Source organism: Labrus bergylta, chromosome 5, assembly GCF_963930695.1.
Source record: "Labrus bergylta chromosome 5, fLabBer1.1, whole genome shotgun sequence".
Classification (NCBI taxonomy): domain Eukaryota; kingdom Metazoa; phylum Chordata; class Actinopteri; order Labriformes; family Labridae; genus Labrus; species Labrus bergylta.
This window is the reverse complement of record NC_089199.1, coordinates 13,543,989-13,605,099: the sequence shown is the minus strand read 5'-3', so window position 1 is coordinate 13,605,099 and position 61,111 is coordinate 13,543,989. Positions and strand designations below refer to the sequence as shown.

At 38.2% G+C, this 61,111-nt stretch overlaps 4 protein-coding genes across 17 annotated transcripts in view; 2 read left to right on the top strand and 2 right to left on the bottom strand.

Moving 5' to 3' along the window:
• The first annotated feature begins 561 nt into the window (after nucleotides 1-561).
• Nucleotides 562-13,977, top strand: arfgap1 (ADP-ribosylation factor GTPase activating protein 1). 8 transcript variants are annotated; one of them, XM_065954876.1, is made up of 14 exons: nucleotides 562-784; nucleotides 4,924-4,994; nucleotides 5,441-5,550; nucleotides 5,965-6,136; nucleotides 6,302-6,402; nucleotides 6,499-6,585; nucleotides 6,700-6,814; nucleotides 6,910-6,966; nucleotides 7,081-7,113; nucleotides 7,319-7,348; nucleotides 7,945-8,001; nucleotides 9,443-9,502; nucleotides 9,988-10,043; nucleotides 10,164-13,977. In XM_065954876.1, exons 2-14 carry the CDS (start codon nucleotides 4,935-4,937, stop codon nucleotides 10,501-10,503), a joined length of 1,278 nt encoding a protein of 425 aa, XP_065810948.1. In that variant the 5' UTR covers nucleotides 562-784; nucleotides 4,924-4,934; the 3' UTR covers nucleotides 10,504-13,977. The 8 variants fall into 8 exon arrangements, with proteins under 8 accessions (XP_065810948.1, XP_065810951.1, XP_020498031.2 ...); XM_065954877.1 differs by lacking the exon at nucleotides 562-784 and adding an exon at nucleotides 1,817-2,638; XM_065954879.1 differs by lacking the exon at nucleotides 9,443-9,502 and having other exon boundaries at nucleotides 9,994-10,043.
• A 798-nt stretch (nucleotides 13,978-14,775) lies between these two features.
• Nucleotides 14,776-39,938, top strand: elmo2 (engulfment and cell motility 2). 7 transcript variants are annotated; one of them, XM_020642389.3, is made up of 23 exons: nucleotides 14,785-14,923; nucleotides 21,081-21,150; nucleotides 21,447-21,544; nucleotides 21,794-21,834; nucleotides 22,781-22,853; nucleotides 22,949-22,999; nucleotides 24,336-24,505; nucleotides 24,746-24,845; nucleotides 25,300-25,451; nucleotides 26,118-26,196; nucleotides 28,503-28,538; nucleotides 28,895-28,945; nucleotides 30,264-30,386; nucleotides 30,650-30,769; nucleotides 30,872-30,976; nucleotides 31,058-31,166; nucleotides 31,362-31,498; nucleotides 33,016-33,179; nucleotides 33,364-33,476; nucleotides 33,585-33,692; nucleotides 33,861-33,943; nucleotides 34,061-34,138; nucleotides 35,421-39,938. In XM_020642389.3, the coding sequence occupies exons 3-23, from the start codon at nucleotides 21,467-21,469 to the stop codon at nucleotides 35,619-35,621; spliced, it is 2,172 nt and encodes a 723-aa protein (XP_020498045.1). In that variant the 5' UTR covers nucleotides 14,785-14,923; nucleotides 21,081-21,150; nucleotides 21,447-21,466; the 3' UTR covers nucleotides 35,622-39,938. The 7 variants fall into 7 exon arrangements, with proteins under 7 accessions (XP_020498044.1, XP_020498043.1, XP_020498046.1 ...); XM_065954874.1 differs by lacking the exon at nucleotides 14,785-14,923 and adding an exon at nucleotides 14,938-15,140; XM_020642388.3 differs by lacking the exon at nucleotides 21,081-21,150 and having other exon boundaries at nucleotides 14,776-14,923; nucleotides 25,300-25,445.
• Nucleotides 39,939-43,430: 3,492 nt separating this feature from the next.
• LOC109990328 (leucine-rich repeat neuronal protein 2) lies at nucleotides 43,431-51,484 on the bottom strand. The gene is made up of 2 exons (XM_020642421.3): nucleotides 51,239-51,484; nucleotides 43,431-46,824 (listed from the first exon to the last, which is right to left on the bottom strand). The coding sequence occupies exon 2, from the start codon at nucleotides 46,461-46,463 to the stop codon at nucleotides 44,097-44,099; it is 2,367 nt and encodes a 788-aa protein (XP_020498077.2). The 5' UTR covers nucleotides 46,464-46,824; nucleotides 51,239-51,484; the 3' UTR covers nucleotides 43,431-44,096.
• A 7,187-nt stretch (nucleotides 51,485-58,671) lies between these two features.
• Nucleotides 58,672-61,111, bottom strand: part of LOC109990277 (sodium- and chloride-dependent neutral and basic amino acid transporter B(0+)-like) — a 12,123-nt gene continuing 9,683 nt past the window's right edge. Inside the window, exon 15 of the mRNA XM_020642334.2 lies at nucleotides 58,672-61,111. This exon is cut by the window's right edge and continues 1,346 nt beyond it. The gene's annotated coding sequence lies outside the window, so the exon portion shown is untranslated.

The window sequence follows — 61,111 nt, the reverse complement described above, 5'->3', positions numbered from 1 at the left end:
TTGTTTAGAGCAATAATGGGCAAAAGCAACACTTGGTCTTACAAGGTAGAGGTTCAACATTCTTGATGTAGGCTATGTAAACAATATTTAGCCTAAACAATAAATTAACAAACTTTAAAAAAAAAAAAAAACACTTTAAAATATTCGAACTAAACAAGCTTTACAAATCAAGCAAATTTACAGATTTTGATGTCTGATTTTTCTTTGGTGTTATCTTTTCTATTTATTTTGATATGTTTTTGTTAAGTTTTGTTCCTTTGTTTATTAAGTCATGCTTAGTCGGTAATATATTTTGTACCTTACCTGTCCTGTTACAAATACATGTGGAAAAAGTAGGCTTTACCATGAAGAATACCACACCTTCAGAGCTGCTGCTCAGCTCCTCTGCTCAATTAAGAGAGTGTGTTCAATAAAAAAAAGAAACCTATGAGATGTATTTATTTATTAACAAAAGAGTTTATAACTGTGTTCGTGGTATGGATGACTTTAACATAATAAGACCATGAATGAGACAGAAAGTCCACTCCGCGCCGCTCTCTCCGCGCAGCACTTCTCCAACAAGCTCCCATGATGCTTTGCACTGCCAACGTATGCAAACATGAACATGGCTACCGGTGTGTGACATCAACAGTCCGTCGTTTTAATACACATTTGTCGGCGTTACAAAGTCTGTGAACGTAAATGTTCAAGCCTCTGCCGCAGCCAAAGAAACCTTCGTAGAGTTTACCGGCGGAGCCAGCAGACCCTCTGAAACCAGCGTTTCATTCCCTTCAATCACAGACAGGTAACGAGTCAGCCGGCTAGCTCCACAGCTAGCATTAGCATAGTCATTAAACGATAGATGCTAAATAATGTCCTTTAAAAAAATAATAGTTTTGTGAGTTGTCGTATGAAATAAGGTTTGAACAATTTTCTGAAGACTCACACCGCAATGTCACCTTAATGTGTTTTACATTTAGTGTTAAATGAAGTTGTAATCCCGTGTTTGACATCTGTAGCTGGGCTTGACACGACTGCAGTTTTGTGTGGTAACCTGAATTACTTAACATGAGTAATTGAGTTTCCTCTGGAGACACAGGTCATCATGACAGGACAGACATTTTAGACATGTTGAACTAATTATTACAAACGTATAGGCCTTGGTTTTTAATCAATTTTGATACACTGAAGAATATGTTATAAATGTAACCAGGAAGCAGCCTTGCTCTGGATGAAAACAACAGAGAACATTCCTGGTGTAAAGACTGAATCTTGGCAGTGAACAGAGACTTCTCTTTGCTGACATCTCTCTGTGTAACCTAAATGTCTCTGGATTTGTAAAGAAGGCCTCCCTGTGAAAACATCACACCTGTCTGAGACTGCACCTTGATACAGAGGTTGTACTGTATATTGTACTGATCCAGTGATGTTTGGATAATGATGTTAATAAAAGTAACACTTGATATTGATATGATAGAAATTTTAATGAGCAAGCGTTGGATTATTTAAATACGATATAATTTGATGTGGGTCAAACAAAGTTAGTTATTTGAACATGCAACCATGGCCCTTTGCAAAATGGTGATGTGATTTTTCTTTTCACTCTTTTCACAATTTTTTTTCAGATATTTTAAGTTCATCCTATACAATTTAAAAGTATACTACCTTTTTTATTGTTTCAATCACCTAAAAATCTAAATGAAGACCAGTACTTCTGGAGTAGCTTAAATTAAAGCAAACAGTCAATCACTGCCATTGTAATTTAAGTGAAAGTGAATCTTAGACCAAGGTAGCCATACATCCAATATTTCACTTCTTTTAACAAAGGTAGAGTCATAGCAGAAAATCATCTGTAGAGTATCGTTTGTCCCTTTTGTGCTCCTATCAATATTTACATTGACAGTCCGCCTTTTTTAATGCATGGCATTCCACAGGCGATGGCTTTCTCGGCCAAACAGCAGAATAGGGCTGGGCTTTTAATGAAGTTTCAATTTCAATTATAATTTTAGCTTCCCACATTCAGGAAAATAAGATAATCTACATTTAACAATGACTGTGCTGCAATGTTGCACTGATGATCATAGGTATCATATGGACATCATTACTACCAGAAAAACATAGTGGGTTTATTTATATTTCTTTATTATTATGTATTACTGACTGCTTGTTTATTAAAGTTTTCAGAATGTTAAAGTGTTAAGAGTTTGATCAATGCATGTGATGCAGATGTTGTGAAATCAATGAGTGATCATGTTTAATAATCGTGATCTCAATGTCCATCAAAATAGTTGTGATATGGATTTTTGCCATAATTGAGCAGCCCTACAGCAGACTAGTCACGTGATGAAAGCTGGCCTCTTTTTTCTGTTTTTGAGATTTAAGAAGCATGTGCTTTCATTTCAAGTCAATATACAAGCATTAGAAGGATGTCTCGCTGACTGTGTCAATCCTGCCCCTCAGTGTGTGTGTGTGTGTGTGTGTGTGTGTGTGTGTGTGTGTGTGTGTATGCCCAGAGGCTGAGCTAAGAGGAAAATAAATTCGAGCAAAATAGTTGAAGGAAAGAGGAAGAATTGCATTGCACAGAGAGGGCTCACTGTCATTATGGGCTGCTTCAGAAAACACCGGAAAACACTGGTGGCAGCAACATGACGCCTGCACAGTAAGCATTAAAAAGTTTTACCAAAACTCTACGCAGATGTGTATGGGCTTAATAATATAAGAAATAATAAACAAATCAGTGAATTATCTTTTTCCATCACATTACATCTGTCTGGGTAAAATGATAAGGGGATGATTATTCTCAAAGAATTATCTTCTGCTCCTAAATAATACAGGAGATCAACTGATGCCTCTTCAACCTGCAGAGGATCATTCATAGAAGACAGCTGTCACACTGTTTGTCACTAATAACAGAGACATGCTGTTCCTTAACATCAGTGATATCCCAGAGTCAGTGTAGTGGCAATGTTCTTAAATGTGTTACTGTTAAATGTCACTTAGATAGTAGGAGTCAATCGGTTGCTTATTCAAATTAAATGTCACAGACTCAACTCATAATCACAGATCTATTGACTTCTGTTTTCTGTTTATTTCAGTTGAGAGAGTCTAAAGTTTCCGTGACGGTATCCAAACTTAATATCTACACAAAGAACTTTAAACACGATCAAAAAAACTCTGTCCAACTTCACAACAGACAGAAGAGATAACATTTTATCACTTGTGCATCCCGCCCTCTATAACTGCTAAACTCCATAACCAAAATATTTGCCAAATATATGTACAAATAAATCAGTTAATTGGCAGAATTGGCAATACAAGTTTCTCCTTTTAAATGAAATAGTTCCAAATTATTAGTTCTAATTATCTCTATTATATGTTTTACTGGCGTTTATGGAAATCACTCAATTTAACCCATCAGTGTTTTTGTGTGTGATAGAAAAGCCCCAATGTACCACAAGACCAACATACAAGTAATGATGCATTGGATCACAAATCTCACGGATCTGATCATAGATTTTTGTCACGGATCGGATTGTTTTTTATGGATAGACAAAAAAAACAACAAATGATATTACTTTTCTCCTCCTCCGCTGACCATTTACAGCACTAAAAATCAAAATGCATCTCCTCAATTGTCTTCACCATAGGCTACACATTGCTACAGTTCTATAATCCTAATAAGAATAATACAAGCACTTCCATAAACCTGAACTCCCTTGTTATTTAGAAAGTGCTTTTAAAAATCAGAGTACAATTTATTGTAATCTGAAAATCAGCTTCATTACAATAGCAGTATTTGTTACCCCCCCCCCCCCATCAGGGACAGTAACTTTACAAAAAAAAAAGATTAGTACATCTTCTGTGAATAAAGAGTTTGCATGGATTTGCAGAAACACATTCTGTGTGTCATATAAGCTTTGAAAATGTTGAACAAGTAACACATGAAGACACATAACACATGTTATGTCTGAAGATACAGCTGCAGCACATGCTGTGTCTTCAGACATAACAAAGAAGGTGCGGGGGCTAGGGGTTGTATCTTCAGTTTTTGGACTGAGCACAGTGTTCTGTACAGAGTTTGTTTGTCTAAAGTTTGCAACTACGGACTACAGCTGGCTGTTGTGTTACTGATGATACATTTCTGTCTGTTGTCATCCGTAGCCACCAGTTGATACCTGCATGATAAATACAGACTCAGTGAGATGAAAAGGAGAAAAGGCGAAGCAGCGTTTGAACCAAGGAAACTACAATGAAACTTTACAACATGTTTCTGTGTGAAGTCCCACATAGCCTTTTCTCAACCTCTCATCACATGGGCTTTAAAGACAAGTCCTTGAAATTATAATTATACAGCCATTTTTTGTGACCTATAAAACAGGGTTAATACATGCTGTATAACAATGATTTTTTTGAAAGTTTTGTTAGCAGTAACTGGCAGTGACATCCAGTGTCATTCAGGGGGTTTTATAAAGCAGTTTTTTGTGACTGGGTGCAGCCTGCCGCTTTCATGCAATTGCAAGACAAGACACAGTTCATCACTTACGAGCCTGCTGTCTGAGTAGAACGTCCAAGTTTCTTCTAACAAATCATCCAAAGAGTTTTTTCTCAACACTGCAGCTTTTGAAGAAAATGGAGCAAATTCATGAATTGAAACTGAATCCTGTTAATATGAAAAAGAACACATCTCACATGTATTTTAGGTTGGACTCTTGAAGAGATAGTCCACTTAGAGATGGTGCTTTCAGCGTTGGAAAAGTGTTTGCATATTGATCTTATTTTCTTCAACTTTAGGCCCCCCCATCAATATGTAACTTGGCAACATAAATGTAATGAAAGAGTGTTAACCCACCCCCCAGAACATTTCTGAAGAGGTCTTTGTTAATATGTTCTTGCTTTGATAACTTAATGTTGTACTAAAGATGATCCTCTACAATCATTTTTCAGTTTGGGTCAACATGGCGAGTCCAAGGACCAGACGAGTTCTAAAGGAAGTGAGAACCCAAGAGGAGAACAATGTAAGTCTATAGCAGCTATCCCATGAGGCTACGTTTTTTTGTTTTCATAGATATAGTGTCACCTCACTGGTACCTCAAAATTCAAATGATAAGTAGCGGGTGATTGGAGGACTTTGTATTTAGCAGCTTTCCACTTTCACGAGAATTCTCTGCTTTTATCCGTGTTCCCCTTACGGTGAGAGTCATTTTAGCTTTGAAATTCCCTGCCAGTGGATATCTTGTTGGCCTGACTCTTTGGCAGTAACTTTAGGACAGATATAATGGCTGCCAACCTAAAAATAAGCCGATTATATAAATGAATATACAATTATTTTTAACAAATTAAATGATATACTTGAAGTAAAAAACACAAGTCTATATATTGTCTTTACATTCAAAAGTCTCAAAATGCATCTCTGCTAAATTAATTTTACAGATTGATAAATGCACTTTTGTGTTTTTTTCAGCTATGTTTTGAGTGTGGAGCTTTTAATCCCCAATGGGTCAGTGTCACCTATGGGATCTGGATTTGTCTGGAGTGCTCTGGCAAGCACAGGGGCCTGGGAGTCCATCTCAGGTAGGTAAAAAAAAGACCAGAAGAAGCCACACACATACACGAAAAATCATGAACTGAAGAGAGAAGCCAAATAAAGCAGGACTGTTATTGGCTGCCTTCTCTTGGAGGCGGACTAAGGCAGGCTCATGGTCCCAGCAGTGAAGGCCACAGTCACAGATTGGATGAGTTTGGTCGTTACATGTGGTGTTCCTTCTGGTCATTTTCACTCTGCACTTCAATTTATTTAAGTATTCTTAGTGGATGACATTGATGGCTGCATACTGTATGTGTTATTTGTGTGTTTATACTGTTTTTGTAAGAACATGATAAGATGAATGAGTTCACAGTGCTTTCATATGAACACATCTTCTGATGTTAAGTCAACTTCAGTGCATGCAAACATGTATTGATGCTGTGCTCTGCATCTGCCTCTAGTTTTGTGCGCTCTGTCTCCATGGACAAGTGGAAAGATATAGAGCTTGAGAAGATGAAAGCGGGAGGAAATGGAAAATTCCGACAGTTTCTTGAGCTCCAAGATGATTACGATCCCAGCTTGAACCTACAGGATAAATACAACGGCAAAGCGGCTGCTCTCTTTAGAGACCAGGTGTGATGTGCAGATTCTCTATTTTTAATGTTGAAACTATAAAACCTAAGTTTAGTTTCTAATCATAACATAATATTTCAAAAAGGACTTGCACAGCATTGTCTGATACTTCTGTGAGATTTCTAACTTATTTAGCAACTTTTATCTTTTTTATGTACCTGACAGGTGGCAACTTTAGCAGAGGGTAAGGAGTGGTCCATTGAAACATCCCCTGCCAGAAACTGGACATCTCCTCAACCTAAGACCAGCCTTTCATCCTCTCACCGGTAAAAGTGAAGGATATTTAACTTACTCCAGCTGGATGTATTGTCAGATATCAGGACAGACATTTAAGCAGTGAATTCAATGTTTATGTTTTAAAGCTCTGGAGGACCCGGACAAAACTCAGCAAAATCCGGAGACAAAGCTTTCGAAGACTGGCTGAGTGATGATGTTAACTCCTATCAGAGGTAAGAGCCCAGCACCTTTTCAAAGAACATGTAGGCCCTTCTTCTGCTGTATCTTTTTTTTTTTTTTTCTTTTTAAATAGCTGTTTATTAAAATATTTTTTAAATCATCTTCAGTGGAGGGGGCTACAGTGGGAATCAAGAGAATCGGTATGTTGGATTTGGCAACACAGTGACTCCAGAGAAGAAAGAAGATGACTTTGTGAACAATGCCATGTCTTCAATTTATTCAGTAGGTCACTTTATGTTACTTTGATTCCTGAATTGTAATTTAATTTCTACCTGTCCTCCCCTGTGACAGTGTTTTTTTTTCTTCTTCTGTGGCAGGGTTGGAGCAGTTTTACTGTTGGCGCTAGCAAGTTTGCTTCTATTGCAAAAGATAATGTAAGTGTATGCTAGCAAAAGATGCTGTGTTATGTCTGTTCTGTGCTTGAGCCAGTACTACTGAATAAAATAATGACTCTTATGTTTTAATCTCCTCTTGTTTCCATCCTTCAGACAAGTAAACTGGCTAACCAAGCAACCTTAAAGGTAAGATAGCGGTTGGTAACCTGTTACCAGCACTGCTTATAAAGCGGTATGATGTGTGTATAAAGAGTTTTGAGTAGTACCTCTTAATTAAGAAAGTGATCATGCAGAGTGTGTACTTTTGGATAGCTCTAAAAATGAAATGTAAACTTGAATCTGTAATAACTGTGTTACTACTTCAATATCTCTTTGCCTTCTGTGGATGTAGTTAAGGGGCTATAAAGCACCCCCAGAACCGGTAAAGCAGATAATAGGTGCATGGCGCTTTTTCTGCATCATGTTTTTATTTCTTTATTATTTAACACATAACCTATTATGTTATTTTTATTCAGCTTGTCAGTTTTTTTTTCTGCAAAGTTAAAAGGGCTAAATTTGTGAATACACATGCTTCTGCTTGGATGCATTAACACAAAGCAACATGTGTTTTTTTTTTGGTATGTGCACTTTGAGTTCCTGCTTAACTTATGAATGTCAGTTTGTTTGTTACTGTATTGTGGTTTGGGAATGATTGGTTCTCCATTCATCGGTGGCAGCTTTTGTATTGCCTGTTAACAGAGCTCTAGAGGTGTTATGGTTTGTAAAAAAAATAAACAGCATGCTATTTGGCATCATCCTAAATCTATAATGAAATATTTCAACTGTCCTTAAGCATAACCTGATGATGCCAGTTTGTTGAACCATTAAACCCTCTAGTGCTCTTTCAGTGTCATGGTGAATGGGAATGATCAGCCACCTCATGCTACTCTGCAGAACAAGCAGCTCAGTGTCTTGCTCTACTGTGAATGTTAAACTGTGTTTCATTCAAGTGAATTCTCCCCTCTGACTCCCAACTAGGCCACAGAGTTAGGACAGACATTAAATGAGAATGTTATCAAACCCACTCAAGAAAAGGTAACATTGATGTTTGAAGTTGTCTATTTGGTGGTGGAATAGAGCGCTTTAGAGACAAAATAACAGCTTCAGATGTGAATGTGCTATTTTCTACACTGCTTGTCTGTGCCACTTTATCTGCTTTATGCCAGCTTACATTAAATGACAAACGCTGTGTTTGAAGCATGCGGAACAGAAATCAAAGCTTTGTTAAACTCTCAGTGAGTAACTCAGCTGTGGGATTTGCAGATGCTAACAGCTCTGGACTGTTTATTTGGGATCAGGTGTGTTAACTTCAGTCAAGTCACTGGATAAGGCTTGGGACACATATCTCAGTATCTTAACATTTAAGGTATCCTACCTCAGCTGAAAACATTCAGGTTTCACCGACTACATGATTAATTTATGAAACATGTTACCAGCAGTTAAACTAGAATTGGAGGCCGTCTTCACATGTTAAGCCCCATTTATACCAAAAGGTCTAAAAAGTCACAGGGACACACTAAATGGTTCGTGTGGCCCATAGTTGACATCAATTCCACCACTGCCTGAAGTCCTGGGATGATTATCCAAATCAGGCTGAATTGATTAATGGAGTGTAGATCATTGATTAGATTTGCATCAAATTTCTAATCCCAATTTGAATCCTACATTAAAATCACCTTCAGAACTCAGCCATAAATGGCTACATGCATTAGGAAATCTTTATTAGATGTTGTATTTTCCCATTCATCAATATTCAATTCTTATTTTTAGTCAACTTGTCTGATCTAAGCAAAAAGATAACACACCATCGTATTGGTTTCTAACCAGTTTGATTTATTGCAAAGTTCTGTAAACATTATATGTACTGACCTAGAAAGCTTCAATGAGCAGTCAGTTGCTCACTGCCTTTGCAGATTTAATCTCTGAGTATTCATTCATAAATCTTTCGACATAAGTCCTCTTATACTTATTGTCAGTTAAACAGCTCCTTGATGTGACTTTGAAGTTCCCCTGTGTAACTGTAAAAAAACACGATGTGCAATAATAAAAATACAGGAAGATAAAACAAGAGTTAAAATAAGATGTAGTCACCCTGCTCTGTAGTGGTTAACTCTGTATGCTGGACTGATCGGACGTGCAAAGCCCAGTGACTGAAACTCTGCTTCTGAACAAAAGTTTTAGTCTTTTAATGTAGAGTTGGCATTTGGTGATTTCAGGTGTTAATAGTATGTGCTTCTGTAACAATCTCTTACTCTCTTGCAAAATGTTTAACTGCTTTACTTTGAACTGTTTTCCTCTTGATGAATAATCTTTAGCTGGACTCAGTTACTAAATTCTTTCTCATGTTGATAATCAACAACCTTGACAAAATGCAAAATTGCTTTCCTCGTAATCAAAACCAAATTGTCACATATTTAATGTTTTTTGTAAGGACATTGTTTTTTACAAGTTTGTAATAATGATTTGGCTCATCCAGGTGAAAGATGGCAAATTGCTAGATGAAATGGCCATCAGCATGTCTGGGCTGGCAAACAAGGTAGGATGGGCAGACATCTGCCACACTGTACACATGCAAAACCAGCCTCTGGAGGCAGGAAGGGCCAAAAAATGTCCACATCATTCCTGGGTCTCTTAGTCTACAGGCTGCATTGTAACCTCAAAGGAGGCTGGTTTTGCTGTGGTAATGAATGTTTGAACAATACTAACTTAATGTGATCTCTATTTTTCTTGCTGCCATTTTTAATCTGGTGGTGAGTACTCAGTAGTCAGCCTGTCTGATGTCTAGTGTCAGCAGATAGTCATTTGAGTGCATTTTTCTTATAACAACCTCTATTGCTAAAATTAATATTACAGCCTGACGTTTTGTGGATTGATTAAAGTTATTTTGATTATTAATTCGTATTTTTCTGTCAGATTTAGTTTTCTTATAAAGGTATGATTCTTTATTTTCACAAGGGCATGATTCTTTAGCACTGTAAGTGACAACTCATCATTTTGTCATCTAAAAATGTTCTCTCTTAGGTTCAGGGAGCCGGAGCAAAATTGACAAATCTCTTCTCTGGAAAAGCGGAAGATGGGTAATAAAAACAACTTAATGCCGTTTAAATCTCCCACTTGTAAAATCTTTTGTCTGATCTGATTTAATTATTTAACACATGAGCTGTTCAAGGATTTCTTATGGATATTTCTGTGCTCAGATCTGCTGGAGATAGCTATCAGAACATGGATGCTTCTGAGGGATATCAGGGCAGTTCTAGCCAGCCTGTTGCAAAGGACTTCTGGGAAACCTTTGGCAGCAACACCTCCTTAAAGGCAAAGAAATCACCCAGCAGTGACAGCTGGACCATCGCAGATAACTCTGCAAAGAAGAGTTCTGACAGTTGGGACAATTGGGGCTCTGAAGCAGCGTCCAACAACAAAAACAGCACAGGGGAGAGCTGGGAGGCCTGGGACAACAACTGGGATAACGCAGATGCTAAGACGAAGAAGAGTCCCGCAAAACCTGCCGAGGAAACCTGGGATAATGCAGACTGGTAGTGACCTCACAAACCATACATCTCCTCACCTGTTTCCTGCTCTGGCATTTCCCCTCCACCTCTCTCTCTCTCTCTCTCTCTCTCTCTCTCTCGCTCTCTTCATCTCACTGGCACTTTCAAGGGAAAGTGCTGCATCAGTTTGTCTCCATCCAAAATGTATTTATAAAAAAAGAAAGAAAAAACTAAGGAATCCCAGGCAAAGGTAGAGCTAATTATAAAATGAATACTCTTAAAATGTCCAACATGGCATCTATTTTATTGTAAGTCACCCTCTTCACAAAGAATCATGATAAATCTGAGTAGATCAGGTCATTAAGTAGTACTTCCTTGTCACCATAAATATACTACTGATGTTGGAGAATAAGCCTGTGTTCGTCTTGTATCATGGGTTCAATGACACTGGTTTTAAATTCCCATCATAATATGATGCATGTAAGAGAAGAGAGGACATTGTAAATATAAACCCTTGTAGATACATTGTGATTGACTGAATACTAACATTATCTTCTGGGTTCAATTAAATCAGTGGACCCTTTGGCTACCTTTAATTACAATATGTTTGGAAACACAATTAAATAAATAACCTATAGTTCAACTTTGCTATTTTCATTTTTGGAATACAAATGTGCATATAGTCAAGGAGTTGATGATAAATATTAAAAGTTAGAGAATTTATTTTCCAAATTTATCACAAATCCCCCCCCCCCCCAGTCTATTATGCACATGCTGACTTCAAAGTTTAACTCCAAATGGATGCGTTTAGGTAAAATCAAGAAGCTGCTAAAACCCTCATTCACACTAAAAAAGCTAAAAGGTACAGGCATTCTTTTAAGGAGATCTTAGAAATCATGTTTTTTCTGTTATGCAACTCCTTAGAAACTTCTAGCCATTCATGACATTGCTTTTTTTTACTTCATGGCTGAATATAAACTAAAGTTATCTTAATGAGCTGTATAAATGGAAAATGATCAAGCTATATGTCCCAGACTTTGAACAGTTCCCACGCATTCAATTCAAATAAGTCAGTGTCAGGATACCGGCCAAGTTTGTTATTGATTGACTGGGGGATAGGAGGGATTTAACACATGTTTTTCTATCATTATTTCCATGACCCTTTAAAGCTGGGTGATTATACATGAATTGAAACATGGTGCAGGTAAACTGTCAAATTCGAGTTCACACGGTCACGATCATTTATGCTTTCAAACAAGCTCACATTGTTCCATACATTTTGACAAACCTGCATCCTCTCATTGTGACAGTAAACAGTTAGCACTGGGTCATTATGAAAGACACATCAGCAATTGTTTCCTCCATAGTTTTATAATTGTATTTTCATGATGGAACATTTGAAATATTTTCATGAATTCTTTGTTATTGCACCTTTGTCATCGCATATTGTGAGGCGTTGGTGTCACACATCTTCACACTCATATGAGCATCTTTGTAGTGAAGAATACATGAGGTTTATAATATGCTGGACACTTAAATGGTCAGTGCTGTCAAACACTTTTTTAATTGATCTGATCTACATAGTGCATCCCCCAGTTTCATGAAACAGCAGCTGGACTATTAAACATGAAATCACTGTTGATGTTAAGGACTGGGACAATGTTGCAGCAGCGACTTTCCCTTTGTGGCCTTCATTTCTGTGTAACATGAGGTGTTTTGACTTTATCATTTTTATTAATCCCCCATTAGAGGAAATGAACGTGTTACAACAGCTCAAAAAAGACAGCAACAATAATATTTATGATAATGATAAAAACGAACAACCACCAGAAGTCTTTCTAACAATTCAAACCCCTTCAACTTAAACTAAACACACTTGAAACAATTCCAACTCCAGACATAGGTTTATATTAGTGTACATTTGTTTAGCTACAGACTAATATCAAACACATACAACGGTTAGGCGTGCAACGGATCACAGATCATTTTTTGGATTATCAAGAAGATATTTTTAATATCACTTTTCTACTTCTCACTAAAACACGACTGTAACTGTGCATTTTAAGGCAAAATGAATCCGACTTTTTTGTGTTGAAATTCACCACAACAATATTTAAGAGGACACAGGACTGTCTTCACATTTGTATAACGGATCTACATGCACTACATTAAGTTTTCTTTTCACTGTGACTCTACACAGGGAGTAATAGGCAGTTCAATTATTTGCATTACATGCATTCAGAACAGATCACAGATCAACTGGGATCCGTTGCACCTCTAATGCTTGGTGTGCATCTGAGACTTTGAGGCTTGGTATCTGTTATCATTGGCCAGTAGCCCACTATAGCTGCTCATAGAGCAGTGGAAGAGTGCAATACAACTGCTGGGTTTATGTTTGTTATTACTGTGTTATGACACTTTTGTTGTGATTCTATAAGGATTTCTCATCGGGCCTCATGATTGGTTTATATACCATCAAAGATTATATCACATGTGAAGGATACAATTTATTCCATATCCACTTCCTACCTCTAAGAAGTGTTCAGTTTACTGCAGTGGTTTTTTTTTTAAACTCTGAGCATCCTTTTTGACCTAGACTTAATATCAGGAGGTTTGATTTGACTTTGCTAAAAGAAGTGTTTAAGCAAAGCCACAAAGAAGAGTTTTCATTGTTATTATGTTTTCATTTCAAACAAGATTTAAAATAAAGAGATAACTTCTGGAACGTTTGTGTTGCTGTTCCCTGCAGTCATGTGCTCATGTGTGGTGGTATGTTACAAACTTTAAACAGCTGTGATTGCTGTCTGCTGATACTGATGTCAATGTGCCTGTGTGTCTCTGATGCAGTGGGGTGTACATGTCATTCACTGTCACAGATCAGTTCAAATGTTTTATTGTTGCCCATACCTTCTCTGTATCCCTGAAGCTTTATGACATTTTTTTGTACGACTGGAATACTTTGGGGGGGAAATATTTGAACAGCCCGGCTTTGTCTGTTTCCTGTAAAATGTTAACCCACCACTTATTGGTGAAAGACCTGTTGGGATTACTGATACACTCGATTCATGGAATAACTGCACAATGTAATATTGATGGACTTGTATCCCATTGGTTCTAATGTAAGGTGAATACATTTTTTAGAAATCCAATGTTATTTACCTGTAATTCTGAACTTAAACTTTCCAGAGCAGCAGTTGAGCTCAGTGTCTGTGCCTGTCAAACATTTCAGATTGGGGTATGTTGTGTTTGTTGCTCAGACTATTGTGTCAGAAATACTATTTTTGATTTCATGCATGAGCTGTGACGTGGTGCTTAAAAACATTCAGCTGGTGTTTAATTTGTTAAAGCTGTTTCCTCCAGTGAATTTGAGTGCAGTTGTCTGCTTTCCCCTTCAATTTCACCAGCAGCCATCACATGAGGTGAGCCAGTGTTACCTATTCAGCTGAGGTTGTGGATGTTTTCCTGTACAAATGGTTTCTGTGTTGAATAAAAATGTATTGTGTTGTGGATGCAATGGAATTTACTTACTGCCATATGTGTTGCTATTTGTTTATCCTAATCAGGGGAATAAAGGGGTGGGGTTATTTTCAAATACCTATACAGAACAAATAATATATAAAGAGGACAAATAAAAAAAATAAAAAAACCTTTCTCCAAGGTCTTAGACAGAAGGATTATTCAAGGTTTGCCTGCTTCCATAAATATGTTTGGCTTTGAGATTCTGCAGCAGCTTGTTCAAAAGGGAAAGTTAACAAAGTATTGTTGTTTTTTTTTTTTTTCAGCAGTCGAAAAATATAAAGAGCAAGAGATGCTTTGGGTTGAGTTACTTTACTTGATTCTCCTCTAAATGTAAAAATGATAACAATGCAGTTCTTTTACAGATAGATGCATAGTACACTTGAACTGTTGTCAACTAACATTGACCCTTGAGTCAGTGGATGATCTGAGCTAAGCTACATGTCGGGAGATTTGTAGAGCATCATTTTATTTGGAGGCTCTCAGATTTGGTTTGTTTTTCACTGATATTCACATCTTTGGGGCTTCGCCTGATTTTGTCTTGAGTGATGCGAAGCAAATTGAAAGAAAAATAATATAAACTAATTAAATAATACAATTCCCTTCATGAATAACTAATGAATCCTGCATGTAGTTAGTTTTTTAATTAAAAACAAATCATTAGTTATAATGCCTGTCAAAACTCTTTCTCAGGAATTAGGTACATAAGGAACAGTACTGTCGCAACATCCCCACAGTACCAGCCTATTTTGGGGGGGGGGGGGGGGGGGGGGGAGTCAGTTTGAGTGAACACTAATGATGGAGATGAAGGGCCTGCCTCATTAGCAGCCGGTGAAATTTACACTATGTCCCGCCCACAAGGCGTGGAATCGTGTCTCTCTTTCCCAGAAACTATTCGACTGCAAAGGAAGAGAGGGGGATACCGAGAGCATCATCGATGGCCCAGTTACAGGGTGAGTAACACTGAGCATCGACACTAGCAGCTAGTTAAGGAGCTTTCAGATCAATTATATACAACCCTACCCTGAAAGTAGAATCAGCGAGAACACTGAACAGCTGCCGAGAGACAGGCTGCATCATGACTGCAATGGAGGAGCAGACAGAGACTTGGCTGGATCACTGAATAACACTGGCCACCTTCAGATTGATGGCGTGTATTGGGGTGTCATAGTGAGTCTGCTCTTAAGTCACTTTAAGACAGATGTCATTGTCAGCTGCTGTTTAATATAGCCTACCGATTTTATCACGAGCGATAATTGATTTTGCTACAATGTTTCAAAATAAAGCTCTTCGCTTTCTGCTTGTTCCCTTTGATGATGATCGCCGAAGCCCAGCCTGGGCGATCACCTATTCAGGCCTTATACCTTCTTTTTTTATTATTATTTTTTTAAATGAGGTTCAAATAAGCGTGTTGTGACCATAAACTGAGTGTAAATATCCAGACAGACTCTCCAGGCTTACGGTGGACTGTAAGATGATGGCTGACGGTCAGTCTTCTCACACGATGGCAGGCTGATGTTGTCGCATTTCTTTACGCTGAGTCTGTAAATTTGTCGCAAAAGGCTAAAACTACACAATGTATCATCTTCAGAGGTTAAAGACGAAACATGTTGAAGATATTTTTCCTCACACACACACACACACACGCACGACACGGACCAGTCAATTCTTAACAAGCGTAACAAGAGGGGGCGCCACTCCGCATATTTAACAAGCTAACTAGCTATGAGAAAAGTTAAGACGCTTCCCATCTTTCATGTGTTAATGTTTCGTTTGAAGCAGCCTTGACAGCAGAGACCCAAACCACATTATTAAAGAAATAAAATGGCGTCAGAAACATCCGGGTCGTGGTGGAAAGTAGACGGTCGGGGACAGAAGAAATTGGGAGTGTTTGGAAAGAAAGCTCGAGCACCACAGCGTGGGATCTCTTCAGGCTCGAGCTCCTTTAGCAGTTGTTGCTACGCTACCACCACCACCGCGCGTGCAGTCTCATAACTGTTGCTAAGTGGACAAACCTCCCAGTAACCTACAGCAGCCCAATTCCCACTCACACACCAGTTAGATGAAAAAGAAAGGGGCACACCAGCTGTATGGAAAACCACCTGCAGAATGTGTCTCTTATTTTATTATTTCTGGAATAGAAAAATAGAAGAACCCTTTTTATACAATATGAGTACAAGACAGGAAGGGCTTTGTAACAGCACATGCATTGATAGGTTATTGCAAACGTATCATAGGCCATGCATTATGCATGCATTGCACAAGATGTAGTGCTGTTCTAAATAACAGCACAGCTGATTTGGTTATAGGCATTAGGTTGAAAAACAGCCGTGCTGATATTCAGTACATCATCCCAGCCTCAAGTTTACATTCAATCAAATGGCACAACTCTATCTTCAAAGAAAAATCTTAGACATGTATAAAGGATTTTGAGGAGATATTTTATTCAAGACAGAGACTGAATTCCCTGATGGATAATGGTGGCAATAAGACGAGTCAAGTAATTAAGATTTAAGCAACTCACTGAAGGAAACAATGAAAATATTGTTTATAAGCAGAGTCAGACAGTCTTGTATCTAAAGAAGGTCTTGCAGCATGCTAACTTTTAACCTCAAGGACAGTTATTAGTCCCGTATTCTGAGAGCAGTGAGCCAGGGAATAGGCCTACAGATCAAAAGATCAGACAGTGAAAGGGCACTCATTTAGTTATCAGGAGTTCCTTAAAATCTAATCTGATGTGAATGGTGAGCCAGAGAGGGAAGCTAAGGTAATAAGTCCATGTGGTTCAATTGTTTAATTTTAGTTCGGACTCTGGCTGCAGCAAAATTAAGCACATCAAAACATTACAATATTAGATGACAAAAGATCTAAATTGGGGTCCATGAATCAGCCATGGACATAAGAGAGCTAATTTTAGCTAAAAAAAAACAGTCTACTTTGATTTATGTGCTGATCGAAAGAGAGGGTTGGATCAAAAGTTACACCAAGGTTATTGGCTGTCAAACTTTTTACAAAAACACCGTTGTCAAGAGTTACTATTAGTTGATCAAACTGGTGTCTTTATTAAGCAGCGCCAATGATCAGCATCCATTAATCAGAGGTCAGGAGCAGGATATTAACTCATCATTTAGAGCTGACTCCTTCACTCTGTCATGTCCTAAGAGAACACCTGGACAGAAAAGAGTATTGTTACATTGTTTTGCCATGCTGTGTACAGCGGTAGAGAGGAGACATGTGGCATACTACTTGCTGCATAAGTCTTGCATATGTTGTGCAAAGTTTTGCATAGATATTAGGGTTGGAAGTGATTAACTAAATAAGCTACCATTAACAAAATTACTGCAGTGAACATGTTGCAGGAGATACTTACTGGTCTGTAACTTAAACATGTTACCATGTATCTAGCTTCATTTGACTTATTTTTTTCATAGTGATGCATTAACAGCCATCTCTGCTTTTGATTTTGAACAACGATTTATGTGGCTTTCAAGATGTATCTTCTTCATTAATATGTGTCGTTGTACCTGGCTCCCGGGCAGTGTTATTGTTATGGCTCTGTGGCTGCTTGAGATTGACAAAAGAAAAATACGTTTGTGCCCATTTCATTTTCCCCCAGTACAGAAGTTCTCTGAGAAGAACAGTTTCTTAGTTCTGCTCTCCGAGGGTGAATTCACAGAAAGGATAAATGGGAAGTTAACAAATAAATGGAAGGATTTCAAAACTTTGCAGGAGCACAACTTTAATACTTTCAAAATAGCTCACCACAAAGTGTACAGAAAAAAAATGTGTTGATTAAAACAGAACTGCTCAACCCCTTTATTGTATACTTTTTTTAATTTCATTTTACCACAATCTGCTCTTGCAAGTTTAACCTTTTTTTTAAGCTTCTGTGATATTTCAAAATGAACTCATGCAGGATACATTATTAAAGTACAATTAAAGTACAATCATAGTTTGCAGTTCAAAAGATGCTCTATAATCTATAAGACTTGTAGATGATAAATTATGAACATCAACATGCTGAACAATACTCATCTCTATAAAGAACAGACAATGTGTTATGTGATCCATAACAACTTCTATATTACACTGCCTAACATTTTAAGATTTATTTTGGGCTTTTCGTGCCTTTAATGCAGAGATAGGACAGTGGATAGAGTCGGAAACCAGGGAGAGAGAGCGGGGAATGACATGCGGAGGGGGGCCACGGGTGGAAGTGAACCTGGGCTTACCGCTTGAGACGAGAATCTCAACACATGGGACGCGCGCCCTAACCGTTGCGCCACCAGCGGGCCCCACTGCCTAACATTTTAGTGAACTCCGAAACCAAATGAGTCAGTGATGAGGTTCAGATTAGTCTCAGAATTTGTGGAAAACATTCAGGTTATTTTTTATTTTTTGGAATAAGTACAAACTTTTTAGCAACACAGACTCAGAGTTCACACATTATGCCATGTGATCGACAGTCGGCGTGAGGATGTGGAGGCGGTGCAGGCTCTTTATCAGATGGCTTCTTGCTTGAATCTGAATCTAATTGGCAGTTTTCACTCGCTATCATTTTCAGAATCCACCTTAATTTGTTTAAACTGTAGTTAATCACATATATCCTTCATGCTATGCTAGTCAGCTCTATAATTTGTGACTAATTAGTGAAAACATTTCCATGCAACAACCCTGTGATTCAAAGTTGTTGAGATGAAAGGAGACAGGCGTGTTTATTATTAAGAGCACCACAGATTAAATTTTCATTCCAATTCTGAGACTGTTCATGATGAGGTTTGATAGCAAAATGTTTTTTTATAAAAGGAGAGATCATCAAAAAGCTGCTGCTGATATAAACTCAGAGCCAACATATTTATAGAAGCAGACAAACATTCAGTCTTTGAGCTGCAGTGCTGCTTGTACTCCATCACTTTTTAATCTCCAGGGAAGATGACTTTTGGTTCATGCTGGTTTCATGATGGCTTTTTTGTTCAACCCACCAACAGCTTGTTAATGATTAAGATCTCTTTTATATGAGCAGCTGTGAGCCGCACAAAATGTTTTTGATACTGAAAGAACCCTGGATGCAAAGAGCCATATGGAGAACAGCAGTGTCTTTTTCTCAGTTTCTATTTTCTCCTGATCACCAGCAGGGCCAAACAGTGTTTCATGCTCACTACATGTCAGAGCTGAGGAGATCATTTTCTGTTGCTAAAGATCGTTGTATGCTGTCTCCTGTCTTTCTCTTGCTCTTGCATTTTGGAGCATTTGTTTCTAATAATTGGAATAAGTTTAAGTGTAAGTGCACGGTTGAAGATCTTATAAATGTGTCTTATTACATAAGCAAGAAGTGTGTCTTTGTAGATAATAGAGCCCCACCGATTAATCAGCCAGCCGATAATATCAGCCGATATTAGCATATCCAGTGACTATCAGTATCGGCTAATTTTATCACAGATATGCGCTGATATTACGAGATTTATTCACCAGTCAAATGGCTTTCCATTTGTTTTATCGTATTGAACTAGCAGTTCTCTTTCTGGTTTTGAAGAGCAGAGTGTGCTATATGAATAAAAGCAAGCATCACCACCCTGTGTTGAGTGTCGAGCAGTGATGAACGTACATGCACAGTTGCTCTCCAGTGAAGTGACCATCTTGTCTTCATTATATATCTTTTCCACAAGTGTTTGATAACTTCTAGTGAGGGATCAACACGATAAATGTGTATATCTTTATCTAGCTCTACTGATCGAAGATAGATCTAAGAAAGACATCGGCCGATATATTGGTATCGGGTTTGTTGTCTCCCCATTACCGATATTGGCACCTAAAATCCCATATCGGTCGGGCCCTAGTAGATCATGTGTCAAGTCATGTGTTTTTGCAATGTTAGAAATCAAACAGTTGGTCAAAAAATAAATAATAAAAATGTATATTGATAGAGTTAGTGATCAAATGTTCCAATTTATTTGTTTTGATAGTTTTCTCATTGTATTGTGGTTAGAGATAGTGGCCTTATTATGAAGGTTTCTTGATGTACTTCCTGCTCAAGCAATGCTGGATTTTTTTTTTTTTTTTTTTTTTTTAGCTTTTTCAAGATTGCTTCACAGCATTAGAGTTTCAAAACATGATCATAATATCACAGTATTATGACTTTAATTTAGTAGTTAAAGAGTTGTGAGAAAAGATAAGCATTAAGATGACTAGAATAAAGACAAAGTATGATCAAACAAATCTACACACCAAATACTGTTTGTCTGCCTGTTACACATAGATCAATGACATTTAAAAATATGTAAGTAAGGTATAAAATGAAGCTTACTTTATTTGTACCTGTAGGTAGATTTGGTTCACAGTGAGTGAGTTGTCCTCCTTTAAACAAAATCAACAGCAGAGGACAAAACATGCAAACGTGATAATACTCCTCATTAATAAGAGAGTAACACTTAGGACAATCAGGATAAAATAACACAACAGTAAGAACACGATTGGAATAAGAATATATACCATCAATCAGTTAAATCCTGGACAACAAGATAGAAATGAGCCATCATTTCTGATATACTCAAACTGGTTAATATTATCAGCCATGCCAAATACAGGCTAGATTCTCTTCTATTGACAGCCACAACAAAAGACTTGCATACAAAGTTGTGTATTTTAATTATCCACAACAGTAACACAGTTAGATTACAAGTAAAATGTCACAATTTCCCAGTTTGGGATCAATAAAGTAATTCTATTCTATTCTAAAGTTAAGAGAAGAAAGATGTTACATAAATGGGATGTGAAGAGGTTTGATACGTATACAGCAAATATAATAATAATACATATGTCAAGGGCAATAAAAGGCAGTAAACATAGAGCATGGCAGACAGAAAGCTAAAGCCAGTCAAGACGTGTGTGTGTATGTGGGTTGTTGTTGGGTTGTTTTGTAAAACAGTCATGCTTATCGATTGGTTCACTGACAGATTCAGTTCAGAGAAGAAAAGGAGCAGGGATGAAACAAACTGAGCTTTGGGGCTTTGAGGGAGAAAAAAAAGGGTTTTTCAGAGACGTGACTGCAGTGTGTGTGTGTGTGTGTGTGTGTGTGTGTGTGTGTGTGTGTGTGTGTGTGTGTGTTCACAGAGGAGCTGACTCAGAGGTTTACACAGCAGAGCCTTGAGAGTGATTGACCCCCTTGACACTTCAACATTAGGTGACGTACAACCTTCAGTGGATTTTATTCTGAAGATTATCAAATATAACTCAAGAGTGTTTGAACTCAGCCAGTCCAACAAAGTTGAACTGCTGTTAGAGTGCAGAATGAAATATTTGAATGAAGTTCTGAAAAGGTGTTTCAGAATTTGTAATTCATAATTGTTGTGGTATTTATTTGCAGAATCACAGTTAAATCTACTTCAGAGCTCAAACGAATAGTTACAAGTAAAAAAGTTGTTTGCCTTCAGGTGAAGTTTTGTTAAAGTTGAAACTGTTTTTCTTTTTCTTCTGTAGCTTGCTATCAGTCCACAGCCATGCCGCCACCAGCCGACATTGTGAAGGTGGCTATTGAATGGCCCGGTGCTAACGCTCAGCTCATAGAAATGGACCAGGTTTGTATTTGCATAAAACTTGACTTTTCATATTGATTATTGAAAAGAGAAATTGGGTAATAGCTTTGAATTTAATAGTCATTTGTTTTAGTTGCACAGCATTAAGGAAAGTACTTCACAGGTAGTCATAGTACATGATGCTTAGTGAGGAATACGTTGAAGAAATACAATTTAGCTTTTGAAAAGTATCCCATTGTTATGTGTTGTCCTTTTGCATGTTTTGACTGTTGTTGTTTTTTTTTGTTGCAGAAAAGACCTCTGTCCTCAATAATACGGGAAGTATGTGACGGGTAAGCATTACTCACACATTAGATATTGTCTTTCTGATTTTGAATGTCTGACTTTCTGTTGAATAATAAAATGATTGTATAATGGCATCACATTTTTTGTAATATGTCTTTTCTTCTAGTTTCACCTAAATAACACAAAAGCTTTGATTTAGATAAGATGAAGAAATTAGAAGAATTGCAATCAGGGTTGTTTTCTGTTGGTTTGAATAGAAGATTAGTGCAGTTACATGTTAGACATTTCTTTGTGTTGAGCCTTGTGAATTTTTATAGCACCAAAAAAAAACATCAATTGAGGCACGTCTTAAAGACTCTACTGTATGTCGATGTCTGTGGTACCTATTATTAGATATTTTTTAACATTTGCTGTTCTTAATTAAGAGGTTAATTAAATGTTTTCACTTCTTAGATGTAAGATTTAAAAAATAATTTAAGGAAAGGCAGCTGAAGCTAGATCCTTTTGGGGTTATGTAGACCCCAGTGTTAACATGGCCGTCCTGTGGGTTTGAAGACACAGATACTGTGCGTCTGTTAATACCTTACATAACCACTATCATCAATCACTTCTCTTGTTTATTTGTTGCCGGTCCTTAACTTTACTCTTGTCTCGGTTATTTTTTTCACCAACTATTTTGTCTTGTACTTTAGGGATTGAATTTTGTTGTCACCCCTCCACCCCGTGGATGTATCTGCCCACTGCCTCCCATTTGAAATGGAACATTTTTTTGCACTTTACTGTTGACACCCACTGAATAGTTCTCCTCCACATTCTCTCTGTATTGACACTCGCTGGAGGGACTGATCAGACTTTCAACAGCATTTTTGTTTCAGCATAGAGTATGCAGCACTAAACTTTAAAGTTTACTTGTCGTCCCACTGCTTCTAGAGTAGGAGTTGAATAATTGACATGAATTTTATTTCTGAACCCACCTCATCTCTTTGTATTCAGCTGGTCTCTGTCAGGCGCTGAGCAGTTTGCACTGCGTTACGCTGACGGCCCTCAGCTTTATATCACTGAACAGGTGAGCTTGAACGTTTTTTATCCTGAGCTTCATGCAGAGCATCTATTAAAAGCTGTTGAATCTGTAGAAACACAATCTGTTTTATTATCTTACAGAGCCGAGGTGATATTAAGAACGGGACCATCCTTCGATTAGCAATATCACCTGTGAGTCACCTTTTTCCTTACCTCTTCAGTTGTGTTTTTATTGTCATGTTTTAAAATTGCTTTTAACACAAGATACAGTAAACTGTACTCTGAGCAACTGCTGTTACACAATTGTTGTTACTGGTTGCTGTGGGTTGAAAAGTCCCTAAAAATCATATTTTTAGACTCTACTTTTGCTTCTCTGGACTCCATTGTCTGACTGTCAATACAACTTAGTGGATGACCACTGCTTTGGAAAGTATACAATTAGATGATGTGATTTTCCATGGTTGATACCAGCCTTTAACTGGCTCAACAATAATGTATGATAATATATTCTTCCTAATCCCACCCTGCCTCAAAGTGCACTGTAAATACGACTAACGCCTCCACCACCAAAACACAAAAAGTGCTTCCAAATGCAATGTGTATTGCAGCAGAAAAGTGATGTCAAATAATCAAACTGACTGTAGTTAGCATCTTCCACAGTTTACAGGCTGACTAAGTGGTTCAACTTTAACCATGTTTAAAGCAGTTGTGTTATGATGCTCTGCATCCAGATTACAAACACTAAGGTTCTTAAAGGTCACATATTATTCTTCTTTTCAACAACTTGAGTCTCAGAGCTCCCCAAAAAATGTCTGTGAAGTTTCTTGCCTAAAATCCACTCCGATCCTGTATGTTATCATGCCTATAAACCCCTCTGGTCCAGGCCTGCTCAGAACAGGCTGTTTCTGTGTCTGCAGCTTTAAATGTAAGTGAGCTGTATCTGGCCACACTCCTCCAGAAGGGGGTGTGGCTTGGACTTTCTTGCACCATGCCCAATTGTTTACTGTGAGAAGGCAGACTCAGAGGGTAGAACAAACAACTAGCTGTGGGAGTGTCACCCACCTGGGGGAGGGGTTACCGCCCTTTGTTATGTCACAAAGGGAAAATCTACAAACAGACTGTTTGAGCACACATTTTCTGAAAAGTGGAGCCTGCTAAAGATGGAGAGGATGGACTTTTCTCATAATTGTAGACCAGCTATGGTCACAAATTAGTGTTAGAAAACCATGGTAAAGTGTACTTTACATAACATGTGACCTTTAATGTTACAGTTTAAAGTTCTCCTGAAAGCCCTTTATCGTCCTGTCAACAAAAATAAGCATTTTGTACAAGAGTAGAATTAAGAGGTCAAATGTTAACTAAATAGGCTTTACAATCAATTCCTGACACACATATAAATAACAGGCTTGTATTTTCAAACATTAAAAAATGTCTTAACGCGCTCTGAAAGCATATCAAGACAGTAAATAAGTGTTTTATAACAGAATATACCCACAGTTGTATTTAGACAGATTTTCTTTTTTGACAGGCTCGTGCTGCACGTCAACTCCTGGAGAGGATCCAGTCCCATGGTATTGATGCTCGCCTGGAGGCTCTCAAAGAGCTTGCTAAGCTGTCTGCAGACCCGACCTTTGCCACAGAGTTCATCAACATGGAGGGCATTGGGACACTCGCACGTCTTGTAGAGAGTGGCACCCAGTGAGCACAACATTTGTTTTTCTGTGATCATTGTTCTCACATTGATGACTGTGTGAAGAATCATCAGTTACACGGCATCATCCTGCATTCAGTGACTGATGTGCAGATTAATTTAAGTCCCTGCTACTGAGGCCAAAGTTATATCTGACTTTGCTGTTCTATACTTAATTTCGTTATTGGTTTCTTGATTTTAAGATATCTATAGATGATGTGAAAAAGTGTGTTCTTTTTATCCCTAAGCTTTGGTGAAATGCTGGCCTTTACTCTCACTGCCTTCCTGGAGCTGATGGATCATGGCATTGTGTCCTGGGACCTGATCTCCCTCTCCTTCATTAAACAGGTACCTCCTCCTACAATGCAGCCATTAATCAGAACAATTATTCATTCAAAGAGAGCCCTTTGGAGAAACCTCCATTCTTCATTTCAAGGTCTATCTTTATGCCATTTTCGTCATACACTTCTGTCATTTTATGCATACACTTTTATTTATTTACTTGATCTTGCTGCCCTCCTACATTAGGGATGTGAGTGGGTGTTGTTGCTTAGCAACATCTACCATTATGTGAAGCTCTTTGAGTGTACAGTGTCTAGTTTTCTGCTGAAAACTTTCACATGACCTTGACAGTCACTTAGTGAGAACATTTTCAAATCTTTGCTTGTACATTTAGATTTATTTTTTCTTTCAGAGATATAACTCGACATTTCATCATGTGGTCCCTTTAGTGTCAGCTCTTGTTAGGTTGACACAGCAAAAGATAATTAAAGTGCATCTCAAGGTCTCTGTCCTCACTCAGATTGCAGGCTATGTTAACCAGCCGATGGTGGACGTCTCTATTCTTCAGCGCTCTCTCGCCATCCTGGAGAGCATGGTGCTGAACAGCCACAGCCTCTATCACCGCGTGGCTCAGGAGATCACCGTGGGACAGCTCATCGGACACCTGCAAGTGTGAGCACACACACACGCACAGGGGCTTAACGCACTCTGAAATGGGGGGCATTCAAGTGAATGTAGCAGTGTGGTGTAACATAAGGATTTTTTTTTTTTTTTGGAAGTTTTTGATTTAGAGGGGCAATTCAGGATGTTTCTGAAACCAAACTAAATCCAAGGCAGTTGTCTTAAAACTTGAAAAGATGAAACAAAATCAACAACACAGCTCATAGCTCTTTGTTCCCAGGTACTCATCTTAAAAAATAGGTCACATGTTTATTATTTATATGAATAAATTCTGAAGAGCTGTGGTGAGGTTTAACAGCAGCTGGGTGTTTTTTTTTTCCTATTAATTTCAGGATAACATTTGGGTAAGGGTTAAACAAAAAGAAGCTGAGGTAGTTATGATGACTCTGGCAACACTTTATGGAATTTGTGGAATCAGTTATTTGTTGGTTTTTGTTTCTTTTATGGTAATGAAGATTTTGGTAATGTCCTTTCAAAGTTTTAAGATTTAATGACTTGCATCATTAAAAAGGAAGTTTCAAACTTTTGCCTTTTCTGATTGGCTTCCAAAAATCCTCGACAGGCTAGGATCTAGACTAGTCTTTTAAATTCTGTATGGAGATCAGTTGTGCGTGATGCTTCTAACTGGATGTTATGTGGATTGATATTTTTCTGTAGGTCAAACCAGGAGATCCAGACCTACGCCATTGCCCTCATCAATGCCCTCTTTCTGAAGGCACCAGAAGACAGGCGGCAGGTCAGAGTGTGCTCTAATAGAGAAAAGAACATATAGATAGACATAACTTTAATACTCTTCATTTTCCATCAAACATTTCACTCTTTAAAAAATTTTAAACGTAAAAGCCTGACTTTTATTCACATTAGTCATTGGGTTCTTGGTGTCAGAGAGCTGCAGACATTGCCTCCCTGAATGTTTGCAGCTGTAGGGTAATTACTAAAGTGAATCTCACGAACAGACGTGTGTCTGCCAGCTGTCACGTCTTGGTTTCAATGTGACAGTCATCGTTGTGTGTTGACACACTCACTCAAAATAGTGCTCACTGCTCTCTGAAGTTTTCACATTTGTTTTGCTTATTTCAAAATATCTCGAAGAGTTACAGCACCTGTAGTGAAGGATGTCTCGATAATTAAGGATGCTCAATCCTATTAAACTGAGAGACAGTCGAACAGTGTATCAGATGTTTTGCTATGGCGCTGAGATGATGAGAGTGAAACCTGACATCTTTAGCAGCATAGAACAGAATTTATCAAATGTGGCATGAAAAATAAAAAAATAAATCCAAATAAACTGAAATATAAAAATAAGCTGGATTGAAATGTCCCAAATGGATAGACCTACATTCTGATTCTGAAATATCTTTGTAGCATGACCAAATTAGAAAAAACTAAAGGATGGAGTACTCCTTTGGATGTCTGTCCGGTCTGTTACTCATCACTGTCATGATGTGTCATCTCTCTGTGCTGTGCTCACCCTGCAGTGATAACCTTTATCTGCTTATATAGAGAATAATCACACTGCAGTCATTCAGATTCTTGTCCTGTCTGTGTTCTCTTTTATGATCACAATGCAAAATGCTGAACTCTAATTACAAGATATAGAAACATACTTTTACCATAAAAAAATGCCTGATTGTATCAAACAGACTTACTCTTAGAAAATCAAACAAGGAAGTAAATAGGAGGGGAAAAAAATATTTAAAAAAGTTAAAAAACTACTGGAAATAGTTCAGGAACTAACTAATTACTTAGAATTCAAAGAGAACAGGCCAAAACTGAAAGTATAACTTAAAACATTTGGAAAATATGTCTTTATATGTGTTCTGTTTTGTTTTCGGAAATCATTTTCCAGTAAAAAAAAAATAACAAACCTTTGTCAATTTAAGTCTTTACCATTGTCCTACTATATGACAGATGTTTCTGTTTATTACAAAATAATGTAAATAATAAAATGTGACTTTAGGAACCAAATATGGAAAGGAATCTGTGTGATGGAAATACAGAGATGAGAAAATAAAAATATGTTAAAGAGAGAATGAAGCAAATCCAGCTTATGTGTGATTTTTACTTTTAATCAAATGTTCTTTGTTTATCACTTTCATTCATTAGATATCACTAAATGACATCTAACGGGTTATATCAAGAAACAGAACAGAACAATGATTTACTTTGAAAGATGTTTGCTTCAGTATTTTTATCATCAGTGGTAATTTAACCTTCATGTTTGGACAAATTCTGACCATTACATGGATACTTGTAAAATTAAAACATTGAAACATTTATATTCCTTCATCAGAAACTTCACCAAGTTGAAAGTGCTCATAAAAAAATGAATGGAGTGTTTTCCTTCATTTTTACAGGTTGTAACATTTGCTTCTGTTTGTTTAGAGAATTCAGACAACTGTTTGTGAACATGTGTTTACCTCCAGCTGCTGACCACTGGAGGGCGAACAGAGTCGGTCGTTTTGAGTTAAATACAATACTGTAGATAGACATTCAGTACATACTGAATAATACTGTTGAGTTGATATTAGTACAAAACACATGTTCATAGTGAATTATGTACATTACAGTGTAGCCTTTAAAAGTTTAGATTTCAGGCTATTTTTTCATACTTTAATTGTTTTAGAATATATATATATAAATGTAGAGTTTTTAATGAGGTGACTTGTTACAAAAAATAGTTAAACAGGCAATTCATTTTTGCATTATTCAACATAATATTTTGCCTTGAAAATTCAAAAAAATCTGGACAAAAGAATCTTTTGATGGATAATGGTGGGTTAAAGATCAGCGTTTTCTCTGTAGAATTTCCTGTGTAAAAACTTCAGTACACTGATCATTCAGTTTTTGTGGTATATTATTCTGCTTGTAACATGTGTCATGGTTACTTGTCGTTTTAATTTCACATTGTGTTGTTTCATGTTCTTATTCTTTTGCATGCTGTGCTGGTGATGTATTTCTGTATCTCATTGTCTTGTGTGTGCGCTCTTTGTTCCCATCACTGTTGCACCCACGTCCCTCCTCCCTCCCTTGTACCTGTAGGAGGAGTACACTAACCCGCTGGAGCAGCACCTCACTGTGAGTACACGTCCCCCTCAGCATCCCATACTGTCCTCTTCACCCCACAACCCTTCTCCTACCTCGCTCTCCTGCTCTTTCTGTGTCATAGAAAGCTGCTTCCATGCCAATTGAGACTCATTGCTGCAGCAGACAAGCAGAAGTTAGACCATGATATGTGTTTTTTCAGAAAATGTTAAGAAAATAGAATAAATGTGGCTTCAAAGGGTTGTAATATTTAAAAACTAATTGTCAGAAAGTCCCATTGACTGTAGGCTGTTTATATAGAGGTACTTCAGTGCACTTCTTTTCCATTGTTGTTTTTTCCTTTGTCTTACCTGCTCATTAAACTGATGTAACTCTTTATCTCCTCTCAGGAAATGGCAAGCACTTTGGCTCAGAAACATCTGCGATCCATCATCCTCAATGTGAGTAGAGATTCTGAATTGCAAAAAGACAATATATCTGGAAATCTCTGCTGCACATCAGAGTCAACACACTGCTGTACTTGCTATTGTAGGATTAAAGATGTCTGAAATGTCAATGTGTGAAAGGAGAAATGGAGTAGTCCCCAACGTTTGTAGTTTGAAATTAGTTTAAAACACTCAAACTTTTTGAATATACACAGATGTGTCTGCGCATATTATGCAAAATACACTCAACCAAGTTTTTTCCCACACTTATGTGTCCCTTTGTCTTGCAAACCTCCCAACTATGAGAAAAGTCCATCCTCACTGTCTTTTGCCTGCTCCACTTTTCAGAAAATGTGTGCTCAAACAGTCTATTTGGAGATGTTCCCTATGTGACATCATAAAGGGCGGTAACCCCTCCCCAACGTGGCTGACACTCCCACAGCTATGTGTTTGTTCTGCCCTCTGAGTCTGCCTTCTCACCGTAAAAAAGGGCATGTTGCAAGAAAGCCCGAGCCACAAAGCCCTTCTAGAGGGGCGTTGTTGAACACAGCTCATTTGCATTTAAAGCTGCAGACACCGAAACAGCCTGTTCTGAGCAGGGCTGAAATAGAGGGGGTTATAGGCATGCTAAAATACAAGTTAAGAGTGGATTTTAGGCAATCAACTCTACAAAAACACTTATAAAAACTTGTTAAAACAGACTATAAAATGTGACCTTTAAGTTGTGACCTTTAGGTTTGAAGTTGTGACCTTTGTGACCGTTTTATGTCGACGTTGTCGACATAAAACTACTTTGTTGTCGACTTGTTGGAAGTTTCCTTACTGAGACCGGCGGTTCAGAGAGTGCACAGATTTGCTCCCTTGTAGAGAAGTGACGCAGAACCAGCAAATGTGATGTGGCAGGAAGTCCATGAAGTGGAACAAAAATCTGCTCTGAAAATGATTCCTTTTGGCACTGAATTCCTCACTGGACTGGTCGCAAATGTCACTGAGCTAGACTCTGCACTCCTGCTCAAGAAGCAAGGAGACAACCTGAAGATGATCTAGAGCGGTCAGCCCTGAGTCTGGACATAGTTAATGACAGCTGTTTACCTGCGCTCACATTATTTTGTTTCTTGTTGTGTTGTTAGATGCAACAAATGTTATGTATTTAGCTGCATCAGTCGATAAAGATGATTGGCTTAGTCAGCTTTGTGTCTTGAGGCTTTGGAGGATTTACCAAAATGTTTTCTCTTTTTTGGGGGGGGGGTATTTCTTTTGTACTGCAGTAATATTTGCATGACTTGTAGTCTAAATAGAGGCTGTTTTCTTCCCTTATTCTCTTCTTTTCCAGCACGTTATCAGAGGAAATCGACCGATCAAAGCAGAAATGGCCCATCAGCTTTATGTGCTGCAAGTATTGACATTTAACCTTTTGGAAGAACGAATGATGACCAAAATGGATCCTAATGATCAGGTAAAAGTCTAGATAATAAATGTGCTGTTTATGCCGTTGAGTATTTCCATAATGACATGTAATCTTTTCAAACTCTCTCCTATAAAGTGGAATTCAATGCATGCTTTGAAATGTAAAAGTCTTTTACAAAGCAGGTAATAAACTGCATGACCTGTGCATTAGTGTCATGCATACCATAAGTGTGCACTATTATTATTGGCTGCTGCTTTACAGTTAACTACGCCCCCAGTATACTGATAACATGTTTGTTTGCTGTGCTCCAGACTCAAAGGGACATCATTTTTGAGCTGCGTAGGATCGCCTTCGATGGAGAAAATGACCCCACTGGTACAGAAAAAAGAAAGGCCATGTACACCAAGGACTATAAGATGCTAGGGTTCACTGTGAGTCTTCACTCTCCATCTCACAGTCCTCTGTGATATTAGTTAAACTGTCTGTGTAAGCAGATTAAAATAGAAACACTGCTTTATTTTCTCTTTTTCCAGAACCATGTGAACCCGGCAATGGACTTCACCCAAACTCCTCCGGGCATGCTGGCTTTGGACAACATGCTGTACCTCGCTAAGGTTCACCAGGACACGTACATCAGGGTTAGTTCTGGCCTCAGACGTGACTTAGCTCATCTCACAGAGGTGGCGGCAAATCCTATCATGTCTTCTCGTCTCTTACAGATTGTTTTGGAGAACAGCAGCCGCGAGGACAAGCACGAATGTCCGTTTGGGCGGTGTGCCATCGAACTCACTCGAATGCTGTGCGAGATACTGCAGGTCGGAGAGTTGCGTAAGTACACCTTCAATTGAAGGTGCTCTGCTGTTGCTCTGTAATTTACCCACAATTCAAAGATTGATCTAGAATGGAATAATGCAATCAGTAATAGCGGTATCACACTGGTACGCCAGCCTAAAATAGTTTAAAAGACCTCTCTTGCTATTTTGTTTTCATTTGAATAAATTGAAAATCTTTTCCTCCATGCAGCTAATGAAGGCTGCAATGACTACCACCCCATGTTCTTCACTCATGACCGAGCATGGGAGGAGTTCTTCTGTGTCTGCATCCAGCTGCTTAATAAAACCTGGAAGGAGATGAGAGCCACAGCTGAGGATTTCAATAAGGTCTGATATAAAAGCACTCTTGTACAGTTTCTTTTTGACACACTAATTTTCATATAAACACGTTGGTTTTCACACAGACCTCACAAGTAGATATTTTTACAATATTGGCTAAGTCTTGACGTAATTGAACTTGATATGTTGAAGATGAATCTTCCGGGGTTCAGAGCAGTAAAAGCCAAACAGTCAGATATCAAAAGTGTGCTTTCTTAAAGCTACTTCAAATCTTACATGGGAACTGAAGAGAGAGGGGATTTTGTCTGGATTAGGATTTAGAGTATCAAAAGGCTCCGTGATCAGGCAAAAAAAAGCTGTCTACTTCAGTGAAATGATAAATTCAGGTTAAAAAAGTTATCAGTTAAATTAATATGGAAATGATGCACAATTACAATTTCTCCCTCACTGGCTTGTTGAAGCGAAAAAAAATGCATTTGGGCGGCTACAATTCAAACATTGATGGTCCTTAAACAGAGACAGAAAGTCCTACTGCCTTTGTTGATCATCCGACTTTTGACTGTATCCAGGGCGACAATGATATCTGCAAAGCCAATGATACAGTTTGTGATTACAGTTCATTATCTTAACAGTTTTACACTAAAATAATAAAATATTAAAACTGTACCTGATTAAAATAAAACATTGTGATAATGCTAATACTTTTCATTACGCTCAAATATTACTGTGCTTAGAAAATACTTTACCGAGCTACCAGCATGGCTGCAGCTGCTAGCTGGCATTACATCAACTCTCTTAAATCCATTATTTAACCATGTTTTTATTTAGCTCCAAATCCCAACATATGTTATTCACCGACACTAAAATATAGAGCAGGTAGACTGTACTCTTTATATCAATATTTACAGAAACTTCATCTACAACTAACAAGTAGCTTGCGACAGAAGAAAATCTTCAATAAAAAAGGTAGAAACCTCAAGCATTAATCAGACTCAGACAACTTAATTTATCCCAAAGAGCAGTTCAGTTTTTCTACTTTACATGGTCATTACTTTGTCAGATATTTATAAGGGTCTTTGAGGTAGTTTCATTGAAAGTGTAAACATTTAGCTTTCCAATTAAATGAAAGATTCTTTCAGCAGACTGTCAACAGTCACTACCCAATCCCCCCCCCCCCCAGAAGAGGTATGCTTGTTTAAATTGTGAGTTATGTCACTCGTCACATTTAAACACGTAAAAAAATGTTTGTTTGACTGTCATAATCTTCCGCTGAAAAGAAAGCTGGATTAATAAATAATACATGATGCTTATATTCTTAATGCTGTCGGATTCATTTCAGTGTTCCTTCATTGAGATGCTCTCTTTGAAACATCTTCTCATGTAGACATTTATTTAAATATTGTAGACAGTGAAAGATGACTGACAATATTACAGCTGACAGTGATACCTCTGCCAAATAATGAGAATACCATACACCTCGGTGATGTGTTAAGCACATCTGGCATGGTTTTGTTCCCTTTTCCTCACTCTTTCTATGTACATGTGTGTTTTTAAAATGTGACCAGGTGATGCAGGTGGTGCGTGAGCAGATCACCAGGGCTCTGGCCATGAAACCGCCATCTTTAGACCAGCTGAAGAACAAACTGCGAGGCCTCAACTATTCTGAGATTTTGCGTCTGCGGCAGTCTGAGAGAATGAGCCAGGACGACTTCCAGTCCCCACCCATCATGTCAGTCATACTACACTATGTCTGTTGTCCTGTGGTATTTTTTTTTTCCTGGTTATAGTCCTTACTTTGGTCGCTTCTTAATTCATTTCCCTAAACCTTGCTTTGTCCCTATGATAGATATTCTGGCTTTGTTCACATTTGTATGCAAGAGTGCTTGTTGCTTCATGCTGTGTTTGTGCTGCAGTGAGCTGCGGGAGAGAATTCAGCCGGAGATCTTGGAGCTCATCAAACAGCAGCGACTGAACCGGCTGTGTGAGGGGAGCTGTTTCCGTAAACTGGGGAACCGCCGAAGACAAGGTACATGCAGTATCAATAAAATCACTCTGTAATTTTCCAATTCTGAAGGGAGCGCTGGTGATGTTGATTATCAGCTAAGCACTGTGTTCCCTGCCTCCTCTTTTGCAGAGAAGTTTTGGTTTTGCAGACTCTCGCTGAATCACAAAGTGTTGCACTATGGGGATCTTGATGAGTCACCTCAGGGTGAAGTGCCTTTTGAGCTACTTAGTGACAAGAGTAAGAAACTCAAAAACCTTTATTTGTCCAAGTGGCTTCATCTGCCAACTTTTCATTTCAATTTCAGTCAGCACACATGATTATACATTCTTCAGGCTTATCTGTACCTAGGCTGAATGTGATTTATCTAGCGGTAATTATCAAGTTTTGTGTTTAAACTTCTCCTAGTCCCCGTTTCTGATATCAAGTCTGTGGTGACCGGGAAGGATTGCCCTCATATGAAAGAAAAAAGTGCTTTGAAACAAAACAAGGTAATATAGTTTTTTGTTTTTTATTATTCCCATTCTAGTCATATGGCTTTCATTTTCATTTTTTGCTGCCACTTAGTGTCTGATCACTGTGTTATTTGTTCCGTTTGTTTCTCTCAGGAGGTGCTGGAATTAGCTTTTTCTGTCCTCTATGATCCAGATGAGACCCTCAATTTTGTCGCACCCAACAAGTATGAGGTAAGCTCAGCAAAAGTGACATCTAAAACTGAACAATTCAATATTTGTTATACCTTTTGTGATGTGGAAATGTGTGGCTGGACTTTCCTAAAGGTTACATTACAGCATTTTTTCAGCTTTCTGTTCTGTTCACTCTCACTGACCAACCAACCTGTCCTGCAGTTTTAGCTTAAAATCAGCCCACAGTTGCTATGTAATACCAATCACCAGACAGACACAGTAAGCAACTAGCTAACATTTGGCTGCTAAGGGCAAGATATGTCCTTGAGGAGTTTTTGTTTGTTTGTTTTCTAGTCCCAGTTTCACTGTTTCGGTTGAACTTTTATGCTAACCAAGTAGCTTTGTGATTTCTATCTAAAAAAATATATATTTTAAAAAACAACAACAGAATCACCTTCAATTTCTCCTCAACAGAGACAGGTATCAACTTACTAACTCTTAGCATCCAAATAGCCAAAAGAAAAACACAAGGATTTTATGTAAACAGAGTTAAAGGGGGACGAGACATCCTACTTAACAGTTAAATATACCAATGCTTTGCAGTAGTCATGCCTTCTGGTAATGGACTTCACCCAGAAATTCACCCCGGTAATCAAGTGAGCTACTTTTATAAGGAGATAATATGTCAGCTTTGTGTTTAAGCAAGCAGCAAACATCCTGTGATGAAAAATGAAGCGGATGCAGAAATGCATACAGTACAGCTGTAGTTTCTTGAATGTCCACTTGACTGCAAAAGCCAATGAAATGAATCTCTGTTCATTCCCATCATAAAATGCTATTTTTTACAGCAAAAATAAACAGCCTGGTAGAAGAATCAAATTTTGTTTAAATCGCTCAATTCTTTGTACATACTGTAGATGGGATGATTTTTATTTAAATTTTAAAGAGGAATATTAGTTATGCATGAATTACCATAGATTTGGGCGTAGCTGAGTTGACTGACAGGAGGATCCATTGTAGCTCACCTCAACTTCACCTCCTTACGTGTTTCTAGATGGATTGAAAGTTAGGTTGAGAAAGCATTTCCAATATGGCGCCTGATATCGCTGGGTTCAGTAACCAGCCTTAGGTTTTCATTTTGTTTTGCTCCCTCCTAGTGGCCAAAAGGAATACATCTGTTCAGACTCCTCTCTTGGATTGCATTTTTTGTGCAGCTGCCAAAAAGAGAACAAAAATCTGCACAAGCCTACTTTTTCAGTATTATCCCTTCCATGGCACAATGAACTGTAGCACACTATTCGTAATCTTCATGTGTGTACCTGTTTGTGTGTTTTGGGAACAGTACTGCATCTGGACTGACGGGCTGTGTGCACTGCTGGGTAGAGAGATGGGCAGTGACCTGACACGCAGTGACCTAGATACTCTCATCAGCATGGAGATGAAGCTCCGCCTCCTCGACCTTGAGAACATCACAATCCCAGAAGCCCCGCCCCCTGTACCCAAGGAGCCTAGCTCATACAACTTCACCTACAACTACAGCTGAGATGTTTGCGTGTGTGTGAGTGTTTCGGTGTGCTTATGTGTGTGTATGAGTGTGAATGTGAATCTGAGTTTGCTCTGCATGTGTGTTGTCAAGTGTTCTCCATCTTTTGATGAGTTTAGCTGCAGATGTGTGCAACAGACGAAGGTTATTTTGGATTTTTTAATTCACTTTTCAGAACCCTGGAGAGTCTGTCCATGTGTCTGGTGCTCTGTGGTTTGTCAGATGTGTTTATAACTCCACAGGGAGTCGAGAGGTCAGCGTCCACTACAGAGCAGCACTGCTGGAGCTAGTAGCGATTCAGTGAGTGAATTTAGCTGTGCAGTCTCCAGGCAACAATGATTTGTATTCCTCATTCTTCACTATTTAAAGGTATTAACCTGACTCTAGTGAGGGATTATGTGCCTGAGTTGGAAACGAATGAAACTATTTTAAAATCTACCAATTAGTTTCCACACACGTATATTCAGACAAATAACTTAAATTGTTCAGTGTCGTCTCCGCGGCAACAGAAGACCAAAATCCATGCCAAACCATTCCAGTTTTAAGACAGCGTTGACTTCTGTTGATTTCACAAAACAGATGAAGAGAGTGAAGTGTTAAACAGAGTACAGTGAACAAGCTCACACACCACACACCTGTCCCTCACTAGAAGTCACTTTACTAAAGGATAGTTGATGTCACAGAGGACAGAACATGATGTTTCAGGTTTAAACCGTCTGTGTGATCAGTATATGTTAAGAATCTGATCAGTGGTTCAATATTTGACTGAAAATCAGTGACAAAGAGACCTCGACGTTTAATTTCAACTCGGTTGAAGCACATACAGATAAGGCAGAAGGATACTCCCTATTTTCTCACCACGTGTTTGTAAGTTATATCACGTTTGTTTTACTGAGCCTGCAGTTTGAAGAAAATTGATTACAATGATCAATAATCTGAAGTCTCCAATTTTTAAAAATGATTTTGGGGCTTTATTTTCTTCATTGATAGGACGGCCAAAGACAGACAAGAACAGTGAGGAGAAGAGATTGGGGTAGTGTTAGGTGGGGGTCGTTTCTGCAGTAGATGTTCAATTATGAAATTGCAAAACAGACTGTGGATTATTTTAGATTTATTCGGCCGGGGTCAAACAACAGCAAAACACGAACCGCTGACAAAGTGTTCATCTTAACAGTGTTGCTTATATTCTGTTAGAAGGTACAGCCCTCAAATTCCTTATTATTACCTCTAAAAGGCTAGAAAGATGACGTGACCATGATCTGTCAATGTCACACATATACATTCCAGTCTTAGCGAACATTGTTTCACAACATATACTTGGCTCCTATCCAAATATAGATCTGCTGCTATGAGAGTCGTGTAAATACTGTTCCATCTACACAGACCTAAAAGAAGGATTACTCTTAGATGGATACAGATTGAAATGGTACATCCACAAAATTACCAAGATGAATGAATTCATGAAAATTTGTACTAACAGATAGATGTGTAGATATGTTTGTTTTTATGTTACGGTAGAAACCAGCAAAGAGTCAGATTTGAATCTCTGACAAAAGATGATTAAGGCAACCTACTAAAGACTTGCTTGAACAATTGAGAATGAGTCAACATGATAGCTAATCCATTGTATGTTGTTGAACTATTCTTATAGTGAACACTTATAGTGATAACTATATTGTTATAGTTATGACTCGAACTCGTTGACCAGACGTACTGCTCATGTATGTGAGTGTTTTTTGTGTGTATGTCTGAGTGTGCAAGATTTGTGTGGGTTTGCTTGTGTTTGGAGATAATACTTACAAAATGAATATGAAGACTGTAAATCGATGACCAGAGTTCTAACATGTGACACATACAAAAAAAAAACATGAATGACAGAACTATTTTTGTTCAATCATACCCTCTCTCAAGCTCTCATTGTATAATTTGTGTAACATCAACACTAGAATTTAAATATGTTTTAAGGAATTTAAAATGGTTTAACAGATATATGGAAGCTTTGAAAAGTTCAATAATGTGTGAATGAGTACTTCAGAAAGCTTTTTAACAGGTATCTAAACTTGTTTGTGAAGGAACAGTGTTATATAATTAGAGAGTTTACAATTATTAACTTTGTCATAATTATTAATGTTGTCTTTAAGATTAATAATAAAAAATATTGTGTATATGAACTGTACACAGCAGGATTACAAACACAAATGTTTTAAAGAGGTCATAAATTACATGAATACATGTGAGCAAAATCAGATATTAATTTATATTTTTATACCAGTCATGATTATATATATATATATATATATATATATATATATATATATAGAGGAAGTCTTAACACTCTTCTTTGTTAACAAAGAAATTATTTAACACTTTCAAATATCCATATATCTGCTACAACTGTTATAACATGTAATTTAAAAAAGCCTTTATTCATTGTTTCTATACTGCTTCTACATTCTTCTTTTGTTTTGGGTTTTAAAGACGTGTTGTAGTGTACCTTATAAGGATGTTTGATACAGGTTTCTTTAAATGAAACATCAGATTTGATGCTTGATCTCAGACATTTTTCTATCACACTAGATGTACAAAAGAGCAGCTAAGTTGGCCTGTTTTCATAAATATGGCAGCCCACGAGCAGGAGCAGGTGAGAAACAGCTGAGCAAACCAGTTCTGCTCATTTCTAAATGAACAAACAGCATCATGTTCTTTGTAAACTGTATTAATAGCTATAGAAATATTGATTGATGTCATTTTCTAAGTCCATAGTGTCATGTTTTTTTGTCATGCCACTAAATGTCCTGTCATCTTTTACAAAAGTTCTAACTACAACATTCATTTGTTATTGCAGTATAAAATTATATTTTTGTAAGATTGTCCAATCCTATCAGCTTTGACGACAAAGGGAATGGAGCTCTCATTTTCTCTTTATGTCACTCTCTGCAGTACGTTCTATATTCTCCTAACTGTGCAAGGACATTTCACACTAAAGAACAAAGTTTTCTCCTCATGATTTTCCGAGTCACATTTTCATACCACGAGCACCTCATATCATTAAGGAATGACACCCACTCCAGCACCTAATGATGATGTCAATGTTAATGTTTATTATACTGCTGATGGGAATGATAAAACATTGCTCCCTATCTAAATCGCTGTTGATGCTGTCTGTGAAAATAATTTTCAAATAGTGTTTTCCTGTTAATGTTGGAGGTGTTAAAGGGTCCCTGGGGAGTTTTTGACCCCTCAACAGCACAGTAATAAAGCTCTGAGATTAAGCCACCCTTTAACTTAAATACACTGAACCTAACAGTGTTGTCATGTCCGTGCCCAAGTGGGTTATTTAACTTCACTAAAGTCCCTTTTACACAGCTAGTTAAATGTTTTGCCTGAGCTAGCAGTGGAAGAAGTAGCAGATGCATAGTGAATCGGTGTGAATGTACATTTTAGAGCCGGCAGGAGGAAATAGCGCTGTGTGTTTGTGTAAGTGAGCTGAGTTTCTTGTTAAGCCATACTGCCTGTTTTGCTTTGTAACACTTTGTAAAAATGCACACTAAGACAGTAATATTGGTCATATGTAAGAGCATAAAGGTGGCTTAACGGTGGAGCTTCCCTACAGTGCTGTTGCAGAATCTCTTCGTATACAAAGGGATATAAACACTGCTGTTCAGTCCTGCCAGCTCTGATCTGAACACAGATGTCATTTTGCCTGACCACTTGACCTCCGCTCCTTTGACACAGAAGGGGAGGTGTAATGGTCTTTTATTACAGGCTGTGTAAAATGGACTCGTGATACACAGCAATGAACTAAAAACAATTCAATATCGATGGAAACAGCATTTGAAATACATAAACAATTGCCAATCAAATGTTTTTTATGTAGAGGCACCCAACATTATTTTAGTCTCAAGGGTATACACAAAGCTTTATAGTGCGTAGAGCTGAATGTAAACATAACTATTGTTTACAGAGAAAAACCCACAGGGTACCTTTAACTGCCTAAAAGGATTGTTTTATATTTGAGGAGAGGTTCTCAGAAAACCGCAGCTGAACTAAACTATATCAATGGCACAGTGAGTGAAAGACTGTCGCATTGGATGTACTAACAGTATGACTTGAAGTTTATGGTACTCTTTTACATAACTTGCTAAACTATTTATTTACACTTGCTAGTGATAGTAAAGAATGACATGTTGTTGAGGAATAACAACATAAACTCTAAATATGGTATACATATAGATCATTGTATGTATATACTGTATTGTGTTGCCTTATTGAAGAAATGTATTATGTTTTGTGTGAATAAATACAACGAATACTGTTGACTGTAGTGATCATTGTTCCATCTGAAGGTTGATTTATGAAGCTCTGGCAGAAAGTTAAGAAGACTTTGTATTTGCAAGCTCGGTCTGCTGTTTTATTCCCTGCATTCACTCATCTGTTTCCATGTTTTACTAAAAGGAGTTTTAAAAGTTGAATTGTAGACTGATGCACACTCATGTGTCAAGACAATTTAATGGGTGGGCCCCAGTTGGAGTTTTGTTAAATATACAGTAAGATTCTGTTTTAGCCAATTGTATGTTCTGTAGGCCTATATAAAATATTAATTGTTAAGGAACTAGTAACTCTGACTCTGAAATACAGTAAATCTATTGAAGCAAAGTAGGCTACTTATAACCTACAGTACTGAATCAGGAAGGATTTAACTATAATGTTGTATACAATGGAAAAAGAGAAGTAAAGTAAAATGAAAGCAGGTTTTGGGTTGTCATCAACATGTATGTTTTAATTAGACTACGTCTTAAATTCTGATCTACAAAAGTTGTACTTCTGTTTTAGGAATTGTACTAGCTAAATAGGAAAAAGATGTTGCAGATCTGTTCTCTAGGTGCAATGATTCATTTGATGATACTTTCTTGAAGGAAACAATTAGCTTAAAAGAGGTAATGGAGTCTGAAATGTTATCTGATGTAAATAATAGTAATTTTTCAGTAGAGGAGGTAAAAATTGTAATACATAAATGCAAATTGAAAAAAGCTACCGGAATTGATGAAATTTCAAACCAAGTGCTTAAGTCTCCAAAGCTGTTCAGTATATTATGAGTTATTTCAGTCCTGTTTTGCTAATGGCATGATTCCTACTCAGTGACACAAAACTATCATTAAACCAATTCCCAAACCTTCAAAAAATGATCCTAGGATACCACTCAATTACAGGGGTATAAGTCTTATTAGTTGTATGTATAAATTGTCTTCTTCGATTTTAAACTGCAGACTAGTTGACCACCTTGAGAGAACGGGTGTGCTGGTGGATGAGCAAAATGGATTCAGAAAAGCTAGAGCATGCTGATCATGTATATGTAGTCACCTCAATAATACGTGCTAGAATGAAGGAAAAGAGATCAACATTTGCTTGTTTCATTGATTTCAAGAAGGCGTTTGACTGGATAAATAGGGAACTTCTACAATATAGGTTGTTAAGTGCTGGTATGAATGGGAAATTTTATTCTGCTGTGAAGTCTCTTTATCAAGCACCTGTTGCCTGCGTCCAGGTTAATGAAAACACAACTGGATGGTTTCCTCAACAATTTGGAGTGAAGCAAGGAGATGTTTTGTCTCCGATATTGTTCTCTATTTACATCAACGATTTAGCTCTTCAAATTAAAACCTCTAATGTGGGAGTTAAAGTGGACGATCAGATTGTTGGAATATTATTATATGCGGATGATGTAGTTCTACTGGCTGAACGTGAAGATGACTTACAAATTATGCTGAATATTGTAGCAGAATGGTGCTTGAAATGGAGACTAGTGGCAAATGAAGACAAAATACAGGTAGTACATTTCAGGCAAAAATCATTAGTAAGATGTCCAGTTAGTTTTAATTTAGGCACAACAGTGCTATCATATGCTGATCAATATATCTTGGCTTGACATTGGATGAGCACATGACTTTTAAAGAAGCTGTGAGTGTTTTGACTCAGTCAGCTGGTCGAGCTCTGGGATCTGTACTGAACAAAGTTAAACACTGTGGTAAACTGGGATTTCAGACTTATACACAACTCTATCATTCATGTGTGTGTCCAGTGTCTGATTATGCCTCTGGTGTCTGGGGGTTCACGGAACATATCATTTGTAATTCTGTACATCAGAGAGCTCTGAGGTCCTTCTTGGGAGTCCATGAATTAACGCCAATCCTCGCTGTGAATGGAGATATGGAATAGGAGCCTCCAAACATCAGACACAAATGTGAAATGCTTCGGCTTTGGAATAGACTTAAAGATGTCGGATCAGAGACTCACGAAAAAGATTTCTATTTGGGATACCTGCCATTGTCACCCATGGGCAAAGGAGATAAAATCTGTATTCCATATGTCCTTTATTTTTCTAAATAACTTAACTTGTGATATTCAGGAGATAAAAAATAATACGTTTCTAATGTACAAAGAGAAATGGTCTGTGGATATATAGTGCAAACTAAAACTAAGAACATAGTGTCTCATAAAGGATTGCTACAGCGTAGAAGCCTATGCTAAATTTAATTTAACCAAAAGACAAAGATCCCTCTGCGCTCAGCTACGTTCAGGAACATTACCTTTAGCTTTAGAGACCGGCAGGTTTAATTCCATTCCAGAGGAAGATCGAGTTTGTTTGTTGTGTGAGTTAGGACAAACTGAAAACGAGATTTACTTTTTGTTTTACTGCCCGATGTATGCTGACATCAGGGATGTTCTTTTTAAAAGAATGTCTTCAAATTATGTTGATTTCTTTTGGCTAGATGATTATGAAAAACTTGAGTTGTGTTTTAAAAAAGGAACTTTTGTTATAGCAGATTTTGTTTGTAAAGCCAGGGAAAAAAGACAGAACACGTTGTTTAAGACTGAACTGTGACAGGAGCTGGCAACTTTGTAATGTTATGATTTGTAAATGTGATCCACTGCAACTGAATTCTTTGGTGTCTTATAAGCCCATGAGGGTTGGGCACTTTGTGTGCATGACACGAAAATAAATTAATCAAATCAAATCAAAAAATATATATGAATGACTATGTAAAATATGTTTACAGAGATTATAAAGGAAAAATTGATTTAAAAATATATATATACAATCACAAAGGTATTCTTTACATTTTGCACATTTCAGTATTTTCTGAAGCACTAACAATAATTTGTTGAATCTACCTCTTAAATTATCGATCAGCCTTGATGTCTTCCTAGCCTCTGATTGGTTAGTTTGGTGACACGTGATTAGTCATGAGGAAGAGTTGTGAAGCCAATGAATTGTGTAAATCGATAAAAGTGCCGCAGAAGAAAGTTCTCCGTCTCCATCATTCCCAGGAATCAACCGACCATGTATCAAACTGTCATGACGTCACATGAGGCAGGAATAATCCTTCAACTCCAGTATGGCGAGGACTGGTGGATCATTGTGACTAACCATTAAAACGCATGTGAGTTTTGTATTAAGAAACTTCTAGAGAATTTGGGAACATTTGACCAGGCTGAACGGCTTTGCTCAGTTCCAGGTGTTATCCAGCAGGGGACACACTGTGTCTTATGTTTACTGAGTGGATGTCAAACAACCTGAGCTATTATCATGTGTAATCCTAGTGTGGAGTAATGGCAGCTGCATGCAGAGGGGAATGAAGGTGCATGAAGTTCAGTTCCCAGAGACCTTCTGTGTGGCTTTGCGAGAGACCGTTTGGTTCATGCTCTTACCTGCTATGCTAGTTTTTCACCAGTATTCCCCTGTCAAATAACATTATTTTCTCTATATCAACACAGTTAAACAGAACAGAAGTAAAGAGTAAACATTGGTTAATTTAAATAGATTTTATTATATAATAGCTCAAAATAGAATTTATCACAATCACTTTAAGATCACTTTTATGCTTATAGAGGATGTGGGACTTTAGGCAGGACATTTGGACAAGTATTAGGGCTATGTATACAAGATTGAAATCCTTGTTTAAGATACTGGAAGCTAAGCAAAAAGTTGTTAACATCAATGCAGAAACTTCATTCAGTCTCAAGACAGAGTACATCTGCTCAGAGAAAATCTGTACCACGTTAATACAGGAAAAATGAAAAGTACCCTGGAGGTCTGAGCTGCTGTCCTCTGTGAATATCAGTCCCTGGATTAAAGCAGGTTTTCTTTAGTTCCAGTTCAGTGGTCACAGGCAGCTCAGATTCATTTGTTTCTCCTGTGTTTACTCACTGTGTTGCAGGAGTATGATTGTCCAGTTTCATTTTCCCTGTTTAGAGTTTAGGCATTCTGTACAATACATGTTTACACAGAAACAATGTCAATATATACTTTATACGGTATATAAAATAAATACAAATCTCTTTCCAAGCCACTGCTCTTAGCTATGACTCATCTCTTCTAACTGTGATTCACAAAGTGTATGTATTTCACATGTTGTATGTCTGTCTGTGTTAGTGTGTTTTTGTCTTTAGTCAAATCTGGCCCAAAACAATATTTCAGCAGCCCTGATATACTAGAAGTTTTTCACTTTGTTTAGGCTGATTTTTGTTGCTCCCTTCTGTTATTTGATTGATGATTAGAGCCTTTGGACTTTTGATTTCCTGGAGAATGGTAATGTGGTGCTTTCCTGCCCCCTTGTTGGGCTCTGTGTCCCAACTCTGGCTTGCCAGCAGCATCAGTATGAGTGCGAGGAGCAATAGTGTGACTGCTGTGGAGGTCAGCTCAGGGCTAATCTGCAGGCTGGGCTCAGGCTCTGGTACATCTTTTGTTCTGAATGAAATGCACTGAGGCATTCTGCTCTCTCTTGATCTCCTGCTGCCATGCTTACCCCCCTCGCTGGTCCCTAAATGTAGGCACACTCTGTAAAAGGTTTCTGCTTGCAGGTGTGTCAGGTTGAAGCTCTGTGTACCGGCCAGGATACGTGTGGTGTATGTAGGTGTGTGTGCATTTGAATAAATGGCTTGCCAGGACAGACGAGTTGAAGGGAGGTTGTGACCGCTGTGCCAGGAGAGGATAGCATAGTGTTGTCCAACCTCTCTCACCTCCAATCTTGCATCTGCTCTGACTGTCTCATATCCCTTTAAATTCACAGTCCCCCCCTTCTTTCTTTTCTTTACTCTGCCATGAACACCTACTGTGACACTCCGTGTATCTGCACCTAGAGTATTTTCAGCTACACAGGTATACAACCCTGCTTCGCTGAGGGTCACCTTGTTCATCTCCAGAGTCCCCTCGGGCAGTAGCCGGTAGTGTTTGGAGGGGTTACAGGGAGGATCATCCTGAGTGTGGCTTGGAGAGACACTGGAGGCAGTTGTCTGGTTAAGTCCCTCAGAGACTGTCATGACGTGGCAGGGATCAGGACCTGGTGAACCTTTAGATGTACCGCTCAGTACAGGACCAAGTCTGAGCCCATTGGGAGTCACCCAGTACAGTTCAGGCTGTGGATCTGCAAGAGCCCTGCAGTGCAAGACCAATTTTCCTCCTTCTCTTACCCCAACGTAAGAGGGAAGGGAGCTGGTAGGGATCACAGGAAGGCATGAGGCTGACATCTCCCTGGAGGAGACCTCTCTAACCCTGCGAGCTCTGAGGTCTGGTGGTTCAGAGCAAAGCGTGGCCTGTGGTTGGATAAAACGCACCATCCGAGGTGTTTGTGTTTCTTCAGTGTGAGGGTGAGAGGCCTCCTCCGCAGCCCAGTGGAACAGACAGTCACAACGCAGCGGGTTTGAGTGTAAGCTAACCTCCTGAAGACTTGGCAAGGAGAGCACAATGTGCTGGTGCAGAGCACTTAGAGAGTTGGAGTTGAGCATCAGACTCTCCAGTCTGCTCAGTTGGAGGAACGCTTGCGGATTAATGTAGGACAGTCGTGGGTTGTTAGTAATCTCAAGTTTAGTGAGCTCTGGAAGGTTCTCCAGTGCTCCTTTCTCAATGGACACAAGCTCTTCCATGTTATTTAGGCCAAGCTCCTTCAGGTAGACCATGTCTCTGAAGTCTCCTGTCTCGATCAGTTTGATTCGATTCTTGTTGAGGTCAAGGAACTTCAGTCCAGGCACTCTCCTCAGAGCCTGAGTGGGGACTTTTGTAAGCTTGTTGTCGTAGAATGAGAGGCTTTCCAAGCCCTCTAAACCTTCTAGAGCCTTTTCCGCCAAGCCTCGCAGGCCCATACTGCCAAGGACAAGACTGCGCAGGGATTTCAGGGCCTGGAAGCCACGGTCAGGCAGGGATTCCACAGGGTTTCCCCCAAGCATGAGAACTTCTAAATGAGGCAAAGCCCTGAACCACCGGGGGTCAACTGTGGTAAGTTTGTTGTTGTTGATATGGAGGCGCAGCAGGGAGTCTAGTCCTGCAAATGCTCCTGGTGCTATGAAGTGCAAGTTGTTGTGGCTGAGAAAGAGTTCCTGCAAATTTGGCATTGAGGAGAATGAGGCGTCAGGGAGATGACTGAGATGGTTTTCCTCTAGGTGTAGAGATAGCAAAGAGGACAGGGAGGAGCTCTTAGTTATTGTTCTGACACAGCTGAAGCGATTCTGAGAAAGGTCAAGGTCGGTGAGATTGGACAGTGCTTGCAACGCGGCAGTGTCGATCTCAGACAGAAGGTTACTTTGCAGGCGCAGGGTGTGTGTGTTTGGGGGTATGGGTAAAGGGAGCCTGGTCAACAGCAGGTCATTGCAGTCCACAGTAGGAGCTTCATGGTAGACAGAATCAGGGGAGAACCAAGGCTTGATCTGACACACACACCGGACTGGGCAGGAGACGTGCCATGGTAGTGCGTGAGGGAGCGAGCCCACAACAACAGTTGGCACACAAACACCAACGAACACACACAGGAGACACTGTGCCTGCAGAAATACTGAATTTGGCCTCATAATCCTCACAGGTCACAATAGCAGCTTAAGAAAAGTTGATTTTTTTACATGAACCATTTAGGCTGGACATGTGTTTAAAGTAGTAGTGCTTCACTGTCAGTCAATCAAAACATTGTTGAATAATGAGCAAATTGAGCATCTATATTGTTGACAGCTTTCAACAGCAGCTGCAGATACAACTAATACAAATTACAATGCGCCCTTTGTAGACTAGGACTCCGTTACTCAGAGCGTTTTTATCTGTAACTTTGATGGAAGTGGTAGAACAGCGTCTGCGCATTGGCTGTAGCTCAATTACAGCCTGTCGATCTCATCTCCTGGCCACAGTTGAAGGATTCGTTGTTGGCAGCATAGCGACTCACTGATTTTTCAGAAACACAAGAAGAGAAAAGAAAGACATTCAGAGAGAAATGAACAAAACCAAGAAGTAAATTTAGCTGTTACAACTGACTTTGTCACTTAAACACAACACATTACATAACATCATACCTTAATAGTGTCTTTCCTAAACAAGATTAGAAAAACAAAATCTGTCTTTAAGTCACATCAAATAGACGTGAATGTATTTTGTGGACTAATAAAGCAGGAATTTAGAATGAAAGAGAGAAAGTTTGAATATGTTTTAGGAAAAAAAAAGCAGAGAGAGATAGCAGGACTCTGCTGCTCCAGCGTTTCTTTTTGCCAACAGCAGAAGGTAAATATGCAGGAGTGATGAAACCATGTATCTTAAATATTTTATATCAGTACTTCCTATTCACTGCCTGTTCAAACGCAGTGGCGCACAAATGTTATTTATTATGTAACAGTTAAAAAGACCCCAAGGATCTTTTACATTATCATCATTCTGTACTTAAGGCTGTTATGGAAAAGACTACACACACTCTCTCTCACACACACACACACACACACACACACACACACACACACACACACACACACACACACACACACACACACACACACACACACACACACACACACACACACACACACACACAACACGGACACACACACATGCAGACACCAACATCAGTTACATCAGAAGTACATTAACAGCATTTGGCAGACTCTCTTACCACAATAAATGACAGTATTCATTGTACAACATCATGACGTTAATGCATTATGGGCATTTGTCAGAAATTATATCATCCCAGTTATCAACTGACCAGCAGTACAAAAACACTTCAGAGGGAGAATTGTAGGCCTGATAAACAAATATCAGCCTGTTCGAGAAAAATATTCATACATGTTTTAAAGACTAATTAGTCCTTTGGCCACTTGATGGCAGCCTGACAAGATGCTAACACCACATTGATATATTATCACCTTATAATACTTTCAGGTAAATTGCAAAGAAACAAACCAACAAAATAGCTTCTGAACACATCCAGCAGAAAAAGAGAAGCATCCCTGTTTATTTGGTGAAAATGTTCTGAAATGATGCGATAACTTTATAAAAAGAGATGCATTGTTGTAATAATGTTTTCAAGTTGTTACCTGTTACTTTTTTTTTTATTCCTTACAGGGTGGCAGTACTAGTCTTCTGTACTCTTTATCGATTACTTTGGTTCCTCCAAAATATTTAATAGCTAGTTTCTAACTTTCACTGTCTACTGTTTTGTGTAGTAAATGTGTTATTTCAAGGCTTTAACATAATATAATATCATTTAATATCATTTTTATTGTTGCATGGACAACAAACAAACTGGTTTATTGTGGAGAGTATTTCAAAAGAAAGACTTAAACACCAACCTTTTGATCTGATATATAACTTGTGCAATAGTTGTGTTTATCTGTAATTAAGAATCATTGACAAAGTGCTGTTTTTATTATCCTTTGTCTTACTATTTTACATTTTTTTCTTTTATCCAAAAAAGGAAAGGCAAAAGTCTTTGTTTTATTATGTGATGTTGGTATCACACACATGCATAGAGCCCTGCATAGTTGCCATGGAAACACATTTCCAAACCTCTTTCTTGGTCTGGGTGTTGTGAGGTTTATTTTGGAATTTGTTTTGATTGGGCACGTGTATCAGATGATAAGCTCACAGATGTACCATTAGACGCTGAAATGTTCATTGTGACTACATTTCTGAAGCTGCCAAAAATGCATTTCCCATTTAACCAAGCACCATCTTTGTGCTCTTCAAGCACTTCATACTGAGTAGTCATTCGTTGAACTTTGAACCTGTTTCCATCCTGGCAGCTGGAGTGTTTAAACTCTTCATCTGCAACTGACGTCCACAGTCTACATGACTAACAGGAAGTACTGTCCGACCAGCAAATGAGAAGAAAGTGTTGAGAGATGCTCGCCAAGTTTTTTCAACAAACTAGATGGAAAACAAATTTGCCAAATCAATTAAGTTATTGCTTTAAGGCAGTATACTTATTAACAATCAAACAGCATGTAGTGAAGTACAAAGTGTGTATCCCCTACCTCCCTGTGAGTAAGTGCAGCATGTTATGTAACAGTCAAAACATAGGAGCAAGTCTCACTCTCACTTTCATCCACCATCTGTCATCCTTCATACAAAACCTGCTCAATGATAGATCCACCATTTCATTGAATGTTTTTGTAATTTGCTGTCAAAAGGTCACAGTTTTCTATTTGAAGAACTGTGTGCTTCTCTGTGTATTGAGAGGACTTGTGTTGCACTCTAATTTCAACTATTGAGAAAAAAAGAATGAAACAGATCTGTATGACTCAGCGGCTACTTTCATAAAACTGTCTCCTTCCTGCTCTCCAGAATCAGCTCGTGCTGTGGATAAATAGAAAATAGGTTTGCTTCTAGTGGCCATTATTACTCCCCTGACCCCTTGTGACTCCGATTTCAGTATACTGTGGTATGAATGCCCGGGAACAAATAAACACTGACCTTAATGCAAAATCAAATGTGTTCCTGCAGTCATCAATTTAGTGAAGCTGCAAAGTCCTGAACTGTAAATGTTTGATAAGCATTGAGCAAAATGTAGTTTTTGAATATAACTGGACTTAAGTTCCTCCAAAATCATGTCCTCAATTTTGGAAAAGGAACTTTGTTTTTTGACCACATAATAACTCTCAACTGCAGGGTAGCTGCAGGGTCCTATTAGTCAACCAGTCACAGTTGAAAAGTGACACGGGGGAATCATTTCTGTTTCTAGAAGAATTATTTAGCTTTTTAATGATTTTATGAACAAACATTCTGGTCAATCTTATTGTATTAATAAATCTTGACTGAATATACCACATGTCCTTTCTTGTTTAAACCTTATTCCTTGATTATCAACAATGCATGTTGACTGCCAATATTTCCGTTTGAGATGTGGATGTGTTATGCTAGTTTATGTAGCCTGAAGAGGTCTGATGAAGTCCACACCCCCTGATTATTGTCAGTCCTTATCTTTGTTGTATTAAGTGACAAAACCAACCTCCCTTTGGAGCCAACAAGACTTTCTGGCCTAAGACTGTAGATGTACTTTTGTACTTTATTATAAATTTAATGTAAGTCTCATAAGTTAAGTTATTTCTCTTGATTGTTTTACTTCAATCCAAAACCAAACATATTCAATGAAATAACTTGCTGGATTAATACCTCATCTATTCATTTTGGTTTACAGGATTTTGCTGTATCTTTCTTTTTGCCAACTTCGTACATTATGATATAGCTCATACTGGATATATTTCCCTCTCACACACTCGCCCACACAAGCTATACCTCATCTATTGCACTAACAAGTAGATTACAACTGACTTAAAAAAAAAAAAAAAATTAATTAAATATTAGTGTGATTACTTTTTATACTTACTTGGCAGATATGTTATAATTTATCTCATCTCTTAACTTGACAAAAATATGACAAATTCAGCATCTGAGTGAGTTCCTGTTAACATTGCAGCCTGTCTGTTACTTTCAGTGTTGGGATGTAACAGACTTCAAAAATTTGCAACAAAGGATAAAAGCACACCAACAGAATGCTCAAACGCAACACTCCCTCACACTTACACTTAAATCAGCTTTGATTGAAATTATTGCCAGAAAAAAGGCTTGCTATAAACAAAGAATCTTTCCTAATAGCTTGTGCTTTGCAATTCTAGGTGTAATTGTCAATAAGATGTGGGATAAATGCATGATAGATGTGATGATGATGTCTTTCGCCTGATGTGCAACTATCAGGAAGTTTTATAAGAGCCCCTGTGGAGATGAAAAGACTGAAATTAAAACTGTTATTTTGGGATCAGTCACATTAATGCTTCTGCAGATGTTAAAGTCAACATGACTCTCCTTTGGCTCCTTTTGTGTCTGCTTGTTAAAATCCCTCTACAGGGAGGGAGAGTCAAATGGAGCCAGAGAAAGGATTTGTAAGACCTGTACTTTGTGTAAATGGTTTGAGGGAGAAAATGGATAAAGAGTTAAAATATACTATGCATGAAACGGCCCATTGCATAAGGTTTGTTTGTGCTGTGCAGGAAAAACGCTGAGAGACACTGCAACAGGGCGGAATACAGAGAGGGGATTATTGAGAGAGAGCGAGAGGTGAGGATGTAGATCTTGATTATAATAATACAAATAATAAACATGCTTTATACAAGCATGCATTAAACCCCACAGAATCATTCTGACCCTCTACCAAAAGAAATCCCATAGATTCTCCATTTGTAACACTAAACACACACCTGCTGCCAACACCTTTCATCAATAGTGCTTTCATCACAGTGAATTCACATGCAGCTAAAGCTCAATGTGTGTACCAAAATGCCGTTTGCTTTGAAAATATTCTCAGGTTTCTTACCCCAGCTGAAGTACAGGCTACATCGTTATCTGTCGATCCTATATTTGTGATTCTCTCTTTGCGAATGCTTCTCATGCCCGGCCTGTTCTTGCTTCTTCTCCCTCTCCACGCGTCTGTGGATCCTCTGAAATATCACTTTTCTGGCTCTCCCCTCTCCGTCAGTGGAGCTGAAGAGAAAATTGGCACAGGCTGGATCTCTCTCTCTCTCTCCTCTCTCTCTCTCTCTCTCTCTTTTTTTTTTCTCTCCCTCTCTCTCTCTCCCTCCAGCTAAAATGGAGATGAGGTGTGTTCTGCAGCAGAGCTTCTGTCCCTCTCATCTCTCCTCCTCTCTTTCGGTTGCAGCCTCACTCTCTCCCTCATTTTCTTTTTTCCTGTCACAAGCAGAAGCAAAGCCTCTTGGGTTAGTTACAGTACAGTGTGTCATTTTTTCTAGATGAGAAGTTTTCTTTTGCTCCTGGTTGCATTTTGGTTTCCCACTATTGTGTGCAGATTAAAGACCTGCTTAGAGTGCAGGGTCATAGCTAGCTGGTTACAAAACAAGAGGAGAGACACATTTGTAATTCTTAAGTCATTCTGTATTTTACTTTAGTTCTTCATCCATGCAGTTAATCTTTCCACAAAATTAAAGCAGAATGTGAAACCTGTCAGAGCTGAAGCTGTGTCTCAAAGAAAATTTCCCACTGGGATAGTTAATCTTATCTTTTCTTATCTCATCTCTGAACACTAGATTTGGTAGTGAAATTTGAAAGTTGGAGAAGTGAAACAATTCTATGTTATATTTTCTGAACTAAATACACAAATTGTATTCAAGGGAAAAAATGGGTCCCTGGATCACTGTTTGGAGCTAAAAAGCTACCGGGAGAGTTAAGGTTTCACTGTTGCAGACCCCCACCATAACTTCTCGTGTAGCATTTTATCTTCAAACTTCCAGTGACCAAATTTTCCTCTGATGACAGTTTGTGTATAGAGTTATGAACATATACCGCAGAATCTGTAAATTTATCTACCAAAACTCCATAGTGCATCTTTAAAGGTAACATATTGTGTAAAAATCTCTTTAGCATTTTCAAAGACTAATATGTGTCCCTAACTGGTCTACAAACCCCCCAATTATGAGAAAAGTCCATCCTCTCCGTCTTTGCCTGCTCTACTTTTCAGAAAATGTGTGCTCACAGACATGTTTTGGGGGCCTCTGAGACATTTTTAAACTTGTAGAAAATGAGGATCATATGTGACCTATAATAATATTTTTTTGTTTGTTTGCAAAATGGCATGAAGTCAAGACAATAACACAATAAAAACAGTCAGGCAAAACTGAGAGAAGTCAACAAAAATAATATAAAAGCAAAAGACAGGAATAAGAGGGGCAGGTAGTTCAAAAAAAGCAGTTAAAGCTATAAAGCAATTCAGTTAAAGAAAAATATAATAGGAAAATAAATATATAATGGGGAAAATATAAAAAGTCAGGCGATGACAATAATACAAAATTAAAGAAGAAGACATCAAATCCCAGGCACTAAAAAGAAAATAAAGATATAAATGAGAGATGGTTAAATGAATAAATAAAAACCACAGATGACTAAACAATAAAAGAAGAAGTAGGAATGTAGTAAAATATTAAGAGCAATACAATAAATAAAGGAAAGGGTCAATTGAAAGGCTAAAAGATTAGACAAAGAATTAACAATGAATAAAACAGAGTAAGAGCAATAAAATAATACAGGGGAAAGATCAATAAAGGCATTTAAAAATGTGGTATCACATAAAAGCAAGTCTGTAAAAGTGAGTTTTAAGAAGTGATTTAAAAGATGTCACTGAGTCTGCTCGCCTTATCTCATCAGGAAGGTCATTCCAAATTCTAGGGGCCCTCATTGCAAAACCCTGATCTCCTTTGGATTTCAGCCTCAACTTTGGCACGACTAGAAGAGTCTGCCTGAGGGAACTTAGGACACTAGATGGTTCGTTTAGGGGTTAACATTTAGGTGATGTTATTTGGGGCAAGACCAAGACAAGCCTTAAAAGTGATCAGTAAAATCTTAAAATCAATTCTAAAAGTGGCAGGGAGCCTGTGGTGGAAAGCGAGGATAGGAGTGATGTGATGTTGTCTGTTAAAACCAGTGAGAAACCTAGCTGCTGTGGTTTGGATCAGTTGGAGGCAGGAGAGTGATTTTTGGGTGATACCTGCATCAGCGAGAGAAGATCTGTGAGTGAATGATTTTTTTCAGGTCAGCAGGTGGCAGGATGGATTTGATTTTGTAAATGGATCTGATATGAATGAAACAGGACTGGACGACTTTTGTTGTTCAAAGGTCAGGTCTGAATCAAAAATTACGCCTAAATTCCTTGCAGGTGATGTTAGAGGAGAGTGGACAAAAGGAACTTTGAATGAGGTTGATATGCGAGTTGTTGTATAGTTGAACTGAATCATTTGAGTTTTTGAGTCATTAAGCTGTAGAAAGCTTATTTGATATCAACATTTGATATCCTTAAGATAGCAGCGAGGTTTCTTTAGTCACCAGGTCTCAGCGGAAGATATATTTCACATAAATAGAAAATAAAAGTGGACCTAAAATCAAACGTTGGGGTTAACATTCACCAGTTGGACCAAACCCAACTTTAAATCATTTATGATATTGCTGCATTTCTGGAGAATAATGTTCTTGGTGCCTCAAGTTGCCAAAAAAAAAAACAGCTTCTATAGGTATCAAGCTGTGCATTTTTTTTGTTTCTTTTGTTTTATTCGATACCTTTATCCCTGTGTGTCATGTGCTGCAACAGTGGAAACATTCATTAATCAAAATTAAGCAAATTCACCTGGCCACTCCTAACCATTTTTTGAGGTTTAAAATAAATTGCAGAATATCACAATTTATCCCTGATAAAGTTTAATATTGTACCTGCTGGGAGACAACTGTATAGACTACATGTGTTCCTGAATTGCCCTCATTTCTACTTTAATCTAATATATTTAAGGGTGTTCTGCTCACCAAATACAGACAACAGTATGCATGTCCTTCATGAGGGTTTTTCTAGGCTAGAGGAAGCTGGTGCCTGAAACTTGCATGATTGCACATGTTTTTTTTAGGAGAGATCATAATAAATGAAATGCTTGTGAAGAGTGCAGAGAGGTGTAGCCTCTGGTCAGTGAGGAAAAATACACCAGTGTTGATGTTGAATCACAGACTCTGAGCCTCAGTATGAAAAAAAATAAGCTACATAAAAAAACTGTTTATGTGCTAACGTAGGCCTACTGTGGAAACCATGATGGGACCAGTAGAACTAAGTTAAGCTTTCTCCCTCTGTGGTATCATCAAACACTCACATGTCACAGACTCTACAGATTTTTCCATGTTGCCAATGGTGGGAATTGCATTCATCATATCAGTTTTGAATAGTTTGAGGGCTGAGAGGGTGTCTGGGCAAAATGCAAATCATTGCATTAACTGTAGACTGTATATTTGAATGCATATGGCAAATAAAACTGAATTGAATAGATTCAATAGAGGAATCACCTTTTGCTTTTATGTTCATTGACATCTTGCTAATAGGAAAAAAATACTGTTTTGTAGCTCCCTCTGTATTGTTATCATATTTATTTTAATTTTTATGTGTTTCGAGTGAGTTTGTGGTAACTGAAAATCAGTCAGAGAGTTTGTGAAAGAGAGGATAGAGAGGAGCTACTGCAGAATACACTGAAAGAAAAAAAGGATCCAAAAGCAAAAAACAGAGAAGCCAGCTAGCTTTGCTGCATCTGTGCTGTTTAAGGTTACATATTGATGTGCATAAATGTCCATGTGAGTTTCAGTGTGTTTGAAATAGTCTGACATGGCTTTGTAATGACTCTCCCCTTCATTTGCTTGATTCATTCAGAAGCCAACACACACACACACACACACACACACACACACACACACACCCACATGCCCTGCTGACTGAAAGGCAGCAAGGATAAGTGGTAGTTTGCTGAGAGGAAGGGGGGTTGCCATAGCAACAACGGGTGGTTGTCGCTATTATTGGTGAAAGAAAATCAGCTTTGCCTATCCTCTTATCCGTCTCCCTCTCAATTCTCCTTTCTCTCCATCTCACCTCTCTCTTTTTCTCTCTGCCTTCATTTCATCTTCCATGAGCTGACATCAGCAGCTGGGACATCTAGAGGAGACCTAAAAATTCAACTCACGTCATTTTCCTGTGAGCTCTTGTATATTGCAACCCAGCTGAAATTTTAGGTGGTGTCATGTATGATGATTTATCATCCAAAATGTACTTTTGAAATAGTAAAAAGGTCAATCTTAACAGAGGGATAACCATTTGTGTGTCCCATGATTTAAAGATGAAAGTAGTAGGCCATACTTGCAGAAATGGAAACACACAGACTGACAATCTTCTGACTTTACAAACATTTTAGAAGGGCAGTTGTCAGTGAATCAAAGTATCAAATGATTACGTTAAATTGTTTTTTCCAAAAACAGGCAATCATGTAAGCAAGTTCATTTAAAAGCATTTTTTGCAAGCACAGTGCACACACGTGATACACAGTTTGGTGCACATGCTACAAGACGAATAACAGCACATGTTTGTTCATGATCTCGTGTAACAGGTTACATGTGAATGTGCATCCTGTCACCAATGGCATTTGAATTCTGTTCACAAGTGAACCAGTGGACTCATTCCCCAGCTGGACCTGCATGGGAACACTCAAAGGGTCAAGGACAACCCTCCCACATCTCAGCTACACGTGTCTGTGAGTGTGTGAGAGAATATGTACACATGAAAACATGTGCTTCCATGGCAACAAGACCAGCAGTATCTAATAGTGCCGGGTTGAGGAGGAGCTTGGCAGGAGGGTGGAGGGACCGAGATGGATGGAGGGAACTGAACACTGAGTTTGTTTTATTTATTCACAGTATATGCGGTTTCATATGTGTATGCAGTGTGAGAGCTAAAACAGAAAATGATAAACATTTTGAAGACTTTTTATACCTGAAGTACACACTGCTTCATATCTGAGGATATTCACAAGTTCAAGAAAGAAATCCATACACTGTGACTGCTAATTGTACAACTTAATCGGTTTTGTGTTCCTGCTAGCTAACACATAAAAAAATAAACATTCTTGCATCACGACTGCCGAACCTCACCAATAATCTGCTTGTGGTTGTGCACTAAAGCAGATAAGTGTGTTTCAGTGGCTTTATCTTGTCTCTCCAACACAAAAGACAACGTGTTAAATCATGATAATCTTCATTTCCATGTGCCAGATTTTAATTAACTTGCACAATGTTTGTGTGCACATGAGTGCATCATTTTGCTTTAGTTTGTGTTTGTGTGTGTTGTGATGCGTGGTTAGCTGTTGTTACTGTGTGGGAGAAAGCAACAGGTCTGTTTATCAGCTGGTTCACTGTGCATGGTTGCCATGGTGAAGACTTTGGTTCGTGGGTCAGTAAGATCACTGTTATTTATCTCAGTGGCAGAAAAGAACAAGATCTTTTGTTGCTATTTTGCCAGCAGCTTATTGGAAAGTTGGACCAATTCAAAAAGCAAATGATATCACTGGAAGGAGGGAACTATATTGATCCAAGAAAAAGAATCTTACATTTTTTAACCGCAAAATGGATGGAAAGCAACTTTGACTGGCTCATTGTTTGGTGGGGAGATTTGGTAGCGCATAATCTAACACAGGCCTCAAAAACTTTAGCATACTTCCTGTTGTTTAATTGTTATATCTATTACGCCCCAACATAAGGCGGCCCTATGCGGCAAACAGCAACCCACAAACTGACTCAACAAAAACATGTGAAACACCCGAAAACACGCAAAAGGGACACAGAGAGAACTAAATATTTCACAGAGATTAACAAAGAACTGAAGCAACAAGACAACACACAAAATCCATGACTGAGAGGCTTCAAGTCCCTGCTCCAAAAGCCTCTGCCTTCTGAAGCCACTACTTTGGTTTTTAAACACAGGTCCACCTTGTTGAGTGATCAGCTCCTGCCAGAGCTGGAGAAAACAGAGGGGGGAAAGGGACAAACAGCAACGGGAACAACATACAGCTGTAATAATATCATCAATTAAATATTTGTCAAACATGAACTAAATGACCTCATCCAAGCTGTGTTCATGCAGCTCTCACTAATGCATACCCCAAGTGATATGGTAAATGGTAAATAGACTTGAGCTAGCGCTTTTCTGGTCATTTGACTACTCAAAGCTTTTACACTGCAGGCCCCACTTACCAATTCACACACGAATGGCAGATGCTGCTATGTACAGTATCTAGCTAATCATACACATTCATGCTCATTTATACGCCGACAAAGCAGTGTGGGGCAATTTGGGGTTAAGTGACTAGCCCACATAGGTAATGTTGCTATCCAATTGAGAGAGAACAGCTGTCTCTAACGCTGAGCCACAACCACTCCATGATACAGTGATGCAGCCTAAAACAAAAATACATAATTTTATAATGAATGAAACCCTCATGCAATAGCTATTTTTTTTTTATCACACTGTTTTCTGAGGTTTTAGCATTGAGCTGTTTTTAGTAGGGGTAAAACTTTACTGTTGACATTGAAATTACATCCAGAGTGAAAAACAAAAGGAAGCAAGAAGTGACTGAGCTGTCAAGAGGTGATAACTTATTTCTAGGAAATAACATTTTATGGCATTGTATGAAAACCTGTAGCAAATCCATCTGCTTTGCACTAACTGGCTCAGTAAAGTGGTATGTGATGTGTATTTTTTAGTCAACCTTGCAGTGTTGCTGAAAGGGAGGATACTATTGTAGGGCGCTAAGCAAAGGGGAACTTATATTCACGATGTCTAGAAGATGATTACTTATGAGGTTGGTAATCCCTTGACTTTAACTGCTTTCAGTGGGTCAACACAGACCCAATGAGATTATCCAGTAGCGATACTAGTAGTGACATGGCAGTTTTTTTTCTTGTAAATGGCATGTGATGTTCAACATTAAATATTGATACTACTGAACCCCAGTCGGGGTTTTGTTGACATTAATTTCATCAGTTCAGTAAATCTAAAAGAATGGATGCTCCATGAACCCTTCACTGTTTACAACGTTAAAACCATATCCAGTCTCACAGCATTCTACTTCTTATGGACCCTTGAAAATGGGAATAAGTACATTATGCTGAACTTAATGCATTAATGTCTACTACTGTTTGTGTCTGACTCCCATGCATCATTGATTAATAATGTACTTAAAGGGATACTTCACCTGCTGAAACATGAATCTGTATTGACATTGGGTCATATATGTAGTAGATATGTGAAATCAATTTTGAAGTTGGTGGAAAGTGTCTTTTTGGCTGAAAGGCCAAATCCCAGAATGCACAGCACCGCAGGCCACTCCCACTAAGGTCCGAATCAGAATCAGAAATACTTTATTAATCCCAGAGGGAAATTCGATCGTTACAGTTTCTCCAAAATATACAGTATAGTAGTGGAAATATAGTAATAAAAACATTTACAGACATATTTACTTCAACACATAAGGCCGTTTCCTCAACTGATTCTGAGGTTTTTTCCAGAAGGAATTAGCATCTTGGAAATTCCTGGCAGAAAACAGACTCTATGTCTGTGTCCATAAGCAAACAGTGAGAGCACAGACACTACCAGCCCGCCCCAGCTAGAGCCGACCCGGGCGGCCAGCAATATAGTAATATAGCCGCGAGACGGTTGCTGCCGACAGGTCGGTTTTGTGTCCCGGCGAGCGGCCCCGGTGAGCGGCCGTCAGCGGTGGGCAGCGGCCGCAGCAGCCAAAAGACAAGACCGACCTGTCGGCAGTAGCCATCTAGCCGCTATATTTATATTTTTTCGCCATTATCAGCTTTCTCCAGCATAGCTACCAAGCAATATGGGGACGTTAAGTTTCGATTCTGGGAGAGAGTTCCCACTCACTGATCTGTGATTGGTCTGTAGCTTCAGTGGTCAAAAATATGAGGAACTAGAGTTGTAGTTTCACCCGGCTAACCGGAACAGCTTCCAGTGATGCAAAAATCATCATTTTGCGTCATTGGAAGCTCCTTTTAAGACTTAGAAATACAAAGATTTCCCATCTCAGGGGAAAATGAGGGCGAGATGCACGACCATTCAAAAAATACTACCAGGTTTCAAAGCTTAATGCAAATGGGTGAAGTATCCCTTTAATGTTATTTATAAATAAAAGTTCATCATTATTATTTCAACCTATTATTACATTTCTCAAAGGTCACTGTGTCTGTCTTAATAGATTTGTGCTCAGAAAAAAAAACAGAAATTAACTTCTATCAACCTTTTAAGAGCCTGTGTGATCTCCATTTTTAAACAAACATAAACTGGGCTTTAACTGAAGGAGCATACCTAGCAGTCTTTAAATCAATATTTGAATTGTTGAAACAGCCAGTGTACAGTACGACTCATATTTCAGTCAGCAGGGTATGTAGGTGCTAAACAGACAGCCAGGACAAAAAGCCTCCTCCATTGCAATATAATGATGGCCACTATTTGTTTTAGGTGATCAATGATAACTTTTGTTATGTTTGCCAAATGAAAATAATTTTAATCATGGGTTTTTAATTTAAATATATATATATATATATTACTGTATTTAATTAACTAGTACTATACTCAAAGTAAACACATTGGAAGTGCAAAGCTAAATGTAAAGATAAAAAACTTTAACAATTCTGTGTGAACCATGCAGCACAACAATAACCTGTAAAATATCAAATTCAGATCGAATTCAGATCAGATCATAATTAAAACACACTTGAATGGTAACAGTACTTAATAGGGGAAAATACAGCACTGGTGTAGGCCAACAAAATAATGAGTTTGACTTTACTGAGAAGTCAAAAACAACAACAACAAACTAATTAACAGTAAATGCAAATGTAGGGCGAACCCTCACAGTTTAATTACATTAGTTTTTTATTTTAAGCATGTGAAAGTTTCTGTTTAGGTGAACTCCTTGCTGACAGAAACTGTTCAAGCTTTGCTTCTACATTTTAACATAATTCACTTGTTTGTGCAGTCTTCATACTTAATCTCAAACAATGCTTGACCTTCATGTGTTTTGTTCTCAAGGAATGACCCTAAAAAAGAGGGTCAGGAGATCAGGAGCAACACAATTTGTAAATTCATCACATATTTTCACCTTATATTCAGCAATAAAACAAGACAGTGGACGGCTCATATAAGGAGTCAAAGCAAACATGAAAATAAAAACACTACTGGCAACAACATATATTGACAATATATAAACTATAGCCAACACACATGGGTACATTTTCTCAATTAAACATTTGCAAATATAGTTTAGATAAAATCTTTTTCATTATTGTATACGTTTTTAAACATGAACACCGTCCTAATATCTTTATTTTATCACCCTGTTGCTCAAATGAAATTAAGAGAAAGAAAATGTTCACCATGTTTTAAAACTTGAAATCCCTGGGTCAATCATTATGTTTGAATGCTAGCTTTTCAAAATAACACTTTTTCATGAGATTTAAATGTGTTGCTAGCTACTACAGAGGTAATAAGTTCTCACACATACATTAAATGTTTACACATTTAAATACCTTTTATATAGCACATGACTGTGAATGCTACAATAGGTTTCAATTAAAAGTAACATACATTCTGAGTCAACTCTTCACTGCTGGTATACTCATACACAATTCACTTAAAAGCAGCATTTAAAAACAAGGCACAGGGCTCATAGAGGAGTCAGTGGTCATTTTTTTTAAAGATGAACAGAAATGCCAGTGCAATTTAACATATAAGACTCTTAGCCTTGGAACAATTTGGCTGAACTCGATTTTTTAGTGAGAAAAAGTATATACGTTCGATACAAGTGGAGTTTCCTGT

Bases quoted from the DNA above. Each gene is read 5' to 3' on its own strand.
- elmo2 (XM_020642387.3), top strand. The intron at 28,539-28,894 runs GTGAGTACACGT...ATCTCCTCTCAG, and splicing joins CGCTGGAGCAGCACCTCACT to GAAATGGCAAGCACTTTGGC. The intron at 34,139-35,420 runs GTAAGCTCAGCA...TTTTGGGAACAG, and splicing joins TCGCACCCAACAAGTATGAG to TACTGCATCTGGACTGACGG.
- LOC109990328 (XM_020642421.3), bottom strand. From the start codon at position 46,463: ATGAGGCCAAATTCAGTATTTCTGCAGGCACAGTGTCTCCTGTGTGTG.
- arfgap1 (XM_065954876.1), top strand. From the start codon at position 4,935: ATGGCGAGTCCAAGGACCAGACGAGTTCTAAAGGAAGTGAGAACCCAA. The intron at 7,114-7,318 runs GTAAGATAGCGG...CTGTGGATGTAG, and splicing joins CTAACCAAGCAACCTTAAAG to TTAAGGGGCTATAAAGCACC. The intron at 8,002-9,442 runs GTAACATTGATG...TGGCTCATCCAG, and splicing joins TCAAACCCACTCAAGAAAAG to GTGAAAGATGGCAAATTGCT.